Source organism: Protopterus annectens, chromosome 9.part0, assembly GCF_019279795.1.
Source record: "Protopterus annectens isolate FY-2018-M chromosome 9.part0, PAN1.0, whole genome shotgun sequence".
NCBI lineage: Eukaryota > Metazoa > Chordata > Ceratodontiformes > Protopteridae > Protopterus > Protopterus annectens.
The window spans coordinates 177,874,181-177,946,269 of NC_056743.1; positions in this window are offsets into that span (position 1 = coordinate 177,874,181).

Consider the following 72,089-nt stretch of genomic DNA (forward strand, 5'->3'; position numbering starts at 1 on the left):
AACCGTAGTCACAGCCTGTATGCATATTGCCTACTCCGGTACTCCCTCAGACATATTAGAGTTTTGCAAAGCCAGAATTACAATAGTAAATGGTTATTTCATTCCAACACTGACATGAAAGTCTCCCATCTCAATAGGCTACCAAAAGTACCTGGCTCGAACCTCTGAAATCAGAAAGCAAAACAGTAATGAACTGCATCTTAATGGCTGCATTAATTTAGCCCATTGCACAGAAATGGTAGTTACAGGCTTTCACAACAGCAGACTTTACCCAAACAGTTATCTTGCAAAGCCATAACTGACAGTAAACAAGGCCAGTCACCTCAGTGAATTCACAAACACCCCTCCCCCCCATTACCTAATGAAGTAGCTGCTTTTTACTGGTCAGGATTAAAGTACAAATACTAACAGCTGCATTGCATACTTTCATTTTGCTGACAGACTCACTATCACAGCTTGTGTGCATCAGCCAAGTACACATTTCATTTTAAAATTAATTTTACTTACCAGAGTTTCTACAATAAAACACAGTTTAACAAAAATTCCTTGACCCCCACCACCACACACATACAAAACCACACTCAGATTTCAGAGCTTCTGGTCGATCTTACTTCAGTGAAATGTACATTACTGTTGCAAATGTATACAGAACTGCAGCTATTCACACAAGCATTGCCCCCAGCCCAACTCCCTACCCAGAGAAACTGCTTTCTACCTACAATGTTTAAGTAAAATAAATCTCCATGGTTGCATTTCTTTCACATCACAATAGCCAAGAACTTGCACATAATCTTACTTTATTTGGTGGTGTGTGTGTGTGTGTGTGTGTGTGTGTGTGTGTGTGTGTGTGTGTGTGTGTGTGTGTTGTTTACATCCACAGAAATCAATAGCATTAAACGACAGGCTATTTAATTTCAGAGACCTATTTCTGACAAAATGATATAAAATGCCCCAACAGATGTCCTAACCTCCAGAAAGAAAGACTCCTAAAAATGGCCAAAATACCATCATACTGTAACCATTGTCATAGCCAAGCATTTTCAAATGCAGTCATTTTGTTATTTGTATGCACAATATATTTTAATTTTATTTTCCAGAAAATGAGGATGCATACAGAGTACCAGTCCCAGAGCAATAAACATAACAGAAATGATATTCCAGGCATTCCATTTCACATGTACTGATTCTGAACAAGTATTCAAGTACCACAGATACTGATTTAAACACAATGCATGTGTGCACTGCCTGCTTATTTATTTTTAGATTATTCTAATGCAAGCCCAAGCATTCTACCCTAATTAAAAAAAATGATAGGTACTCTCAGACAATACTGGCAAAAAAATAAATAAAATATATAGAAGTGCAGTAGTCGTGCTAATGACGCACCCCCTAAAAAATACTGTTAATTACACTCAAGACGTCTTGTTCTGGGAAAATGTTAAGAGTACAACAAAGTAAAATATAACACTGCAAGTTTGTTAAGAGGGAGGCACATCAGCTAACTTAGATAAATGTGTCACTTGACTGCTTGCTGTTGCTAACCACTGAATATGATCACAAGTACACTAAAAAGTACAGTTTTGTACCTACCATAAATGTAGATGTTCGAGTGCGCATACAGCTGCAGTCATCACATTTGGGTTATCCTGCCGTCAGGCGGGTCCTCGGTTGGCTGAATTCCAAAGTCTAGGTCCAGCGTCAGTTGTCGTCGCTTCTTCCCTGACGTCAGTGCGGCAGGGGTATAAAAGAGGCAGCCAACGCCATTTTCTTCAGTTTTTCTTGCCCCAGATGTCAGGTGCCCCCAGAAAGAAAGGCAAAACATGATGTCATGCAAACATACATAAGTAGATAAATCAAAACAGTAGCTGCAAGCAAATACACCATAAAGGAATACCCCAAATAGGTTGTATGTTAAAGGTGTTTGTCATAAGCCCTGTCCTAAGAGGGGATGGAGGGAGGGTAACCTGGACTGCAGCTGTATGCGCACTTGAACATCTACATTTATGGTAGGTACAAAACTGTACTATGTTCATCGTGCATACAGCTGCAGTCATCACACTTGGGTAGAATCCCAAAGCTAAGTAAGGGTGGCTGGTCCTAAGCGGAATTAGGAGGGGCTAGAATGCCCTGCAGGACTGCTGTGGCAAAGCCTGCTCTAGATTTTGAGTATAGTGGAAGGTGGTAGTGCTTGGAGAAAGCGTGCACTGAACTCCAAGTAGCTGCTTCCAAAATGTCATTGGTAGGGACCCCCCTGAGGAAAGCTGCTGAGGTAGCTGTAGCCCTGGTGGAGTGGGATCTGATGTATACAGGTACTGATTTTCCATGATATGAATAACAAAAGCGTATGCAGTGGGCTATCCATTTTGAAATAGTCTGTTTGGAAATAGCCTTTCCTTGAGCACCTGTAGCATAGGACACAAAGAGCTGCTCAGATTTTCTGAATGACTTTGTTCTGTCCAAGTAATAACGAAGTTGCCTGTGAATGTCCAAGGAATGTAGTAGCCTCTCTCCTTTGTTCTGTGGATTTGGATAAAAGGTAGGTAAATGAATAGACTGATTCAAAGCCACATTGGATACTACCTTTGGCATGAAGGTAGGGTTGGTTCATAAGGAAACCCTGTCCTGATGGAAAATGATGAATGGTTGCACAGCCATGAGGGCCTGTAGCTCCGAAACCCTGCATGCTGAGGTAATAGCCAGAAGGAAGGCTGTTTTCCATGACAAGTATTGTAGCTCTGCTGAAGAAGCCGGCTCAAAAGGAGGCAGTGTCAGCTTCTCCAATACGAAGTTGAGGTCCCAAGCTGGAGTTGGTGGTTTCCGTGGGGGGTTTATATTTTTTGCCCCTCTGAGGAACTGCCTTAATAGAGGATGTGAGAATAAATGAGGATCCGTATTGTATTGTGCTGAAATGGCTGAAGCGTGGATCTTGATGGAAGAGAAGGAGAGGCCACTGTTTAACATCTCAGTTAGGTACTGTAAAATCTGAGGTATATTTATTACCCAAGGATTCTTACCCTTTGCTTGATTCCAGGAACAAAATCGTTTCCATTTGGCGGAGTAGGTTTTTCTAGTAGAGGGTCTCCTGGCCTTCAAGATGACATCCTGTACCTCCTTGGAGAGGAGAGTTTGTTGGTAAATTAAGGTATTCTCCATGCAGCTAGATTTAGAGTTCTGAGCTGGCTGTGAAGGGTCTTGTAGTTGTGCTGGGACAACAGAAGAGGAACTTGAGGAAGGATCCATGGTGGTGAGTGTGACAGGCTCTTTAGGAGAGGATACCAGTGCTGTCGTGGCCAGTCTGGAGCAATGAGAATCATTTGTGGCCTCTCTGCTCTGGTTTTTAATAGGACTTTGGCCAGTAGAGGTAGAGGCGGGAAGGCATAGACTGTCAATGTTGTCCAATTGAAAGAGAGTGCATCCACTTTCTAGGCCTGTGGATGATAGGTCCTTGAGCAGAATTTTTCCAACTGGTAATTTCTGTGGGTAGCAAAATGATCTATGTCTGGCTGTCCCCATGCCTGAGTTATTTTGAGAAGACTTGAGGATGCAACTTCCATTCATGTGGGTCTGTCATATTTCTGCTTAAGTTGTCTGCAAGTGTATTCTCCTTCCCTGGCAGGAATTGTGCCTGTAGCTGAATTTTTAATTCCAGTGCTGTGTTCCACAGGGTCATGGCTTGCCTGCACAGGGGGTATGAATGCATTCCCCCCCTGGTTGTTTATGTACCACATGACTGTGGTGTTGTCTGTCCTTATTAATAGCTGGCCTGGATGCAGTAGGTCTTTGAAGGTCATAAGAGCATTTTGCACGGCTAGCATCTCCTTTTGGTTGATGTGTAGGTGCATCTCTTTTTGGGACCATTTTCCCTGAATACACTGACCTGCCATGTGTGCTCCCCAGGCGTAGTCTGAGGTGTCTGTTGAGATGATTTGAGTTGCTTGTGGTAAACAGAAAGGAAGACCTGTGTTTCTTTGGCATGCTTGAGCCCACCACAAAAATTCCTTTTGAAGGCATGGAATGAGTGGTATAATTCTTTCCAAGCTGTGGCTGTGCTGAGACCATAAGTTTTTTAGGTACCATTGTAGTTTCCTCATATGCAGCTTTGCAAATGGTACTAGTAGAATGCAAGATGCCATGAACCCCAAAGCCTGCAGGATTTTCCTTGCAGTTAGCCTGGTTAAATTTGCCATTTTGTCGTAGTATTGAGACAGTTGCCCTTGTTTGTCTGGCGTGAGGTAGGCCATCTGGGTTGTTGTATTTAAGCTGGCACCCAGGAAAATTATCTGTTGAGAAGGTATTAGTTTTGATTTCTTTTTGTTCACTGTGTACCCCAGGCAGTTTAACAGTTTTATCACAAATGCCAGATGTTGCAATAGAAGGTCCTTTCTGTCTGCTTGGATCAGGCAGTCATCCAGATATGGGTAGATTTGGATTCCTCGTTGTCTGCAGAAGGCAATTACTGATGCCAGGCATTTCGTAAACACTCTGGGTGCAGTAGATAAGCCAAAGGGCAATGCAGAGAATTGGTAATGGGTTGAACCTGCAAAAAATCTGAGGTATCTTCTGCAATCTTGTCTGATAGGGACATGCAGGTATGCCTCCTTGAGGTCCAACGTTACCAGCCAAGACTCCTTGCCCAGCATGGGAAGAAGCTGCTGTAATGTGAGCATCTTGAAGTTTGGTACCTCTAGATATGTATTTAGAATAGATAGGTCTAAGATGGGTCTCCAATCTTTGTCCTTCCTTGGTACCAGAAATAGTCTTGAATAAAAACCTTGACCTTGTTCTTTTGCAGGTACCTCTTGAATTGCTTTCATATCCATGAGAGCGGAAATTTGCCTTTGTGCCTCTGCCCATTGATTTTGTGGCAGGTTTGGCATGCCTCTCATTTTTGGAAGGGTGTGAAAGTGGAACCTGTAGCCTCTGTCTATAATACCCAGAATCCATTTCTCCTGTGTAACAATGTGCCAGTTTTTTGAAAATAAGGCCAGTTTTCCGCCCAAAGGTGCTGCCATCATATCTTTGTTTGGCAGGCATAGGGGAAAGTCATTGCATCTGTTTTCTAAATGACTGTGGTCTATCTTCTCCACCTCTGGGGGCTGGTGTTTGCCACTGTCTAGCTCTGTAAGATCCTTGAGGTTGTCCTCTACCCCTTGGGCGTCTGTATCTGCCCCTTTGGGGTCTGTCCGTGGCTGGAAAGGACCAATTTTTTGAAGGCCAATTTCTGCTGAAGCGTGGAGGCTGCACCTGCAAGAAATCTTTAACTGTTTGCATAGATTTCGCTTTTTCCTCCATTTTCTTTAGTACCTCCTCAGCTTTAACACTGAACAATACATCTTTTTGTAGTGGTGCATCTAATAACTTTGCTTTGACATGATCTGGTAAGGTTTGCTCTTTGAGCCAGGCATGTCTACGTATGACAGACCCTGTGACAGCAGCTCTGCATGAGGCCTCTAAAGCATCAAAACCACACTGCAAGGTATGTTTCCCCACTTGTTCTGCTCCATGCAACAAATCCTGCAACTCTTTCAAGTCTGGTTGTTCTGTTTGTGTCATTTTGCCTTTCAGCTGAGATAGCAAGAACTGTTGGTATTTTAACATATGAAATTGACAGTTTAATGCCCTCATGGTTAAAGTGGCTGATGTATACACCTTTTTCCCCCACCTTTCTAATGCTCTGGAATCTCTCTCTGAAGGCAAAGGGTTTTTAGCAGTAGAGGCCTTAATGCCCTTGGGACCCTGTGAAACTGTTTCTGGGTCAGCAGAAGGGCTTTTATAAAGGAACTGGTGAGAATCAGGAACCCGGTAATATCTGCCTGGTTTAACAGGGGCTGGAGGTAATGAGTCTGGATTAAGACTGGCTTCTGCGTACACATCATCCAAAATATCTAAGACAGGAGGAATAGCCAGGGGCCTATGCTGGGGAAGTAGTAGAAATTCCCTGAGCCTTTTCTTGGAATCTGAGTAATCTTGGCCTTCCCAGTGGAAGTGCTCTCTTAATGTATGCAGGGTTTCCCCAAAAGAGTAGTCCTCAGGGGGGAGACCGAGGGAATAGACTCCTCAGCATTAGAGTCTTCAAATGGGGAATAGGTGTAATCCTGGTCCTCAGAATGGTCTGAAGTAATAGAAGCCTGGTCTGAGGAAGGGTAGTCTTCCTCCAACCTGGGTCTTTTGTCTGTGGGGGGTTGAGAACCCCTGATGAAAGTAATCAAATCCTCAGCCATTTTAAGCATCTGTTTTTTAGGCATGGGGCCTTGAGAGGGGGTCTGAGGACCTTGTTTTTTAACTTTCATTGCAGCTTTAGACTTAGTGAATGATTTAATAGGGGAGGTGGTAGGCCTGAAAACGCCTTCAGAAATGGCAGGCCTCGCTAAAATTTTGGTTTCCCCGCCAAGAGTGGCGTCAGTATCTGCAGTGGGAATGGAGACCGAGGATCCTGCGGCCTCGGGTACTGAAGTCGCCGGTAAAATAGTTTCATCGGTAGTCAGGGGCTGCGTAGGCACCTCGCTGAGAACTGGAGAACCGGTAGTCGGCCTAAGCGTGATCTCAGTACTCGGTGCAGGCCTCGAATGTCTATCCTTATCCTTGCGTCTTTTGCCTAAAACTGGCATCGGAGCATCCGACGACATGATATAATTAAATTTTTTGCCAAAATAATGAAGGGCAAACTCCGCCCGGTGCTTAATAGTGCGCTTGTTAAACCTAGCACAAAAATGGCAGGCCGAGACGTCATGGTCTGGCTCTAAGCAAGGTATACAGTAAGAGTGAAAATCCTTATGCTGTATTTGCTTCCCACAAGAAATGCAATTATTAACTTTGTCTGACATCGGTCTGAGGCAAGAAAAGTTTCCCCAATGGGGTACTTAGCTTTAAAGAAGACTTTGGCTGAAATACTGTTCGTAAATCTCAGGAGCTGGCCGACCGGCACTTGTGAACTGCTTCTGCTTCGGGCAACGCGCGGCAAGAAAGACTGAAGAAAATGGCGTTGGCTGCCTCTTTTATACCCCTGCCGCACTGACGTCAGGGAAGAAGAGACGACAACCGATGCCGGACCTAGACTTTGGAATTCGGCCGACCGAGGACCCGCCTGATGGCAGGATAACCCAAGTGTGATGACTGCAGCTGTATGCACAATGAACATCACATGAAACATTAATCCTCAGGGCAGGGTACACACCTGGACTGCCATAAAACCTTAAAAAGTCAGTCTTATCTTCCTGCTGTAACTCGCAAGCTATTCAGCTTACAGACACACTGTCTCCAACTTCATTTAAGAGTGTGAAAATAATTTTATAACTTAAAGCCATTTACTTTGTGCTGCTATTTTTGGGGAGGGAATAGAATCCACAGCTTTCTGATCTTCCAGAATCAAATAAGGGTTATTCTGCTCTTAAGTTAAGAGTCTTAACACTATATAATTTCTTATCTCTTGTGTATAATTAATCTGCATCCTTTCTGTAAGAGTTGGTGCAATCTGAAGTGGGTCTTGTCTGAAAGAGGGGGAGGGCCAAATGAATGTTTAACTACCTCAGTATTGTTTTGGCAGGTGTAGCCTGAAGCCAGCATGATTCACTGGAGTGTATTAATCCATTGCATTAGTCAATTATTCATTTGTTCATCTCCAAGACATTAGCTTAAAATACTTTAAAACATATTTTATATATATATATATATATATATATATATATATATATATATATATATATACATACACACACACACACACACACACACACACACACACACACACACACACACACACACACACACACACAGCTAATATGTCCCTCATGTTACCTTGCATTTTGCTACTTTAGGTGCAGAAACCAAGACTGCGAAGTGTGTAAACATTTATTCTTACAGAAAAAATACATTTGCTAGCATTCTTTCACTATGCTCAAAACCACAAAAACTGGTACTTTAAAGACATTGCTACCCTGTGTGCCAAACTATCATTATGAGAGTCCAATCAAGACAAAAATGAAGCGGAGAAGAAAACAATATTTCAATGCCTTGGCTACATGACAGCTTACTTAATATCTAGATGGGAAGCAAAGGTTGTGAGGCATGTAAAAAAGAAATTACTTTTTAAATACATTACTAGAATGCCAGTCAAAATAAAGTATAAAAAAACAACTAAGCCAACAAAATGCATTTTCTGAATACACATAAAATCAACAGTATAAAAATATGACAGAAAACCAGAACATTCTTCAAAATAAAGGACAGATTAAAAGCCATGACTGTACTTGTGTCTACCTTGGATACTCTAACTGCTCCTTGCCTGGACACATCTAAAGTCACTAGATGGGGGAGTGGGGTACAACAAGTATGTCACAATTTGAAACGTCTCTGGCTGATGGCGATGGCTCGGACACATTTCATATACTCTCAACCTCAGAGCAAGAAATCTGGATAAAGCCATAAATAAAAGTAGGACAAAGGCCCAAAATACAGACAATTTTTAAATGCTGCTCTTACAAACTTAGAAAGTTTAGTAGGTCTTGCATCAGTATGAATTTTCTGTAGGGTATGAAATCTGAAACTCAAAACATCTGTCATTCAGATTCAGTGAACCTCAGAATGTTGCAGAAATGCTCACCACTGTTGCTTAGTTTTCCAACTTGTAAAATAGCACCGGCTTTATGCAAAGAAAAAAATTTGAGCAGATAACTTTCCAGCAGATCTTTATATAATTAAAAAAATAAATAAAAGGTGTCTTGCTCAAAAACATAAGCTTGACTGACTAAGTGAATGCATTAATTATCACTACAGTTTACACCACTTGCAACACAACTGCATGTGTTGTCACCAGTCCATAGCAAAAAAAGTGCAAATGAGTTATTACAATTCAGTACTACAATGTAATGGTTCTGTAGTTTTCACAACAGTCTAAAATAATGGTAGAACAAGGGGCCAAAAACAGTGACAGATTTTAAACATTTCTCTTATAAAAACTTAGGTTGCTAGAATAGCATGACATGTTAGCATGCATTTTCTGAAGGATATGATGTCTAAAACTCAAATGTATGACATTACTTAGTGCATTCAAACCTCAGTGATTTGTAAGAAAGAAATTTTATGAGGAACAGACCAAAAATATGAGGCAGAAATCTGGACATTCTGCGAAAATTTGGACAGTTGAGAGATTGGATAATGCTGCATTGTAATTTATCATAGCGCCAGTCCATTTCCCTATAATCATCTGTGAAAGCATAGGTGGACTGCAAGGACAATGATGTTCACTTTTATGCCTGGCATCTTACATCATTGCATTTACAACATTAAGATAAAGAGATGTCTCTGAAAATAAAAAATATATATAGATTTAATTAAGAGGGATTGTGGGGAGGGTCACACCAGTTTAGTAATTAAATATTGGAATTAAATGTACCTTCAGGGTGATTATGAATATTTCCGATTGTACCCAGTGAGAATAATCACAGGCTACCACTTCTAACAAAAATATATCTGAGATGGAAGAAAAAAACAGTTCATGTGCTTTTTATCCTATATTTTCATAGGCTTCAGGCTATCATCTACCTTTTGTCTTACAAGAAACACCCAAAAAGGCTTTCCTGTATTACCTTTATTTTATTTGTCCCATGTGCAGTACCAATAAACCAGGGTTTAAGGCAGTCTTAAATTAATTTTATGACAGGGTAGTATTAACTATGTAAGGTTTCAGATCCACTCACAGTCACAATACTTTGTGAGTAAGCTATCAAATACTGCAACACAAATGTAAAAAAAAAAAAAGAAATTAAAGCATGGACTTTTCATGTTAAATATTTCTCAGCACAATTTTTGTCGATGATGACACATTACAATTAATCTTATATGTAATCTACACAGTTCTTGCGTACCCCTACTTTGAAAGGAGTTATATCAACTCACCTAAGGTAGTTTTATTGACATAAAACAAACTAGAAAAATGGTCGCTGAAACTACCTTAAGTGAAAATTTGAGGATTTTTTTCTTTTTGCAGGTAGCAGGCCTTATTACACCCCCATGTGAGGGAACAACCCCCACCTCCAAACATATATAATATATATCAATAATCAGTAATATAATTGTGTGACTTTAGTGGTCACACAACAGTGGAGAAATGCTCTGACTATCCTCCAGATGACCTGTGTCTGACTAATAGCATGGGTACTAAAGAGACAAGTGGAGGGGTTAGGAGTGAGTGGCCAATACCACCTTGTTTATCCTGATGGATGGCAGTGAGGCAGCCTAGGAACACTGCAATAGCAATATTAAGAAAGTGAGGAGTTCAGTGCCAAGCGGTATATTGCCTGGTCAGGAAGTTGCTCACTCATGGAATTGTGCATTCCCTTCCCAATGGCAACCATAGCAGGTTGCTGTAGGGTGGTGAAGTTGGGGCACATGCAATAGAAACAGCAGAAAGCTGCAGCAACAGTATCCCTGATGTCTTCACAAGCCCCACATGAGTAGGGTTGAGCATGGTGAAGGCTAAGACAGGTCTGGTAGATCCATTGATTAAGGAGGGAAGCTGGTTATAACTTATAGCTGAGGGTCAACTGTGGGGAAGCAAAAAATAAACAACTGAGGACCACCATCCCTATTAAGAAAAACAAAGCACTGCAGCATTACTGAACTACAACAAAATGACACTACACTGATGCAACTTACATTAATTCTTCTGAATATCCAGAAAACTATACACTAAGTCCATGATAAGCTGCTAGGATTATCCAAAATAATGTTACCAGTAAATACAAATCAGGATTTCTGTTCTTATTGCATGAATCTGTAGCAGCAATCTTGACAAGAAAACTGATATAGGATTCATAGATTCATAGGTTAGTACTAGGCTAACTGCCCTTGTGAGCCACTTTAAGCCTAGCCAATTATCCCTTGCGAGACTCAAACCCTGCACCTTACACCTTAACCATTAGGCCACCCTCCCAACCCTCTTGATTTTAGAAAGGTCTGTACAGCTTTGGTGTTCAACCACTAAAGCAATCAAGCATGTCCAGCTAAAAGGGCTACCATCAAATGAGAGAATGGCTTTATTTAACAAAAAACATACCTACCAGTTTACTATTGATTTTACTAATCTTGTTATATTACATTTTAGGTTTTCACATGTGTACTAAAATGTTTTACCCATCAAAAAAAAAACATTCCTTGGTTTTACTGTTATAGAACATGCAGTTTAAGTCAGAAATTTGTTTATAAATATCTATGCATCTTCCACAATCTCCCCTCTACGCAGAGACAAAAATTAGTTTGAAAGCACAGTAAACAGAATTCCATCAATTAAGTGACCGAAGTGCTGTAAAATGCTGACAAACAAAGAGGGGCTGTTTTTCCACAGGCAGAAAAACAGTTCCGTGTTACCTTTTACATTATTCAGATATTACGTCCATGGTGGTACAGCAGAAGACTATCAACTACAAATCTGTTCTGATGATCTGCTATTGTCAAAGCCTCCAAGTACCTCTCAAATACAACACACTGTCAGCATGATCATGTTACACAGGTACACTTTCAAACAAAATCTCTGACCTGCATCCCATTTCATGAAACTCATGAAATTATTATTGAAAGGTTGATGAACCTGAATAAAATCCCAGAGCACAACACAGAGATTCTAAAAGTCCGAACTTGAAGTTTAGTGTGTCCTTTACTCTGTAAAAAAAAAAAAATCACCAGTTTCTTTTTGCATATTATAAGAATCTGCACGTAAAGTGGCTTGTGTTCACCTCCTTTTCTAATTGCACTGTACACAAATGTGGGTAAGGTGTTCTATTCTCACATTATCTTGAACTGCTTGCTGACTCTTTATCAACTTCCCTGTAGCTTCACTTTCTGTTTGAGCAAACTGCTTAAGGTCACACAGAACCAGAAGAACTAAGAATCAAATCCAGTACCACAGGGAACAACAGCTCACAACCTTAATATACACCATCTGTTATATATATATATATATATATATATATATATATATATCTCTACCAACTATTCAGGTTCTAAATGCACGAACACAACCAGATGAACTAACTTTGACTGTAAACCATATGCCCTCTATTCCATGTACAACACACCATCCTCCAACTATCCCATGTCAGACCCCTCTTTATCCCATTTAAAACACTAATAAAACACACACACACACACACACACACACACACACACACACACACACACACACACACACACACACACACACACACACACAAGTACTTCATGTACCACTGCCATGGCAAACTGCAGCAGGTACAGGGAGAACTCACTACTCAACAAGTATAAATAATTTCTTTAATGCCTAATATTAAAAAAAAAAAACAAATGGAGAGAAAGAAATTCCTAAAATTAAATAAGTTAATGCAACTTTCTCTCAAAAATGTCTAATTAGCAGAAATACTGGTTTCTTTTTACCTTGAGATTCATTCATGATAAACATAATACATAAACAATAACAAATTAAAAGATGCAGTTGGCTGGGACAATAAAAAATAATATACATACCACCAAGAAGAAAACTCTCTGTACTCTGTTCTTCTTCTTACTTTCTACTACTTCTTTCTTTGATTCTTCTTCAGCACAGCTGACAAAATATAGGCCACCCAAAAAAAAAAAAAAAATAGAAATCCAATGGCAAATAAATGCGAATAGGTAAATCCTTCCCTTGTGATTGACTCAGTCACGAATCAGTCCACAACTGTCTGAAACTGTTTGATTCTCGCTCTTTTCCCAGCACATAAAGCCCAGGAAGAGACCAACAACCAATCAGCAGCATTTAGCCCAAGCACGTCATGTACTTGCCAGCACTGCCTGCGGACATCGCAGTCCGAACCCCTTCCAATTCTATGCGGTTTGGAACTGCATAGACTGCTGGGCATCCCACTGATGCCTTAATTTCCTCACCGGGCTGCAGGAAAAACAAAAAAAAAGTCTTTATTTAAAACTGCCGCAACCCGAGGCGGTTAAAGTGCGCATGCGCGTACTTGCCAAGGCAGGAAGGAACTTGAAAGACGAGTTGCAGAGACTGCAACTGAACTTGAGGCTTGCTTGAGACACAGTAAAAAAAAAATAATAATGCACTACACAAAAAGATACTTTTTTCTTTTTTTCTGAGGGGGCTACAATCCGGCAGTCCGATACCACGAGCCGCCCCTGCTAGAGCTACCGCCATAGTCTCTGGTTTTCTAATAGAAGGCCATTACCCCCTCTTTTATTTATTTTTACATGGTCTAAAACTCTAAATTTGAATGTATGCCCGGGGTTCTCATGCACATGTTTGGCTAGTGCATTATTGTCTTTTCCTTCCTTATACTATATAGGTGCTCATACACTCTTTCCCTCAATTTACGCTCTGTTTTACCTATGTAGAAACCATCACAATCATTACATATACCACAATGGATAACATTCATTGATTTACAATTGTATTTCCCATTAATGCAGGTATGCCTGGAAATGATTTGAGGTTAGTAGAAGAGTTATTAAATATTATACTCAAGAACACTTCTTTCTTGTTTAATAGAATAATAAATGTAGCATATATTTTATGATAAGTGTAAATATCTTAATTTGTGTGTTTATATTGGTTTTTAGCAGGTATTACTTGTTTAATTGTTCAATTAAGTCATGTGATGTTTTTTGGATTATAAAAAGGCGGGGACATAACATTTTAATTTGTCTGAAAAAGTTCAGCTTAATAAAGTGGATGAAAGCGCTCACAATTATAAGTTGTGTACTTGGTTTTTGCTTCTGCTGAGCTTCCTTTTTCATTTCTTTACATGGTTTGTGGATTTTATTGTGTTTTTGTATAACAGACAACACGTGCAACACTGTACAGTTTGCAGGGTTTATTGTCTTCAAATTTGCTTTTCATACAACATGAAAGATGTTCTCCATTAAACAGATCTAACAACAAATCAGATCTAAACTCATACACTTTTAATGTCCTTTTTTATATCCTTTCTTGTACCATTCAGATCTTGTCCATGAGAACAGCCTGTTGTTATTTAATACCTTTGGAATGTGCAGTCTGTTACTTTGGTAACTTCTGATGTCATACAGTCTGTTGATAAGTTACTCTGTGGTCTGTTTCAAGATAAATTACATGACAGTTCACTGAGTCGTTCTTGCCTCCAACCCGGTAGGGAGTTTTCCTTCCTTGCACCTGCGTCTCAGGAATTCCTTATCTGTAATTTTCGTTGAAGCTTATACCAGACTGTTGTTACACACAGCTGAATGCCTCTTTTAAGGAGTTATCCTTATCAGCATTTTTCTCAAGCTGTAAGAGACCCTCATGTTACATTTACACATGAATGCCGTTTTTTTTGTTTATTTTTATTATTTAATTTTTGCTGACAACAGTTTAACCCTTTAATATATGGATGCTAGCAAACAGAAATGTATGCATCTAACTGACTATATTATCCTGCATATATTCTAGCAGACAAAAGTATATGCATCTAACTAGCAAACAGATATACATGCACTATTATTTTCACTATATATATATATATATATATATATATATATATATATTTCATTAAACAGAAGCATATATCTCTAAATACATATCTAACAGTAACTATAAAATTGGGTTACTGACACATGTCAGCAATATTATGGTAAATTTATGTTATGCACGTTGGTGTAAATAATCCTTGCTACCCTATTGTTATAAAAAGTATAATTTTAGAGGAGGTTAATGTGATTAAAGACTTGGGTTTTAATATTAATGACAGGTTTAATTTTGGGACTAACCCACTGGGTATTATTAGACAATGTTAATGTGAAATACTATTATTAGGCAATGTTAATGTGACAGGTAATATGTTAAGAACCATTTCAAGTAGAGATGTGAACATTTTGTTGCCTACTTATAAAACTATTGTTCGACCTGTTATGGAGTATGGGGCTGTAGTTTATTCTTATAGTAGTATTTAAATGCAGAGGTTGGAGAGGGTTGAAAAAAAAATTCACAAGACAAATAAAAGTTATGAGAGGGCAAGACTATGTTAATAGGGTGGAAGCTCTGTCTCTTTATATCCTAAGTTATACGTTTATAAGGGGAGAACTGATAATAGTCCACAAATGTATTTATCATGAATTATTTAGTGCTAGTGTTGGAATTGACAAGGGTGAAATTCTATTGAAAATTAGTAATAATAACTTACTGGTCAATACTGCTTCTTATAGGACTAATTTTATCTGTAATTTATTCCACTGTCAGGCTGGCAGGTGGTGGAATATGCCACTAATTACAATAAGGAGGAAGGAGGCATTATCTAAATTTAATCATAATTTTGATAACTGAGTAGGGGGAGAGCCTTTGATTACAAATTTACTGGTAGAAAACTCTTTGAAGGTCTTTTGTGGCTGTAAGTTTGAGTCGTTGATATTTCACATTTAAATTTGGGATAAGTCTAGCTAGGCTTAAAAATGGCTGCTGGGGTGATAGCCTAGTAAACACATATTAACATATGAAACTATGACATATTTTTACTTTTATTGTGCAAAATGGAGAAACTACTAGAAGCAACTTATAACACAAGTTTATTGGTGGGAAATTGCTGAGCTCTTAGTCACTCCAGTACACCTTCCACTGGTCCAATCATGGTCCAAGTCCAAAAAATATACAAGTAGCCTACAAATAACAACAGGATGTCGGTTCATCCAACTAATTAGAAACTGCATTTGACAGCATGAACTTCAGGGATATAAATGCATTTCTGACATGATATAGGATATGCCATAGCAGGAACTCATAGACTGGCTCATCTTGGTAGCCAGCACATTATTCTCATTGTTCCCAAAGACACATTATCTTAAAGTGCAGACAAAAGAGCCTCAACCCAGGTTCAAGGAATTTCAATAATGGATGGACTCAATGGTTCACAAACAGTATGAAGGTAACTCAACTAATGTCCATTAGTTTTAAGGGCACAAAGCAGCTCACTACTGCTGCAGCTTGTAACAGGACAAATTAAATGAAATCTAGCTGTCCCATAGGTCATTCTTAAATAGAAATGTGAGAAGTAGTACTAATGAAATCAACTGGTGCTGCAACTGTTCCAAAAGTTATATAAGCAGATGTTTTTATAATTAGTGGAGGCAATATTACAAAAAAAGGAAAAAAAATGATAAGGTAATAAAGTTATTAAGTCACTGAGATAGCACAGATATTGCAGGCTAGCCCTTTAGACATAACATATCTACATGCATAGTCTATTACAGCCAAACACTACTGTTTTACGGTACATCTCAAAAGTTTAGAAAATTCAGCTTAATATAGAGAAAATGTAGCTAAAGCAATAAAACATAGACAATTACAAAATTGTATGGAACAGCTTCAAAACATGGAATGTGTATCTTAACTGTACTGCACACATTTCAAGAATATTCAGATTACACAATTATATGAAGTAGCTACAACAGATAGACATATGTCTTGAACCTCAGGAATAAAATGGAACAAGAATTCAGATAAGCAAATACAAGAGTTACTTATGCTGTAAAACAGCTGAAGATTATTTATTTTATTTCATTTTACATTTGTTGACCAAGAATGTCTGACTGGGCTGAAGACCCTTTTCAGCAGAGGCCCAGGGAGAAAAGCTCCAGGTAATACAAACAATTTAAGCTCAGATAATACAAACAATATTACAGTTCAGAGTAATTTAAGAACTTAAGCAATATATATATTGTGCTTAAAAGTCAAAAAGAAACAACATCAATACTGTGTTACAAATGTTATATAATATATGAAATGTACTGATTAAAGTTAAATAAGAGGAAGGAAGAAATAGAAGCTGAAAGAGTAACTTCAGCTTGATATTTATTTAAGTGCTTGAAGCCAAGTGTTGCACTGAATAAAATACAAACAATGTCAGAAATAAAAATAGCAAACATTAAAATGAAACAAACAAAAGTAAGTAAAAAAGATCAACAGAAAAGAAGTTAATAAATAATTGGACAATAAAAAGGTTAAAGTGATAAAATAATTGGACAATAAACTGGTTACACTGATTTGCCAACTGCTTTGGAACAATCATCACAAACAAAAGTTAATCAAATGTGAGTTCAAATAAATACTGTTTTAAAAAGTGCTTAGGGCTAATCAACATCAGAGATTTTCTCAGCCAGGTATTTAGCAGATTCCAGAGGTGGCATCCCTAATATACAATTGCCCGAGCCCAAGAGGACTCAAGTACATCTCTGGAACCACTGGCAGCCCTTTGAAGACCAAGCACAGAGGTTCCCTTGGTGGGACATTCCAGTTAAGAAAGTAGCCATGTCATGAGTGTGTAACATATTACAGAAAAAGGATAAATGAACAAACTTGTACTTGAAGCTAAATTCAGGTTACTCAAAAGGTGTAAGGGAAGAACAGTAGTAGACAAGAGGTCCAGGAGGTGCAGCCTAATAGATGTAAGTTACAGGAAGGAAGGAACAGTTAAAGGGACATGCAAGAAACAAACAGGATGCAAGGTAGACTACAAATCAATTTATTCAGATTTGGATTGTAGAGGAAATGGAGGGGGGGCAGGACAGAGTATAGGGCACAAGACGGAGGAGAGAGATCATATAGGGGAAGGGAGTAGGGATTAAAAGAAACTAGAGAATGTGAAGGCTAACTTGAAAGGAGTAAATAATAGAACAAATTGGTAAGGGAGTTATTACAATAGCAAAATTAGATCTCATGTAACCGTTCTTATGTACCTTTTTAATTTCTGATGGGTTTAATACCTATAAGCAGATTATTCTAAACTTCAGGTAAATGTACTTCCCTAAAAAATCCCCAAAATAAACTTGTACCAATTCTAGACTTGATGAATAAATTATCTGTGAAAAAATTCCCCAGGCTGGGCATTCCAAATAAAACAGAGTAATAATAGATTAAAGAGATAAAAAGGAGATATAACAAACTTTAACTTACTAGTAAATTTTGGGCAGAATAACATTAATAGGTATGTGGTCCAGCCATTGACTTACATTGTGTTGCTTTGAGTTAAGATGCTTCCAGTTTAGCTGATAGGTGGAAGGAAAAGTTCATATATAAAACAAACGAACAGACGTCTAGACAGAAGTTCGGCACTAGCAATTTTATCTCACAACAGTAATAAATTATATTCGGTGCCACAGAGATGCTTCATTTTTTATTTATTCATTTTATTTCTAAAATACAGCAGTAGCTGGCATATTAAGCAAATATTCATTTTGTTTTATAAACAAATAATTGCTCTATTTGATCAGGGGAATAATGTGGTGATTGGGTCAATTTCACATTTAATAAGAGAAGATGAAATTCATAGAGTTTACAGGTAATAATTACCTTGGCACACCTCAGTCATTCTTTGTTAGTGGATGGGTCTTAGCAGATGGCATCAGAGAATATTTTTGCATCTCAGTACACTATGTCAGCACAGTCTCTCAAGGAGGGAAATTATATGGGCATTAAGAAAAGTTTTTTTAATTGGTCCATTCTCTCTCACTGAATATTGAGTTCTGCCTTCACAGCTGCCACTCTGACTCCATTCTCCTTCTGAATAAGAGTCCATAAACCTATTAGTTTTCTTGGATTTGAGTTGACTAAGCCTAGATTGGCAGCCATTATAAATGTGCCAACCAACCTACATTGGGAGCCATTATAAATGTGCCAATCAAGCCTAGAGTGGGAGCTATTATCTGTGTGCAGGGAGATTGGGGTTTTCTTTTAAGCCTTATCTTCCCCTATGCATGTCCATTCATATCCAAGACACTGGCATGTAGTAGGCTTTTGTAATGCACATCTGTGCCTCAATATGCAGTGTAATCAACTGGCCCTGTCAGCATTGTAGACTGCACCAGCTGTGTGATCCTTAGTTCTCTTCCAGGAATTGAACCAAAGACAGCGTGCATAGACACACTCCCCATACCTCCCTTGAAGAGAAGTAAGGAGGCTAGGCCTTGTCATTCTTCTTCCCCCCACCAGAATTCAGCTCCAACAGGTGCCTAAGATACTAATTAAATGCAGGTCACCTTAGTTGTAGTCAGACCTTAAGCAAAATACTGAGCAAAAGTAGAGGCAGTACTGAGCCCTCTACCCATCTGTTCCTTATGGGTGACCAAACAGTTACCAATTCATCAGGTAACCTTTCAAACCATGAAAGTGATGAAGGGATGAGGTCACAATTTTCCACTTTCATAAGTAAGCTATGGTGGCCAACAGAATCAGAAGGCTTGCAAGTCTGCAGAGACAACTCCAGTTAATTTTCATTATCCATACTTAATGTACTATTTGTGAGCACAAGAGTAGCAATTTGTTGACTGTACTCATCTTAAAATTGTCTTCATTCTTGCTAAAAAGCCATAGATGGTGATCTAGGTAGTCAGATGAGTGGAAGCACACCTGTGTAAAATAATGGTGATATAGATGAGAAATGGTATGATTGACAGGAAGAGCTTACATGTTATGGGGGCCCTGTTTGGGAAGCAGAACAGGTTAATAATGTGCTAGAGGAGGAAGATGACAAAGGTGTATAAAAATCTTGATGTCAGATTATTATACAATCCAAAAAAAAAACAAATTCAGAAGTAGAAACGCTTAATTTATTAAACAATAGAGCTTTCGGGAATCACCCTCCTTCAGTGTAGAAGAAGGGTGATTCCCGAAAGCTCTGTTGTGTAATAAATTAAGTGTTTCTACTTCTGGATTTGTTTTTTTGGGGGGGGATTTACTTGCTTGTATCCTGTGTAGTTAGCTGCAGTGAACTAATTTTTCCTTTTTCTGTAGATTATTAGACAACACAGAAACATCCTGAATGGTTACAAGGTACAAGTAGTAATAAAGAGTGCATTCCCTACGATATGTGATAGGAATGCTGTTGCTGACCTGTAGGATTTGTAGATGTATTGTCTGCTGTTTTTCAAAAAAAAAAATATCTTGCCATCATCTGCCATATGCAGATGGTCTATTGCAGGACACTAATCAGCTAAGTTGTTAATCATTTTCCAGAAATGCTTTTCACATTGCCTAGAAGCTGAGACCATCTTTTATTGAAATATGAAGTTTGGATCTTTATTAGTTTTGCATTTGTTCCCAGTTTCATGTCTGATATCAGAAAACATCTTAGGTGGTTACTGGGCTATTGACCTGAGGATCTTTATAAGCCTATCCATGTGTGCCCAGTATAATACTAGAGAAACCCAATATAAAGGATCTTGCCTAAACTTGAGACCTTAGTTAGCAATGACTTCTCATATCTAGGTAGGTCATAGCTGAAGTCCCCAGCAAGAATTTATGGTTTCCCATTCAGTCATCTAAGCTATGCTTAAACAGGTCATAGAATGGCTTTGTTTGATGTGAACTGTTAGCCTATTCCAAAGGACTGGAAACCTCTAAGAGATATTTCTGTCTCTCCAGCAAGTCATATTTATGTTACAGGCTAGGTCAAGGTCCCTGGAGCAGATGATCTTTGTCCCATTTGACATGTGGATGTGCAGCATTTCCATTAGTTTTAGATGTGAGATTGCTCTGTTGGCCATGCACAAGTCTCCTCTAAGTATGCTGTATGATACTGAGTACAGTGATAGTGACTTCAGTCTGTCAATGTATGACATGTGCTGGAGGCCCTAAGTTTTCTTGCTTAGAAATCTCTGAGGTCTCTCAATTTGCTGCAGATGCCTGGTAAGGTACATACCAAAGGGAGCATTGTACTCAATTTTTGGCCTGATGAGGTCGAGTACATCGGTGTTATGATGTCTTTCACTCTTGAGGCAATGCCTTTGCTAATGAGGTGTGTGACGTTGAATGCCATCCTTGTCACAGTAGACACATGTTGGTCAAAGTTTAGGCTACAGTCATCTTGTGTTCCCAAGTCTCTCACTACTGAATTATTATTATTTATATGATAGCCTGCAGGGATTTCATTTTTACTGAAGGGAATTGTGATACCTATGCACTGGCCCAGTAATCAAGAAGCCTCAATCCTCACCACTAGCACCAGTGAGGGGCATCCTCATTGGGAGGATAATACATACATACAAAGAAGTACAATTTCCCTTAAGACCACACAGAGATCACAGTCAGTCTGGGGCTGGTTTTTCCCTTTCTCTCCAGATCCCCAGTAAGACTCCCCACTGGCACAGCTATAGAGTTCAGATCTCAGCTAAGTAGTAAAGCCAAAATCTCCAGTACCCTCTCTGTCCAACCTGTGCTTCATGTCCCTGCCCATGTAGCTGACACACACCTTGAAATATGAGTCATATACAAACACACAGACACTCCGTCATTTCAGATTATATCATTCTTGACACTTCTGCTCAAGTTTCCCAAGCTCACAGAAATTAAAATGTAGCATTTCTTTGTAATCTGCACCTGCCAGGAAGCCACAGCAATAAAAGACACTTTACATGTGAAACCTAGTAATTATCTCTGTCTTAAGACAATAGAAAGAATTTCCTGGCCCAGACATCCTGTCACTGAGCTTGAGATCACACACAGTTTTAAAATCCTTTACTTATCAGCTTTCTTCCAGCAGGGTGCCCTGTGGTTACATTTTTGAAGCTTAGCACATAACAACATTTTCTTACATTTGTGAAACCAGCCTGTGGATCATATTAATATTTACAATGACATAGAATTGTTTACAAAATTCTATCTAGCTAGGCTGGTAGCCTTCACAAGCCCCCCCCCCCCGGAGAACTCAAGCAAGTTTTTCAAGTGATCCTTGTCTTCAGAGCCCATCTGCTTTGGCATTGATAATCCCACTGCGGTGCTGCACTGACATATCATATGCTTGCAACCCTAGGTTCCACCTTAGCAACTTGGAATTTTGCTGGCTGGCTTGATGTAACCATGTTAGGGGATTGTGATCTGTAACTACAGTGAATTTTCTTCCATACAGATAAGGCTGAAGTTTCTGCAGTGCCCACACTATGGCTAGGCATTCCTTTTCTACAGCATTCCTCTCTGGGTTGAAGCCTACGACTGAGATAAACTACTGGGTGTGCTTCTCCCTCTGAAGAAATCTGACTAAATACAGCCCCCACCCCATGGTCCAAAGCATCCACCTGCACAACAAATTCTTTGCTGTAATCTGGACTGGCTAACACAGGGGCCCTTCCAAATCTTCTTTAAGCTTCTGGAATGCCTGCTTACGTGCTGTGGTCCACACTACCTTATCTGGCCTGTTTTTCCTTGTCAGGTCTGTGAGGGGAGCAGCTATGGTACTATATCTAGGGACAAATTTTATGTAGTACCCTGCTGTCCCTAATAATACACTCACCTGCTTTTTGATAACAGGTGCAGGCCATGCCTGAATGGCTTCCACTTGATCTTACCACTCCCCACTCTATGTCCCAGGTAGGAGACCTCTGCTATACCCACCTGACATTTGCGGGGCTTAATGGTCAAGCCTGCCCTCTGTCTGCTCAGTACCTCCCTTACATGCTGAAGGTGCTCTTGCCAAGAATGGCTGTAGATGGCAATATCATCTAGATAAACAAGGGCAAAATCTCCTGCTCCTGCTAGGATATAATCTACCAGCCTCTGGAAAGTTGCTGGGGCATTTTTCATCCCAAAGGGCATCTTTGTGAACTCATACAAGCCAAAGTGACTTGCCAGTAACTCTTGGTAAGATCAACCCGGTGCTGCCATCCTTCTACTGTTGGACTCCTGAATTACCCCTGATTCCAACATTTCCTGTTTCTCCTCCCTCAGAATGTGTTTGACTCTCTCAGGCACCCTATAAGGAGCCTGCCTAATATGCCTTTGGGGTCCTGTATCCACCTGGTGCTGCACCAGGTAAACTCCTGTAACATTTCTCGGATTTCTCAAACCTGGGTAGGAGAGAGCTGCTGGGACATTGCTACCACTTTCACTGAGGTGTCAGTCCAGGCCTCACTGAGGATATCAGTCACCAGATCTCTCTCAGTCTCTTCCTGCAATCCACTGCAAATACTCAGCACAAGGGCCTCCCTATCATGGTAAGGTTTCATCATGTTAACATGGTACAGTTTGTGCTCCTGCTTAACATCACTGACAAGCTGCTTGCAGCTTGTTGTGTCTGACAGGAATGAGAACTATTACCTGCTGCCCTATAGCATACTCATTAGCTCAAGCATTCCTGGCATACCAGACCTTTTGCTGCTGTGCAGCTTCTGCCAGGTTCTCCTGGGCCAAGCCTATGAGTTCCCTGAGCCTTGTCCTGAGGTTTAGGACATATGCCATAACAGACTCCTTCTCACACTAACCTTCCCACTTGTCTCAAATTAAATCTAGGGGCCCCCTCACCCTATGCCAATGCAACAACTCAAAGGGTGAAAAACCCGTGGATTCCTGGAGAACCTCTCTGTAAGTAAACAGATGGGGCAAATATTTGTCCCACTGCCTCTTAAACTCATCATCTTCTTTCAGCTGTTACAACATATCACCTGTTTCCATTTCTTCCTGTCCTCTGCATCTTGCTCTATCACACCAACCACTTGCATGTCCTCTCTCACCACATCCATAAACCTTATCTTAGGCCTTCCTCTTTTCCTGTTACCTGGTAGCTTCATCCTTAGCATATTTTTCCCAATATACTCAGCATCCCTCCTCAGCACATGTCCAAACCAATGTAATCGTGCCTCTCTGGCTTTGTCTCCAAACCTTCCAACCTGGGCTGACCCTCTAATATACTTATTCCTAATCCTGTCCACCCTCATCACACCCGGTGCAAATCTTAACGTCTTTAATTCTGCCACATCTAGCTCAAACGCCTGCCTTTTTGTCAATGCCACTGTCTCCAACCCATATAACATAGCTGGTCTCACTACCCTCTTGCAGACCTTCCCTTTCACTCTTACAAGTACTCATCTGTCACAAATCAGTCTTGACACTCTTCTCCACCTACTCCATCCTGCCTGTACTCTCTTCTTCACCTCTCTTCCACACTCACCGTTACTCTGAACTATTGACCCCAAGTATTTAAACTCATCCACCTTTGCCACCTCTACTCCTTGCATCCTCACCATTCCTCTATCTTCCCTCTCATTCACACACATATATTCTGTCTTAGTCCTGCTGGCCTTCATTCCTCTTCTCTCTAGAGCATATCTCCATCTCTCCAGGGTCTCCTCCACCTGTTCCCTACTCTCACTACAGATCACAATGTCATCTGCAAACATCATAGTCCACGGGGACTCCTGCCTGATCTCATCTGTCAACCTGTCCATCACCATTGCAAATAAGAATACTCCCTCTTAAACTGGTCTACAAATAACCATAGCATGGATTTGACAGTAGAGTTTAAACTCTCAACAAGGCCATTAGTCTGGGGATGGTAGGCGGTGGTCTTTAAGTGCTTCACCCCACAATATTTCCACAGACAAGCCAGCAGGTCTGACATACAATTGGCACCTCTGTCAGTCAGCATTTCTTTTGGGAAACCTATCCTGCTGAAAATCTCTAAGAAAGCATTTGCCACCTTTTCTGCCTCAGTGGAGAACAAAGCCACTGCCTCAGAGTATCTTGTACCATAATTTACTACCACTAGGATATACTTTTTCCCTATAGAATTTGGGGTACTCAGAGGCCCCACAATATCCATAGCTACCCTCTGAAATGGTTCCTCAGTCACAGGCAAAGGCATCAAAGGAGCTTTCACCTTGTCTCCTGCCATGCCTACTTTCTGGCACTGCTCACAGGTCCTGCAGTACCCTGTTACATCCCTGGATATTCCAGGCCAATAGAAGTTCTGCATAATAGATCTCTTTGTACATTTTATGCCCATATGACTTGCAAAGGGAATATCATGGGCTATGGCTAGAAGTGCCAGATGGTAGGCTCTAGGCACTACCACCTGCTGTATTCTCTCACCCTCTAGCCTTCCCTCAGGGGTCTACTCTCTATACAGTAACCCTTTGTCCCAGTATACAGAGTCCCCTTTCCCTTGAAAATCAGGTGCCTCACTAGCTACCTCTCTCAGGCCTGGTAATGTAAGGTCTGAGAGCTGAGCCTTTCTTAACTCTCTCTTTGTAACCCTCCCCTGCTCCCCTTCCATAGGAAGTCTGGTATCCACTGGCAGTGGTGCCTCACTGTCCACCTGGGTACTACTACTCACCTCTACCTTTGCAGTCACTCTGTCCAAGGGAACATCAGTACCCACAAGCAGCTGTGGCTCACCATCAGTCTCTCTGCTACAGGGTAGCTCCCTCCCTGAAGTAACCACCTCACCAGTCCCGGCTGCAAGTATGCGGTCTGTCTGGGTCTCCCCAGGCTACTAGACTCATATGCTTGTCTCCAAGCCTGACTGCTTGTAACTGCATTAACACACAGTACTGCATTATCAAAATCCTTCCCTATCAGGACATCTGCAGGATGGTAGTTTGGTACCTCTGTTGTCTCAACATAACCCACTGTTGGCATTTTGTCTTTCGCACTTACTGGCTCTCCCACTTTTTGTTCCTCATCTTGCCTCCATGGATATCTATATGCCACATGGCCTCACTGGTTGCATTCAAAACATTTAACCCTAGGTCCTGGACATGTACCTGGTCTAGTGGCTTCCCCTGCTACTGGCAGATTCTGTTGCGGCTGTCTGAGCTGCCCACCATGGGTTCCCTTAGACCAAAGAGCAGCACTGGGTGTCCCTTTCCTGTGCAGGGATGTCCTGATTGCTAGGTATAGGTCTCCCTTCTTCCCCAACACATCTGAAGTAGTACATTGTCTATCAGCTAACCAGATCCTCATGTCCTCAGGCAAAGTGCTAAGGGCTTGTTTCCTCACCAAAAGGTCTTCTAGCCCTTCAAAAGTGGTGACCTGACATCCACTCACCCACCTATGAAAATAAGTGCTTAGTTTAGCAACTTATTCACACACACTTTCATATGCCTTGCGTCTATGCTCACAAAACATTTTCCTATAAGCTTCAGGTGTTAGCTTAAAAAATTCTAGCAAACAATTCTTTACAGCATTATAATTTAAAAAGTCATTGTCAGACAGTTTGGACAATACCGTTACAGCTTTACCATGGAGTAAGGGGGTCAAGAACCGTACCCAGAGCCCTTGGTCAATGTTATACTATTTACATACCCTCTCAAACATGTGAATGAAACTATCAAAATTATCCCCTCTGTAAACTGTGGAAGAAATGTACTGACCTTTTGTGCTCCTGGGGTCAAGTTACTCCCTTCCCCATTATCTCCATGACTCGGGAGAAGAGTCAGCATCTCCTTTTCATGTTCCCTCTGCCTCTCCTTCTCCTCAGCTTCCAGGCATAGCAGCTTCTCATCTTTCTGACTCTCTAGATCCCTCAGTCTCTCTGTTGCTTCTATCTCCAAATGCTTGGCCTCCAACTCAAGTCTCTTTAGATAGATTTTTAAGTCCTCTGTAGAAAGGTTGAGCTGTTCATTCTCTGAATATTGTTCATCTTCCCAGCCAGTCTGATCATCCTCCTGGTTGCTATTCTCGGATGCAGCTGTGACCAAAGCTGCAATCATGTCTACTTTAGTCAGGTTTCCATGCACCAGTCCTTTAGACTGGCACATCTCAGCCAACTGTCTCCTTGAAGCTTGCCATACTTCTCTGCTGACATGCTTGCCTGCTCTCCCTGACTAACTAAGCTAACAAAAGAAATAAAACAATTGTAATTTGAACTCTGAATGTTCACTGTGTGGCTGATTTCAAGTACAAAAACACCTTCAGTGATCACTGTACACAAGCTACAGGAATTCACTATCCACACCACTACAGGGCAATTAATATGTGTTGTGGCTAACTCACCACTATCAAACAATTAATATTTGATGTGGATATCCCACCACTGCAAAACAATTAATATGCGATGCCCATACACTGGCCCAGTAATCAAGGAGCCTCAATCCTCACCCCTAGCACCAGTGAGGGGCGTCTACTTTGGGAGGATAACAAGTACACACACAGTAAAGTACAATTTCCCTTAGGAGCACACAAAGATCACAGTCAGTCTGGGGCTGGTTTCTCCCTTTCTTTCCAGATCCCCAATAAGACTCTCCACTGGCACAGCTATAGGGTTCAGATCTCAGCCAAGTAGTCAAGCCAAAACTTCCAGTACCCTCGCTGTCCAACCAGTGCTTCATGTTCTTGCCCAAGTAGCTGACACACACACACACTTTGAGATATAAGTCATATACAAACAGACACTCCTGGGGAAGGCTGGCACAGGTTCACTAGCTATGCCCCCCTTCTGCCCAGGCTATAAGGTAGTAATCACTGCCACCAACTACTCTTATCAGCTACTCTAAAGGCCCTTACTGAAGGGTGTCCGATTCTACTGTGCAATGTTATTATTATCCAATTGGTAAGTGTGACTGAGACTTGAAGGCTATTTAGAAGTGGCTTAGACCGTATCACCAAATACATGCAAGTACTCACAGAGCTTAAATGATCTCTACACAAAACAGCCACAGTTAAAAGGTTTAAATATATTTAACAATAAATAAAAACACAAGACAATACTCATTAATTCAACACAATGACATTAGAGAGTTAAGAAATACTTTAAAACAACATTGTAGGACAGTCTGACAAAAATATAAAAAACAGCTAGACTAATCTGGCTATATTCCTAGATGTCTCTAAGAGGAATATTAAGATCTAAGATCCTTCTTACAGAGCAAAGCAAGTGCTGGGGAGGTGTTGTCATCTTCAGAACAAAATGCAAAATCTTTCTCTCTGAGAAAGTCTTAAATTGATAATACACATTACTGCTGAGTCATTTCAGATTACATCATTCTTGAAACTTCTGCTTAAGTTTCCCAGGCTCACATAACTTAAAATGTAACATTTCTTTGTAATCTGCACCTGCCAAGAAGCCACAGCAAACCTAGTAATTATCTATGTCTTAGGACAATAGAAAGAATTTCCTGGACCAGACATCTTGTCTCCAAGTTTGAGATCACACACAGTTGTAAAATTCTTTACTTATCAGCTTTCTTCCAGCAGGGTGCACTGTGGTTAAATTTTTGAAGATTAGCACATAACACAGTTTGCTTACATTTCTCAGACCAGCCTGTGGATCATATTAGTATTTACAATGACATAGATTTATTTACAAAATTCTATCTAGCTAGGCTGGCAGCCTTCACAGGGATGATAATGCATTTATTTTGCACTGAGTTTGAGTCCATGGCTTTGGCACCAATCATCAGTTCGTGTAAATCCCTCTTAAAGCATATTGACATAATTTGGGGATTCAATGATTGCACCTAATTTGCCGTCATCAGCAGCCACATTACCTCTGTTTTGGCCTGAACTTCTGAGAAGTATATTTCAAACAATAGGGGTCCCAGCACTGACCCATGTGATACCTCACTGATGACAAGTCTGCTGGTTGAGGTAAAATCCCCAACTTTGACTGAGTGTGATCTGTTGGTAAGCCAGTTAGTAACCCACTTAACAACATAAGGATTGATATTCAACTGGCAGAGTTTATCAGTGATACCCGAATGTGAGAGTGTGTCAAAGGCCTTGGCTAAGTCATGGTAGGCAGTATGCACAGATTTTCCTTTGTCTATGGGTCTGGTGATATTTTCAAAGAAGTCCACCAGGTTTAACAGGCATGATCTGCCTTTGTCAAAACCAAACTGTGTCAGATCAAGGGTTTGGAGATCACCTATACCCTTATTTATAAATTCCATGATGATTCATTCCTCAGCCTTACAGATAAGGCTGGTTAAGCTTATGGATCTGTAGTTCTCAGGGTCTATTTCTGTACTCCTTTTATGAAGGGGGATGACACTTGCTGTTTTCCATTCAGCAGGCACAAAACCAGTACTCAGCCTGTGGTTGAAGACAGTACCTAATGGAGTTGCTAACTCACGTTTTAGCCCAATTAAAGTGCAACCTGGGATGCCTTCTGGTCCCATAGAGGCTATATTTTTGGCCTTGGAGAGAGCAATAATGACCTGCTCTTCGAAGATGCAAGGTGAGGAAGATGTAGTGGGATCGCTTTGTGAAATGTTTGGAGGGGACAGGGTGCTGAAATTTTTACCAAACCTGTCAGCTAATAGGTTAGTTATTTTCACAGGATCAGTGTGTGTTTTCTTACATTTCTCAAGCCAGCCGGGGGATCATATTAATATTTGCAATGACATTGAATTATTTCCAAATTTTATCTAGCTAGGCTGGCAGCCTTCACAGTGATGATAATGCATTTATTTTGCACTGTGTTTGAGCCCATGGCTTTGACACCAATCATTGGTTTGTGTAACCCCCTCTTAAAGCATATTGACATCATTTGGGGATTCAATGATTGCACCTAATTTGCAGTCACATCACCTCTGTTTTGGCCTGAACTTCTGAGAAGTATATTCCAAACAATAGGGGTCCCAACACTGACCCCTGTAGAACCTCACTGATGACAAGTCTGCTGGTTGAGGTAAAATCCCCAACTTTGACTGAGTGTGATCTGTTGGTGAGCCAGTTAGCAACCCACCTGACAACATAAGGATTGATATTCAACTGGCAGAATTTATCAGTGATACCCGAATGTGGGATTGTTTCAAAGGCCTTGGCTAGGTCATGGTAGGCAGTATGCACAGATTTGCCTTTGTCTATGGGTCTGCTGTCATTTTCAAAGAAGTCCACCAGGTTTAACAGGCATGGTCTGCCTTTGCCAAAACCAAACTGTGTCAGATCAAGGGTTTGGAGATCACCTATACCCTTATTTATAAATTCCATGATGATTCATTCCTTGGCCTTACAGATAAGTCTGGTTAAGCTTATGTATCCCATGTATGAAATAAATAAATAAAATAATTGTAATTTGAATTAAAATAAAATATAGATATAAAAATAGAATATAATCTAGCTTCTTTCATGGCAAGAAAAATCCACTTTATCAATAATAGAAAATTTGAAAGTGTGTAATATGTCTCTGAAGTGCATTCTTAGGGTCTCCTATTTTGAAGGTTGTGTACATTGCTATAAAAGTTTTTCTTGCCACAGATGGCAGATATTAGAAACAATGACGGGTGCCCTGGTATATCAAGCTTTTTACAATGGGCGCTTATGTGTCTGTAGTTCTCAGGGTCTATTGCTGTACTCCTTTTATGAAGGGGGATGACACTTGCTGTTTTCCATTTAGCAGGGACAAAACCAGTACCCAGCCTGTGGTTGAAGACAGCACCTAATGGAGTTGCTAACTCACGTTTTAGCCCAATTAAAATGCAACCTGGAATGCCATCTGGTCCCATAGAGTCTGTGTGTTTGGCCTTGGAGAGAGCATTAATGACCTGCTCTTCGAAGATGCAAAGTGAGGAAGATGTAGTGGCAATGCTTTGTGAAATGTTTGGAGGGGACAGGGGACTGAAATTTTTACCAAACCTGTCAGCTAATAGGGTAGTTATTTTCACAGGATCAGTGTGTGTGATGCCATCCACAGCTAGTTTAGCACACAACTGGGTACTACCCTTTAGGTTACGAATATAGCTGAAGAATACTTTATGGTTATCCTTAGCTATAACTGCTAAATTTTCTTTTGAATATGCCCTTAGAGGATTTTAAAAGTGGTCTTATTTGTTTGTTCAAGCAAAGGAGGGTGTTCTTCTAGTGCTGGGACCTATCTTTTCTATTCCTAGACAGCAACTTCTTCCTCTTGTTGTATGACTTATTAATGCTAGATGCCCATCAGGGAAGCTTGTTTCTTCTTGAGGATCTTGTTTTGATCCTATCAGGTTCAGTTGTGTCAATACAGTTGTATATGTGTTTGTACAGGGCATTTGTGTATACCTTAGTATAGTTGTCAGTGCCAGCTGTGGGAACAGGCACTTGAAAATTATTTATGCCACACCTTAGATTAGCTTTGGTGAAATTTTTTAGCCTGATTTCACAAAAGAGGGGTTCATGTGTTATAGCTACTTCAAATGTGACTGATTTGTGATCAGATTTAACCAGTTAGGATCCTGTATTTGTGGTGGTGCAACAGTCACCCATGTTGGTGAGGACCAGGTTGAGAATATTTGAGCCCCTTGTGGGGTTGAATACTATTTGTTCCAGGAAATTAGTGTTAAAGTCCAGGAACCTTTATGCAAGCATGTTAGTACACATATGAGTTTCCCAGTCAATGGACGGATAGTTAAATTCACCCATGGCTAGTGTGTTTGGTTGTAATTTGATTGAGTCAAGTAGATCCATATAAAAAGTGTGGGTGTCTTGGTTCATTGAAGGGGGCCTATATCTAACAATGACTTGAAGGAGGGTCTTACCCACAGTTAGCTGAACTTGAAGTAAATCCACAGAGTTTTCCTATCTAACCAGTTTAGGGGTGTATTTTTCTTTTATGATAGATACTCCTCCTTCTTTTGTTCTCATACATTCATTTTGTGGTCTGAAAATGTGGAAAGCATTGTAGTCTTGCAAGGCTGAGGTACTCTCTGTCACCCTGAATCAAGTTTCTGTGACTCCACAGATGTCAACATCCTCCAGGAAGAGGAGTACTTCCAGACAATGCAGTTTCTGATTTAAACTCCTAGCATTTAGCAGTATAACCTTTAATTTATTTGTGGGTGATATTTTTACATCAGAAATTTTGTTCTTAGCCCTTGCCTAAAAATGGCGCTATGGGGGAGGCAAGTACCTTAGCCAGTAACCAAAAGCCTAGAGTTGACAGGTGAAGTCCATCTCTGGCAAAGCAGCGTGGTCTATCAACCATGTCATCCCAGGCTGACAGGGACTGGAGCCCCTTAGAATGAAACTAAGCCAATTGTTGAAGTCAATCATTTTATGTTTATATTGTGGTATCATCCTAGGTGAGGGTAGAATGCTGCTCAAGGCTAGGAACATACCTGCCTGGGACATATATTCATAGAGGTCAATCATGTCTCTCTTCATATAGTCCACTGAGGTACGTCTAAAGTCATTCACATCAACATGAACTATGACAGAATAATAATGGTACTTGTTGAGAGACTTGAGTGCATGTGTGATCTGATGGATCCTGGCACCCAATAGACAGTTGCCTATAACCTTCTCCTACTCCAGCCTGATGAGTGGTACATCTGTGTGTCACATAATGGAGCCAGCTGTGATTAAAATATTTGGTTTAGATGTGATTTGCCTTAGGGGCTTATTTGGTGAGACACTGGTGCTTGTGTTTTTATGTGTATTGAATGCTGCAGGTGCTGTATTAGGTGTAGCATGTTTGTGTCTGGAAGGTCTGTAGTGTTTACAGAAGTTTCTGGCGAGTACCTCTGCATATGATGGTTTATGTTTTGAGTGCATGGTTTGCATAGGGGGTGTAGAATGTGAGCTGGTAACATGTTCAGTGTTACTGTTCTGTGCATGAGCAAGGATTCCAGATTCTTAGTGTAGATGCATCTTTCACAAATTGTACTTGGGTGATTTACGAGTAGAGGGTTGTCAGTGTACATGAGGCAGTAGCTACACTGCCTCAGGATACCCATGTCAATCAGGCTACTAAGAGCAATCGAGGGAAACTGACCATTCATAATGCTAGGTTAGATCCTGTTTTCACAGTGGATAGAGAAAATGGAGGGGTATGATATAATTGGGTGCTCTAAATGTGGGATATACTAATGGGGTGCTCTATAAAGGGTCTATACCAGCGGTGGTTCTCTAAATTGTATGAGACCATTGTAGATTTGGTGGTTTGGGTCTAAGGAGCAAAAGCACAGCCGAGGTGTTCTCTGCGCAGCTAAGTGCAATTTAAGTACTTCTTGGCCGGATCACGGGCAGCTACTAAGGGAAAATTTATCTACTGAAGTTTTTGCGTCTATAACCGCCAGTGGTTACCCCCACTGTGAGATAGCGCATGATGGTGCTTGGGGGTGCACTATGCGTAAACAGATGAATATAGCAGAGCAGTGGCTGGTCACCTAACTCTGTGGAGCTGTGTTAAAACAAGCTCAAACCCACGCAAACATGGGGCTTATGTGATAGCAGTGAGCAAACTGAATTAAACAATTTAACCAATAAAACATCTCAAAACTGAGCCCTGTGTCAGCAATTTTCAATGAGAGGAGTCCTAACAGCACTCTCCTGCCACAAGGGTGCAGGGGGGGGGGCTTCTCCAACAAACTATAGTCTGGTTTAGTGCTTAATTTAACAAACAGAACCAGATTCAGCAGGTCTGAATCTACTCTATGCTACAGCAGACACAAAATACAAAAAAATCAGCAAGAACAGTTTAAAAAAAATCAACAATATAGCAAAAATACAGTTTAAAAGGGCAATATGCAGTATAAATTTGTACTTATGGTTAGCAGAATGTAAGAAATTCCTTGGATTGTACAGATGAATACAGAAGAGCAGTGGCTAGTCACCTAACTCTGTAGAGCTGTGTTAAAACGGTGAGCAAAATGAATTAAACAATTTAACCAATAAAAAAGCTGACAACTGAGCCCTGTCCCAGCAATATTCAGTCAGAGTCCTACCTGCACTCTCCTGCTACAAGGGTGCAGGGTGGCTCTGTCTAGCAAAAGATAACATGGCTTAGTGCTCAGTTTAACAAGTAGAACCAGATTCAGCAGGTCTGAATCTAGTCTGTGCTACAGCAGACAAACAGTGCAAACAATCAGCAGTTTAAAAGTGCAAAATACAGTATAAAATTGTACTTATGGTTTTCAAAATGCAGTAGATTCCTTGGATTTCACAGATGAATACCAAAATGCTTACTATAATGTCAAGCAACAGCTCTCTCACACACACACACACAAACACACACACACACACACACACACACACACACACACACACACACACACACACACACACCTAAGGTGCTGGGTTATAGTTTGTGCACTTTACTGTAATTAGGAAATATTTGTTTTGCACTGGTAAGAAAATATAGAACATATATTTAGAGAGCAGCATTACCATGATGTCACAAAACCATTTATCAGGTATTAATTCAGAGAACAATTCAGATTCATAATTTTGTTCAAGGACCATTTTGGTGATAGTTGGATTTTTTCATCAATTTAAAATGGTTCAGTGGCCACTGTAAAAATGGTGAAGGAATTGTGTGAAAGAGACTGGAAGCTTGCGCGCACGTGCGTGTGCGTGTGTGTGCGCGGGTGTGTGTGGGGGGGCTCAGTTGAACAGTAAATTACATTTGGTGAATATCATTTAGGTCTGGTGGGTTGTGTAACCAAATGTATCATACACAATTTTACTAAGATATCTTTTATTACCCTAGTGGATTGTGGATTCAAGCAGTTGTTGAAATCCCATACAGTAGATTTGGGTGACTGATATAGGGTGGCATTGTTTATAAAAGGTCATGTTGATTGATGGAGAGTTATGTATGAAAATAAGAGTATGTTTGAGATGTTCCCCAGTTTGGCATGTGTCACATGTTAGGGGAGAAAGCATAAAGTGACACTGGTGAATAACTGGTAGAAATGCATTGCACCCATTTCTGGATCTTAGCATGAAAATGTAAAAAGGTTAAAATCAAAGAGTAAAAAGGTCACACAGACAAACCAATTACTAAAAGAAAAAACTATCCACACTGGAGTTTTCACTATGTGATAGATTAAACCTTCTGTAATAAAGCGCCATGGGATATAGGCAAATGACCCCTTAAAGACATCAATTATTTAAGCTATATGGCTCTTGAATATTGTATGGAAGGGCTTATTACACACCCCAGTGGAAACCTCTCAAGTCATCAGACCAGGAAGCTGATTTTACACTAGCTGAATATATGAAAAAGTTGTTGAGTTCTAAACATCTGTTGCAGTTTAATTCTGTTTCAGGTCAGAAACAAGCCGAGATATCAGAAGTGACAGTGACGCCAGGGGACTGGGTGTGGATTAAAATCGTGAAGTGAAAGAAATGGGCATCGCCAAAGTGGGAAGGTCCCTACCAAGTACGTCTCTCAACACCTACTGCAGTCAAGATAGTGGAGCGAGCTTCGTGGATACATCTGACGCACTGCAAGTTGGTGAGAAACTTCGAACTGGACACAGACCTTACCTCTCCATCAGGACCCTAAGCACAAAAGTCTGGCTACAAAGGGGGATCAGATCAATAGGAACTGATCCATCTCAAACCCAGTGAAGCAATCATCGGTGCTAATGTCCTATAGGGCAGAGAGTAAGGTCACGTGTGAAGATGACTGAACCAAGAAAAATTGAAATGTATCCCTTTGGGAAAACCAGAAAGAATAGGAATGCAGAACAACCATTCCCGCAGAAATATTGTGTGACCATCCTGTTGACTATCATGGTAACAATAATCTTTTTATTGTGGTAATTTCTCTTCTCTGCCACACAAGTAGAACTAAGTAAGCGTGCAGAATGGCACCCAAATTTCAATACTTATCAAGCAATCAAATATGTGTATGCTGAAACCTTCAATGTTTCAAATTGCTGGATTTGTACTGCCATACCTACTGCCCATGGAGGCCTGATACTAAGAACAGTCCCTTTGGGGGCTAATGAAACATGGACGAGTTTGGTTTTCGGCACTTCAAATATTTCCTCCGGAAATAGAGTACCATTACACCTATCAAACTATCAGAAAGGAACCGTGTGTTTTCAGAGAAATGGAAGAGATAAGGTAGGATGGAGTTCCTGTAATGTGACAGTCCCCCGCAGGTGTACACAAAATCTCTCCTACTGTAACACAACATATGATTAATTTTGTAAACTACTGAATAAAACATATGAAGAGATAGTGTATGATTCAACTCTAGAACAACTGAATATGATTGACAGAAAAGTATTTTATTCTGAGTTTTTCCACGAACTTCGTAATACCACCCTAGTACAAAATTGCTATTTCATTTGTGGCAAAAAGGCCTACAAATGGCTGCCAGAGGACTGGTCTGGTAGCTGCTTCTTGGGCTATCTGGTCCCAGGTATCAGACACACAACAACCTTGCCCCAAGGAAGGACTCGTAATGTTCGAGAAATTAAGAAACCCGCTAATCCAATGGGACAAATTGATGCATCTTGGATATATCATCATGACTTGGCTCATGTCAGCAGCAAAGAGTTGTCACACATGGACTTGGGTGATGACGTCATATCATGGGCTGTTATCCTACCAGCATACACAGCAGCAAAATCGATCTGGGAATTGAGAAAGTTATCCAAGCTGCTTGAGACTCTAAGCAATGCAACCTTTTCTGCCCTAGAATTGGTGACCGACGAGCTTACAGCCATGAGAACAGTGGTGCTCCAAAATCGCATGGCTCTCGACTTCACCCTAGTGGCGAAAGGAGGTACGTGTGCTTTAATCCAACAGGAGTGCTGTTCATTTATTCCCGACAACAAACACGAAATAGACAGCCTACTTGAGATAATTCAGCAGGCTTCAGCCATGACCAAACCAGGACTGAATCCATTAACAGACTTTTTTCAGAAATGGTTCGGAGGTTGGGGCAGCATCCTGATGAACATTCTGATTGCTATCTGTGTAGGAGCAGCCTTACTGATGGTGTGTGGATGCTGCTGCATCCCCTGTATGAAAGGAGTGGTAAAAACTTCATAGACGCTTCGATTTCAGAGACTTTATATCAGAATGTTGAATATGAAGAACTGATCAAAGCCGAAGGAATGCTTTCACAAGCCTGAACTGAATGACTCTCTAACTGCAAATCCTAAGTAGGAAATGGTTAAGGGAAGAAAAACTGTTTATGCTTGTTTTGAAGGTAGAATAAAGTATTAAAAGGGGGGGAATGTTAGGAAAATGTATAACTGCAATGTGCAGGCTTAGTGCATTAAGGGTTAAAAAGAGTTAATACATTTATTCTGCTTATTCTGTGTAAATATGTGCAGCTGCTGGAAGCTCTGATAAGAGAACAATTGACGCCTGAAAGTCTACCATAGTCAGCAGAATGTGTATTGAGGCCAGGGTCGTACCTTGACCCTAGGCAAATGTATCATATCAGAACTGGACAGCTGAAGAATTATGAGAAACTAGGGAGGGCTGAAAATAATATCAAGGCCAGGTTGTTTTTCTCAAACATGTTTTTGCAAGACAGCAATTATCTGACCATTCATGCAGTAAATCTAATAACATCTTCCTGTGTACATGCAAAGAACTGTATAAAAACAGCAGGCTGAACTATGGAAAATCAGACAAACCTTGTATCTACATACTTTGTCTCCTTACTGCAAGTAATAAAGGGTGCCTTGCTTGAACCTTACGTGCATTGATCTTTGTGTTTTCTTTTACAAATATCCATGACTTTTCTATTTTTATTTTTAAGTCTTTGTGGATGCATTTAGGCCAATAAAGCCAAACCTCACTAACTGTGTTGTCTGCCCCAACTGGGAGTTTGTGGTGAACTCAGTCCAGATAGGTAAAACTGGTCAAACAGCTCTGTTATCTCTTTGTCTCAGGGTGTGACTTTGGAAGGGTCTTTTATCTGCTGGTACAAAAATATTACATTTGAGTTGAATTCCTGCTTATCTTGCTGAGATCCATTGTGCCAGATGGAGAGTACTTCTTAAATTAAACAATCTGAATTACAGAGCTACATAAGTATATTTTTCGCACGTCATCTAATTGTTCAGTGTTTCTTATCAGCACTGCACTGGATGTATTTATCAGTACTGCATTTCTTTTTTATTTATTTGTGTAACAGTTCTGCACTGGTTTACTGCACTGTTTTTATTTATTTGTTTGACTGAATTATTTACTTTGCTGTGTCTCCATTTATATAATTGTTGATCTGTGGTTAAATTTTTGTTTTCTCCCATCCTTCCACCCAATTGCTGTTGTGCTCTTATAGTTTGTGGCTTTTGCTGTTGTTGGCCCCCACTGTAAATTTGATAACGGACACTCCTCCATGTCAAATCTCATTAGCTCATTCTACCTAATACAGAGATTATTTGGAAAGGTCAAACCCCTTAGTTCCTTAACCTTGGATTTTCTTCTGTTCCTCCTCTCTCCCTTTCCATTTTACTAACAAAAAAAAAAACACTTTATTTAGCTTTTTTTCTGTATTTGTTTCCTCCTCCTCCTGCTCCATTACTTCATCTTGCTTTTTCTGCTACTTGCTGCAGCTTGTTCTCTAAAGCATTCAATTGCATCTTTTCTCTTGCATTTGTTACTGCTTGCTTATAGCCTGTTTAAATTGTGTTATTCTAAACCTCTTAGTTTTGGTTTAAACAGTTGGGCTTTAGGCTTACCCCTTAGCTCTCCCTGGCCTTCTCTCTCAGATTCTGAAAAATATGGATGGACAGTTTTCTACAATTTCTCCTGCCAGTCTAGTTGATATGGGCATCCTGAGACAGTGTAGCAACTGCCTTATGTACACAGACAACCATTTACTACTACCACCTAGGAACACAATTTGCGAGAGATGAAATTACATTAGGAACCCAGAGTCCAAATTCTCTCCCTCACAAGCTAGTACATCTGGGACTGAGAAGACTGTCAACACAATCACTACACCTCAAACACCATCCACACCTACAGAACACACACCCGCATACGTGGAGGTCCTCAACAAAAACATACCCAAACAAAAGAGACCTCCGAGGCAAAAACACATGTGATCTCCACAGCCCTCCACACCACATACCACACATAGTTCACACACCTGTATCTCACAACCACTAAGGTTTAACCATAAACCCCACATATTAGTCATAGGTGACTTCATTGTAAGACACACAGATGTGCCTTTCACCAGGCTGGATAAGGAGAAAGTCACGGTTAGTTGTCTGTCAAGGGCCAGAATCCATCATTCCACACACGCACTCAAGTCTCTCAACAGCAGGTACTGTTATGACTCTGTCATAGTCCATGTTGGTGTGAATGACTTGAGACTTACTTCCCTGCACTATATGAAGAGAGACATGATTGAACTCGCTGAATATGTGTCCCAGGCAGGTATATCCCCAGCCTTAAGCAGCATTCTACCATCACTCATAATGATGTCTGAATACAAACAGAAAATGATTGACTTTAACAATTGGCTTAGTTTCTGCTGTCATTCCAGGGGGATCCAGTACCTGACAGCCTGAGAAGATATGACTGACAGACCACAATGCTTTGCCAGAGATGGCCTGCATCTATCTCACCTGGGCTACAGGATTCTGGCAAAGGCTCTTGCCTCCCCTATAGTGCCTTTTTTTAGGAAAAGTGATAAGGTTAAAACTACCAACATAAAAATTTCAACAAAACACAAATTAATTGTCTTGCTGCTAAACACTAGGAGTATAAACATGAAAATGCACTCATTGCAAGCATTCCTAACCCTGGAAAATGCTGACATCTGTGTAGTAACAGAAACCTGGTACAAAGCTGTGGAAAGCACCCCAGCCATACCTGGTTACTCATCCTATCATACGTTCAGACCTCAAACTGTGGGTAGTAAAGCCAAAGGAGGTGGAGTTTCAATATATATTAAAGACATACACACCTCCAGGCTGGTCAAACAGTATGATGCACAAGAGGCACTCCAGGTGCAGTTAACTATTAACAAGACCCCTATACAAATCATAGCTAGCTACTGGCCCCCAAATCTGACCCAAGATGCCCAAACTGCCTATCTAGACCTCTTCGAATCTATCAAGGTTCAACCCTTTACCCTGATCCTGGGTGACTTTAACTACCCAAACATAGACTGGAAGAACTACTCTTGCCAGAACACAAATGCCCAGAAATTCCTCGATTTTGTCAATGCAAATGCTTTGGAACAGCTAGTTGATACCCCCACAAGAGGTGATAATATCTTGGACTTGGTATTAACCAACATGAGTAACCACTGCATCATCCCTGCAGTATCATCCTCCCTTGTAAGATCCGACCATAAAGCGGTCATGTTCGAAGTCACCATCTCTCCTGACCCTTTTCTAGCTAGGGTCAATCAAAAAAACTTCTCCAAAGCTGATTACAGCCTCCTGAGGGATGGCATAAACAGCTTCACAGCCCCATCCCTCTCTCTAGGAACTGGCACCAGTATCCAAAACTATACCAAGTTACTATATGAACATTTATATAGATGCATGGAATCAGGAATACCTGACAGGTCTAAATCATCCTCTTCAAGGAAGAATAAACCTGTCTGGTGGACATCTGCAATAAATAAACTCTATAACAAATGAAAAATATTGACGTCCAGGACCAAGAAGGAGCAGGTGCCCAATTAGAAGCAATCTCTCCTTAGCCTAAACAAGCAAATAAGAGCACTAGTGAAATCCTCCAAAGCAAACGTTGAGTCTAAATTGGCCACATCTAGAGACAATCATGAGGCCTTCTTCACATATGTCCGTAATCTCAAAGGTAGCACCCAGATCTGCTCAGAACTGGTGGTCAAGGACACTACATATACAAATGCCATAGAGATAACAAACTTGCTGGCTGACAGATTCAGCAAAAATTTCACCCCTCTGTCCTCCCCATCAGTAAATCAGGACATTCCAAGTACCTGTCCCCTTCCCCTTATATCTAGGGATCAAGTCATCACTGCTCTCTTAAAGGTGAAAAATACAGCCTCCATGGGACCTGATAACATCCCAGGCTGCATCCTACATGAACTCAGGCAGGAACTTGCAGCACCATTAGGCACCTTATTTAACCAAAGCCTGAGTACCGTTTTTGTCCCAGCTGAGTGGAGGACAGCCACTGTCAACCCTTTACACAAAGGTGGAGTGTCCATTGATCCAGAAAATTATAGACCCATCAGCCTAACTAGCCTGATCTGTAAGGCAATGGAACAGATTGTCATGGATCTCATTAACAAGGACATTGGCAACCTCCAAACGCTCAATCCCACACAGTTTGGCTTCATTAAGGGGAGGTAATGTCTGTTAAATGTGGTTGAATTTTTTGACACAGTCACCAAAGCCATGGATGAGGGGAAGACAGTGCACACTGCCTACCTTGACCTGGCCAAAGCCTTTGACACTATTCCCCACTCTGGCTTAATAGATAAACTCTCTCAACTAGGCATCAATCCATATGTTACCAGATGGGTAGCCAACTGGCTCACTGATAGTCCCCACCTAGTCAAAATAGGGGAAATCACCTCAAGCAGTAGACCCATATCGAGTGGCGTACCCCAGGGTTCAGTCTTGGGGCCTTTGTTATTTGGGATATACTTTTCTGAGGTACAGGCTAAAACCAGTGGGCTATGGCTGACCAAGTTTGCAGATGACTGCAAGTTGGGAGTTGCCATCAGTTCTTTAGTGACGTGGACATCCTCCAAAAGGGTCTCACCCAAACAAATGACTGGTGCCAGAAATATGGCCTCAAGATGAATACAAATAAATACATCATCATCCTCTTTGAGGGGAGAGATGTCCCCACAAATTATCACATTAATAACAATGTTCTAAGCATGCAGTCAGTCGTAAGGGATTTGGGCACCCAGATTGATAGCAGACTGACTTTTGACCACCATGTTGCTTCCATTGTAGGAGAAGCTTTCTACATAGCCCACCTCATAAGTAAGGGTATCTCATCCAGAGACAAGGAGGTCATAACATCCCCGTGTTCTTTCCTTATAAAGCTCATTATTGAGTACAACGCCCATTTCAGCATGTACCTTGCAAAGCATATGCAGAAGCTGCAGAGACCACAGAGGTTCCTTACCAGGAGAATCCAGGGCCTCAAAAATCTACCATATACAGATAGGTTAAAAGCCCTATCCCTCTACTCTGCTTCATACAGACTCCTCAGAGGCAACCTCTGACTGACATACAAGGCAATTTTGGACCCGTCTTGATGGGACACTCGAGTAACCCCCACACACGGCCGAAACCTGGTCTGTGATATCAATAGGACTTGCTAGCGGGACAGATTTGTGTCCCAGAAACTCCCCCATCTATGAAATAGACACCCTCTCCACATCAAGCAGAGTACCTCTTTACCTTTTTTTAAGCACAATCTGGATAACTGGATGAGAAATAGAAAATACATCCTTGGGATTCCAGCCGTGTCCCTGCTGGACAGGGGCATAGGGTACTGATCTGTCTATGCATGGGCTAAACTCTTGGCTAGGCTTATAAGGGCCTCAGGGCCAAAAGCCTAGTAACTTCCTATGATCCTATGATCCTATGTGGACATGCATGTTTCTGCCTACTTATGGAAAAGGGGCCTGTGGGATATATGCAAATGACCCTTTAAGGATATCAAGTGTTTCAGATATATGGCTTCTGAATGTCCATGTCTTTTTAATTGTAATCACTTGATGTCCTTAAGAAGATATAAGGTATCACACAGTGAAAACTCAAGCTTGGCTAGGCTTTTCTTGTAGTTTTTAGCAATTAGTTTATCTGTGTGACCTTTTTACTCTTTGATTTGAATGTTAGTTGGGATATTTTGCAGACACCTTAATGGTTATGGATATCAGCTGAGGTTTAAAGACCCTGTGTTTCTAAACTATAGCCAAACAGTTCACTTCTGTTGTTCTGATGCGGTCATAAGAAGACAGAAACATGCATGTCCACAGCTAGTGGGGGTTGGCTTTATTGGACTGAATGTAACCGCAAAGCCTTAAAAAGAAAAAGTAAAAAGTCATGGCCATTCAGAAGCCATATAGCTGAAACACTTGATGGCTTTAAGGTATCATTTGCATATCTCCCATGGGCCTCTATTATAGACGGTTTAAGGTATCACATAATGAAAACTGTCAAAGGGCTGATAAAACTTAATAATGAAGTTTGCCACTTTGACATCTTTTTTATCCAAAACTCAGAGATTACATTAACATCAGAGTGCTGCTCCTAACTCAAACATTCCAGTAGCCTTTTTTTTTGAAAGCTGCCTGGCATAAATGACTGAGGTTCCTCTTAATGTTTAAAAAAAGGTTAGTTATATGCCAGGATTTATCTTAGTGTCCCATTTCCTAATAAATGGTCAAACAGTCAGGAAAAAAAAAGCAGAATAATTGCAGTGCCCTATAAGTGTATACAATGTGGCTGGTATTAATCGTAGCAACACCTTTATTGCTACAAAGTACAGTTATTGATGAAGGATTCAGTGACCTCTAAACAAATATGCCAAAGGAAACACTCTTATCTGACACAGGACAGGCTGGTAGTTATAGTAAGAAATAGTTCTGCTGGGCGAGATAAAATGGAAGAGCTTCCAGATGGATAAGCAGAAGACTATTCTATAAAGAAAAAAGGATGACTCCCAGTATTAGTCACATGTTTCTTGCTATGATGCTGATGTGATCAGCTGATGGGAAATGATTCAAAAGCATTCCTTATGAAAGAAGTTAGAGTTGGGGTTCACAAGGTAAGGGGACAGGACCAGTATCAAAAGAAAAGAATGCAAGTTGTAATTTATTATGATGCACATGCTAATGCTATACCTTTGCCATAAAATGTTTTATTTTTCATTTAGAAGATGGCTCTCTTTTATAAATCAATTTTCCAAACACTATGCAATCACACAGATAAGATCATGAGCTAGAACAACGAAAACTTACCATTTATTTAGACTTGCATATTACATGATCTTGAGAAAGAGGCATGTTCTTTTCCCCAACGCTGTACAACCTCAGTAAGAATATAAAAGTTGCAGAAGTATGATGGGCCCACACACACACACACACACACAAACACACATGTGTTGTGGACTTCAACCTCAGTGTGTGTGGTTTGGGGGGGGGGTCAACTTTCCTTTAATGACTTCATGGTTTCATCTGAGCAATTGCATTAACAATTCACATTTGGATCATCACTTTTAATAATAGAAAGTTAGCACATGCTCATCACAGCAGTTTAAGTATTAACTGCAACTGTGGCTGCAGTCACGTGTCTAGTTTATTAACAACCTGGGTTATATATGTTATCATTACCACAACAAAGTTCTGTGTGGTGTGTGTATGTGTAGATAGATAGATGTGTCTGACTGAGGTGTTACAGCAGATATTGATCATGTATTTTTATACATTTACTGAGCTGCTGTATTCGTTCAAATGTGTTTTTGTTTCTTTTGTCAAAAGAATGAGCATGGGATACAGCACTAGTCGTAGCAACAGTTTGCTAATAATAATATAGCTTGTAAAAATGAAAAAAAAAATGTAAAATGTAAACTGGTGTCTTGTAACAATGCTTCAAGAAATCTAGACCTTGTTTAAAGAGTTACTGAAACCCCTTCTGAAGAACAAAGTAGCAAAACAATTCTCATCATGCAAACAAGCTTCCTTGTTCTATTTGGAAGGAGTTTTACAGAAGTACTTGTAATTAATACAGCCCATTTGCGAGGGAGTGCACAAGACTGCTTTTCCTTTTTGCACTTCTGGAATCTACACTTGAGTCATTATACGTACCTACTAATGCATGCTGACTCAACTGTGGATTCCAGCAGAACTCCCAAAAGACAGAGAAATCCCCAAGCAGTTAAATTAACTGAAGCTTAAGTGGTAATAAGGTAATGATGCTCAGTGGCATCTCTGTGTCTGCATTTCCATGATAATGTGTGTGTGTGTGTGTGTGTGTGTGTGTGTGTGTGTGTGTGTGTGTGTGTGTGTGTGTGTGTGTGTGTGTGTGTGTGTGTGTTTTACACACTACCTTGTCCTTCCTTCAACATGTAATTTGTAAAATCTTCATTTAGGTAGTAATATAAATCTGCAAAGAAAAAAGAAACTACATTGTCAGAATTTATAAATAAAGCTACATTTCACAAAGGTAGACTGTCATATAAGTCAAGTTTGGTATATAACGTCACTATTTTAATCAGCAGCAGATTATTTGATGTCATTATTTCAGAGCTACCAACATTCCTTGGGTAATATGTTCAGCTTTTCTTGTTTCATCTTTCTTCTTCTTCTTCTTCTTCTTTCGGCTTTTCCCGGTTAGGGGTCACCACAGTGGAACTCTGGTCCGCTAATGATTGGCAGTTGATTTTTACATGCTGGCTTGCCGGGCCTAATGCACAACCTTCAATGAAGGAATGCCCATTCACGCATGTCGACACACAGACAACGTTCTAACTGAGAATCGAACGGGCAATGTCTAACTGTGAGGCGACAACGCTACCGCAGCACCACATCTTTACAGTTTAATATTAATCTAACAGTGATTAGATTAAATGAACAAAGTAAACATTTATGGTAAAATAATTCTAGTTTCTTGAAAGGGAAATGCATTTTCTTAAAGCATTTTAGTGTTATTATGAAGACTACTAAAAAAAACAAGTTTATTTTTCACAAAGTCACAAGAAATTAGAAATGTGTAGTCCTGTTGGTGCAAGACCAAAACAAAACAATACCTTTAGGTATTTTTCCATCAAGCAGTACAGTCCTTTACAACCTTTCCAAGTGCATTCTGTCTTAAAAAAAAGTCCCAGGTTGTAGGCCTCAACTAGGCAACAGGCACAGTTCTATGATGCTTCTTTCAAGTATAGCTTCACAAGTTAACCCATACTGGGCTGTCATACTCCATGCTTCCAGAATGTTTCAAGCAACCTCCATCTCAACCACTCTGAACTTCCAGTTGAGGAATGTACTTCCTGACTCTATTTCTCCAGTTTCCTTCCTTTTATAACAGTATAACTGACAACCTGTGCCTTATTAACTGACTAATACATAAATGTTTGCCTGAGTAACTGCTGTGAGAATATTCTCAGATTCTATACAGTAACTCAAGTTTTAAAGACAGGAAAAAGCTATTGTCCAAGGATAAAAAGGCACAAATTCCCAATTGGAAAAACTCCCTCCTTAGCCTCAACAAGCAAATTAGATCACTAGTCAAAACCTCCAAAGGCAATTATGAATTGAAACTAGCCTCCGAAACAAAGGGTAATCACAAAACCTTCTTCAATTATGTCAGGAACCTCTGTGGCAAAGCCCAGGTTTCCTTCAAATTAGTTCTTAACAGTACCACTTACATGGATCCTGTTGATTTAGCCAACCTGCAAGCAGATAGGATCAGTGCAAACTTCACTCCCCTGTCCCTCCCCAGGCCCACTGACATCCCCAATACTTGTCCCGCACGTCATATCTCCATAGATAAAGTGTTAAAGGCCCTATCCAAGGCAAAGAACACAGTTTCCATGGGACCTGATAGTATCTCAGACTGTATTCTGTTCCATCTCCAGCAAGAACTAGCCTCGCCATTGAGCACCCTATTCAACCATAGCCTAAGTACAACCTTCATTCCAGCAGAGTGGAGAACTGTCACTGTCATCCCTTTGTACAAAGGTGGTGCCACTACGGACCCTGGAAACTACAGCCATGCAGCATATTATTATGGACCTCATAAACAAGGGCATAGGCAATCTCCAAGCACTTGACCCCACCCAGTTCGGATTTGTCAAGGGCAGATCTTATCTGTTGAACCTGGTTGACTTCTTTGAGACTGTCACCAAGGCCCTGGATGAGGAAAAGTCAGTAGATACAGCTTACCTTGAATTGTCCAAAGCCTTTGACACAATCCCTCACTCAGGCATCATTGAACAGCTAACACAACTGTACGTAAATCCCTATTTCATCAGGTGGGTGGCCAACTGGCTCACCGATAGGGCCCACAAGGTCAAAATAGGTGCCTCTACCTCTGACAGCACAACTGTCGCTAGTGGTGTCTCCCAGGGATCTGTCCTGGGACCCCTACTATTTGGCATCTACTTCTCAGAGGTCCAGGCAAAGACAAAAGGCCAGTGGCTGACCAAGTTTGCGGATGTCTGTAAGTTGGGTGCTGTCATTGACTCCCCAGATGATGTTAACATACTGCAAGAGGGTCTCATAGCAACAAATGGCTGGTGCCTAAATCATGGCCTTAAGTTAAACACAAAAAAAGTATTATCATACCATTTGGCAAAAACACAGCCCCTACTGATTACCACATCAATGGCAACCCCCTAATCACACAACCTCTAGTGAGAGACCTCGGTACACAGGTTGACCCACCGTGTAGCAGCGGTGGTCAGAAAAGCCTTTTACTTGGTTCTTCTCATAAGTAAAGGGATTGTATCTAGAAAAATAGAGATTATTACCTCTCTGTACTCCTCCCTCATTAGGCCAATAATTGAGTACAATGCCCCGTTTGGTATGTACCTCTCCAAACAACTGCACCAGTTGGAAAGGCAACAAAAATACCTCACAAAGAGAATCCATGGCCTCCAACATCTGTTCTATGTGGACAGACTCAAATCACTATCACTCTACTCTACTGTATCATGCAGATTGCTCAGAGGTGATCTGTGTCTCGCTAATAAGGCAATCTCAGACCCTGTTCTACTAGAGATGCTCCATATCCATAAGTCTAACTCCTTGAATATTACCCAATCAAGAGGCCTAAATCTAATATGTGACATTAACAAAACCTGCATGAGAGACAGGTTTGTCTCCCAGAGGTTGCCCTGTCTCTGGAACAGACTCCCCATACACATCAAACAGAGTACGTTGCTGACCCTCTTCAAGTGCAACCTTGATGAGTGGATGGGAAACAACAAATTTGTCCCAGGGGTTCCACCTGTGTCCCTCACTGACAGGGGCAACAGATGCTGACCAAGGTTTCTTTTTTGGGGATAAACTCTTGGCTTAGGCTTGTAAGAGCCCCAGCAACATTAGCCTAGTAACCTCCTATGATCCTATAATCCTGTTACATCTGTACTAGAAAAGCGTGTTACAGCTACCATTCCTTACAGCACAAAACTGGAAGTTTGGTCTCATAATGATGTGTTGCAGGCTCTTGTCAATCTATCAGCATTTCTTTTGGCTAAGCCAGACATCTGTGTCACGGTTTCATATTGCCATCAGTCTGCCTACTTACCATTTGCAATGGGGCATAGATTGCTCATCATCTTTTTTCAGCTGTTTCCATTAGAGGTTGCCACAGTGGATCATCTGTTTCCATTTCTTCCTGTCCTCTGCATCTTGCTGTGTCACACCAACCACCTGCATGTCCTCTCTCACCACATCCATAAATTTTGTTTTAGGCCCTCCTCTTTTCCTGTTACCTGGTAGCTTCATCCTTAGCATCTTTTTCCCAACATACTCAGCATCCCTCCTCAGCACATGTCCAAACCAGTGTAATCTTGACTCTTTGGCTTTGTCTCCAAACCTTCCAACCTGGGTTGACCCTTTAATATACTCATTCCTAATCCTGTCCACCCTTGTCACACCCAGTGCAAATCTTACCATCTTTAACTCTGTCACATCCAGCTCTAACTGCTGCCTTTTTGTCAATGCCACCGTCTCCAACCCATATAACATAGCTGGTCTCACTACCCTCTTGTAGACCTTCCCTTTCACTCTTACTGGTACTCGTCTGTCACAAATCATTCCTGACACTCTTCTCCACCCACTCCAAACTGCCTAGATAAATTGCTTAGATTGCTTAGGGTCATAGATTGCTACTAAATTAAAATGTCTGTCTGTCTAACAATTGATATTTCAGGGTGTAGTAGGCCCACTTTAGTGCAAGTTATTGTCTTCCAATAGTTGAGTACCTCTTTCTGTATTACACATCTTCCTGTTAATATAGCACACTGGATATAAGATAAACTCTTTAATAAAGTCAAGATTCACTAACACAGGTTCGAAAAAGATCCTTTTTATCACAAATGTTCTGTGTGTTTTGAGAAATTATTGCACCTTGACAGGAGCTTTCCTTCTTGTGATGTCTATCCAAGTACAGGTAATAATCAAAAAATTGACATACATTTTCTGTATGCAGCTACTCCAAGAAAAACCTTCACCAGTCATTTAATGAAAGGGACAGGGAGTATTTTGCTGATAAGATAGTGATTTTCTACAAGCTGTCTGTTGAAAAATGTTATGTTTCTTCTCTACAAAAGTGTACCTTTTCTGTATATTTAATTTTTCAAACTGTATTACTCAGCTTTCTGTTACTAAACATTTCCATTAATTTAGTTTTAAAAGTTTGCAGCAGTTATTTACTTAGTTAGCAATACCTTTCATTATAGGACTAACTATCCGTTGGTATAGGACTGTGGCATCTACCTCTGAAAGAGGGAAAAGTTTGGTCATATTTGGTCTATGTTATATCTATTGCTAGACATTTAGGGTCATATTTAGTCTGTGTTACACCTATTGCTAGACATTTAATGCTTACTGTTCACTTAAGATGGGTCTACTTCTAAATACCATAATTTCATATACCGAAGACCAAACTACCAAAACGAGAATCACAAAACTTAAAATGCCGAGCTACGTATGTATTCCCAGGGCAAGTAAACACTTACCCAACACAGGGAATTATGCCCTTTCTCCACTGCAGTGCGATCCTGGAGTTGGTATATATAGTTAGGGGGGTGTGGGGGGAGCAGCTCCCCACCTAAGTGGGTTTTAGATAGTCTATTGTGTTTAATGTTGTGTTGGGCAAGTGTTTACTTGCCCTGGAAATACCTACATGGTTTGGTATTTTCAGTTTCATGATTCTCGTCTCGGTATTTTGGTCTTCGGTATTTTGAAATTATGGTATTTAGAAGTAGATCCCTTAAGATATATATGTAGTAGGGTGGGGTGATTGCTGTCTTTGATAGACAGAGACATAATGATAAAATGTCTGAAATGTCTAACAGCAATGTGTATTTATTTATTACATCTTTGGCAGTGTTGGTCCAGCATGTTAAAGATGAAATCTATGAATTATTGATGAATAGGCTGATGGACTCTGAGCTATATGATTATTTTATTGTTGAGCACCCTCTTCTACCTATGATTCATGGTCTACCTAAGGTGCATAAAGATACTCATGACTCCGCATTTCAACCGATTGTCACTGGGAGTGGTCAGCTAACTGAGCCGATGTCCATTTTTGCTGAGCATAAACTTAGAGCAATAGTGGATGGGATTCCATCTATTTTAAGAGATACTCAGCACTTTTTGGAAACTTTGAATTCAATGGCCATCATGATGTATCTAATTATGTTTTGGTGACTCTTGATGTTAATACTCTGTTCGCTGTGATTCCTAACTTGGAAGGGGTGGAAACAGTGAGATAGTTCTTACATAAACATAGTCAATATTCAAATGACATGATTTTTTTGATTTGTACATTGCTGGATCTTGTTTTAGAGAACAATACTTTCATGTTCAATTAATGTATTTATTTGCAGAAGGGTGGCATAGCTATAGCTATGCCAACCTTGTTTTGGCCAGCTGGGAAGAAGAATTTGTTTTTAGTGAACATGCTTATTCCCGTATTTAAAATATTTTAAGAGATTTGTGGATGACATATTCCTGTTATGGGATAGCCCTATTCATATAATGGACCAGTTTATTTTATATCTGGAGTACCATGGGTTACCTTAGATTTACTAAACGTATGGCTCTTGATGCCATTGACTTTTTAGATTTTCATTTGCCTAAAGGCAAAAGGGGTATGTTGGAAATGAGTGTATACAGGAAGTCTTTCAGAAGAAATACACTTCTGCATCCTACTAGTATGCATCCTGGATATGTATTTAGTAATATTGTCAAAGGGCAAACCTTTAGAATGTCAAAGCTTCATACTGATGATATCCAGTTTCATCAAGCTTTTGATGACTTAAGACAGGAATTATTGGATAGCGGATACTCTAAACATGATTTTACCTCTATAAATCAAGTCATGTTAGAAGCCAGAAAAAATTCTGCTAAGCCATAATTTTCTAAGAGTTCATGTACTACAAGTTCCATGTAGAGAGTAGTAAGAGATAATAGAGTTAGGCCCGAATGGACTTACACTAGTAATATTAATAAGATATGTGACATTATACATAGGAATTGGCCTATCCTTACATCAGATGAGAAGATAAGTGAAATTGTTGGCACTGAACCAAAGTTTTGTTTTAAGAATAATTTGTCTCTTAAGAGACAAGTATGTTATGGTTGTGGTAAATATTTCATAGGGGTTTCCAACAAGAAGGGTACATACCCATGTCATAGGTGTACGGCTTGTTCATTTATTTCTGAATGTAAAATATTTCTTCATCCCGTCAATGGTTTTATTTTTAACCCAAGGTTTTATGCTGATTGCTCTACATGTAATCTTGTCTATTTGGCTGTATGTAATAAATGTTATTGTTTTTTATGTGGGGAAAACTTGTAGGTCTATGAAGGGACGTCTTTTGGAACATATTGTTTATATAAGAAAGATGTTACCAGTGCCTTATATAAGCATGTGACTGATTTCAATGGTCATAGTTTTAGTTTTTTAGTATTGCAATATTTGAATAACAGCATTAAAAGAGGTGATCTACATAACAAGGTTGAGAAGGCTGAGAGTAAATGAATCATTACCTTGCAGGCACATAGGTTTCCTGGCCTGAAAGGTAATATACCTTTAAAACCTTTACTGAAAGATCGTAAATTGCCACATTAATTATGTAATTGTATGGATATTAAATGGTTGTACTACATAATGGCTTTGTTTTATGGTGTATTTTGTCTGATGAAGTGCTTAATTCTGAACACGAAAGCTCTTACCTCATAATAAATTATTTGTTTTATTACATTTACTTCAGTTGTGTTTGGTCTTTGGTATGTGTGTGTGTGTGTGTATATATATATATATATATATATATATATATATATATATATATATATATATATATTTTTTTTTTTTAGTTTGCTCTATATTTATATATATTTTATATTATTTTATTATATATTTTATATTTATATATTTTATATTTTATATTATTTTGTTATATATTTGATATATATATTGTACCCAGAATACATAATGTTATCTGCTTTATATACTATGACTATATGTATTTCAAACTTGTGTTCTCTATCCTACTTATATTGTTTTGGCAATAACTTACTATTTGTTATATCTCTAAGCATCTGTGTCCCTGTATGTCTTCTGTAAGTCTTTCTTCACTTACTGTTCACTTGCTAAATATTGTTACACCTGCTGCGTCAAGCTTCTTGACCTGGGAAATGTCTTAAAGGGGTCTTGTGCCAGACCACCAACCAAGTTACATACTACTACAAACTACAAGCACAAATAAAATAAAATAAAATGTATTTATTTATTTATTTGCATTTGTTTACCAGGATAGCCCAGTGGGCCAAGATAAGTCCATTTTCAGTGTTTTTAGCCTGGGAAGAAAAGCTCCACAATCATAGTACAAGTATTACACAGTAAATATATTATAATATGCGACAGACATTTACATATACTGTAAAGATACATTACAAATGAACAGTGTGTTACAAATCCAGTACAGCACCAAACAGTGGAGAACAAATTAACAGTACATTCTGAAGAACATACAGCATTTCTATACGAATATCAACAACATGTGCAGCAAAGTGCAAAATTCAATACAGCAGCATACAGTAGACAAGTAGCAGACAGTACATTCTGAAATACACAGTAGTTCAAATACAACAAACAGTCACCAGAGAGACAGATCGTGGCATTTAATAATACCTAATGCATAATATGCAGTGGCAAATGGTGATATGAAGAGTTAGGTGTGAGAATTCTGCAATATGGAAAAAATATATATATATATATATATATGTGTGTGTGTGTGTGTGTGTGTGTGTGTGTGTGTAGATATAAATATATATATATATATATATATATATATATATATATATATATATATATAGTGAAATTAGGGCTATTGCCAGGGTGGGCAGTAAGGGTATGGTAGAATATTAGCTATAAGAGAAGTTTAGGAATTTAGGAACACAGCCCAATGATAAGAGAGTCTGTTGGAGCAGTTAAATACAGGTGTCAGTATATACAGAGCAAGATGAGCTGAGTGAAGGGGTGGGGGTCATATTTTAGGAACTGGAGCCTTAGTGCAGTTGCACTGTCATAGGGAGGATAGCTTTTGTTTCAGAGAACTTTTAAAGAGTGGTGTACTGCTGCTAGACCTTATTGATGGTAGGAGAATATTACATAGTTTAGGAATGGAGAAGGAATAGCACATTTGTCCTGCTGTATGGGTAGGTTTCACTATATTTAGGAGCAGTTGGTTATTGGATCAGACAGGTCTGTTAGGATGATATTGTGTGAGTAGAGATGACAAGGAGAGGCAGTTAGATGGTTTATAAATGAATTTGTGTGCAGTGGTTAATTGAATGAGTGTCAGATAACATGGTAGTTCCAACCAGTTTAGTAGGTTTAGTGATGAGCAATGGTGCAAAGAATAATTTGCGTTTGTTACGAATTTAGTGATATTATTGCAGCATGAGGCTAGTTTGAATTTTAGAGAGCCCTGAATATTGGTTAGGAGTGGTGCACCATAAAGAAGTGATAGTAGAAGGAAGGAAGAGGCAAGAGATAGCTTGGCAGAGTGGTTGCAGAAATGTTCCCTGAAAAAAAAAGTGCCCAGTTTCTGGTGTGTTTTTTAATATTGGTTTGAATATGCAGGTCAAATAGGTTCATAGGTTTATGGGTGTGCACTAGGCTAATGGCTCTGGAGCCTTACAAGCCTAGCCCATAGGATTACCCTGGCATCGTGCAACCCGACCTTAGTTCCCAGTGCCTCTGTTGAGTAAAACCACTGGAGTGATCCCTGGTGTGAATTTTCTATTTCCCATCCACACATCAAGATTTCTCTTGAAGAGGGCCAGTGAGGTGCTCTGCTTGACATGTATGGAAAATCTATTCCATAGCATGGGCAGTCTCTGGGTTATGAACCTGTCCCTCCAGCATGTTTTGTTGATTGCTGTAATGAGGTTGAGGTCTCTAGAGCATGTGGTGTGGAGGGATTGGGATGTCAAATTATCATCTATGATAATGCTTAACAGATTGGTATATGGTACAACCTTAATTATAGTGCTGTTTTAGGCTTGTATGGTGACATTTTCTTTGTTTAGAGTGGTGAACTTTTTGGGTCGAAAAAGAACCAATTTAATTTTATTAGGATTTAGGGCGAGATGGTTATTGGACATCCATAGCTCTGTAGTATTGAGAGCATCTTGTGTGAGTTGGAGTAGTTCATTTTGTGAGTTAGCAGCACAGGTGATAGTCAAATCATCTGCATATTGGATAACTGAACTATGTGTAAGAAAAGCGTGAAAGTCATTGATAAAGATGAACAGAAGGGGCCCTAGTATAGATCCTTGTGGAACACCTGTTGTTGTGTCAAAGAAGGGAGAGAATGAATTTTGCCATTTGGTTGATTGTTGTCTATTAATCAAGTAGTTTGTGAACCATTGTAGGGATTTGGATAGCCTATGCCAGCCAGCTTAGTGAAAAGGAGAGGGTGGGAGACTGTATCAAAGGCCTTGGAGAGGTCTAACAAAAGAGAGGAGACAAGCTTTCCCTCATCTTGTGCTTGGTTAATAGTGATGGAAAAGGATATGAGAGCCATCGTAGTGCTATGACCTGGTCAAAATCTGTGCTGAGTGGGAGAAAGGATGTGGTTGTAAAGCACATAGTGAAGAAGCTGGGTATGAATACATTTTTCTAGAATCTTAGAGATGGGTGAGAGGATAGCAATGGGTTGGACGTTGGAGATGTCGGTGTTTGAACCACCTTTATGTAAAGGCAGAATATATGCCTCCAAATAGTGGATATATAAGATTCCAGAACAGATCTGTTAATAGGTATGCTAATGGGATAGGCTATAGAATTGGCAGCGATTTGTAGGAACTTGGGAGGTAGGTTGTCTGGGTTGTTAGTACAAGGCTTGAGTTTTTGAAGTATATTTTTATTGTGTAGGTGGGGATAGGTGAAAAAGGTTAGTGGAAGGGGGAGCGAGGGTATGTTGTGAGGGTTGGTGGGGAGGAAAAGTGGCAATTAGACTGGCAATAGTGATGATGAAATAGGAGTTAGAGCATTGTTATCTCAGTGGGTGTTTTATCAGGGTTTGGGCAAGGATTGTTATTGGACCCTGTGTTTAGTAAGGAGCTGATGGAGCTCCAGAACTTTTTTGGGTTTAGTTTATGTTGCCTTTGTAGGGTAAGGTAGTAGTCTTTCTTATCTTTTATGACTAGTCGCTTTACTTGGTTATGGAGTTGTTTGTGTTTTGTTAAGTCAAAGGCATTTTTGCTTTTTTGACAGTGTTTCCAAACTTTATCTCTAGCGGTCATGAGCTGTTTAGTGGGTTTTGTGAGCCAGGTGGTGTGATTAGTTTTTACTCTCCTTAGAATAAGTGGTGCTTTGGTGTTTAGGACCTTGAGAAATGTAGAGTTAAAGAATTCAAAGGCATCATCTAGGAGAAGGAATTTTAATACATTCTAATTGTAACACTGTAGAGTGTTATTAAATATGGTAGGGCAGAAATGGGAAAGGTCCCTAGTTTGTTTGTAGTGATGTTTGTTAAGTGATGGGGTGGTTTAAAATGTAATAAATTTAACGAATAACTGCGAAACAAAAGTTTGATGGTTGTAATTCTACAATAATGCAATGGAAGTTTCTAGAAATAAAAAGTATTACTAACCTCTCCTGGAAATTAGTGTGTGTAGGAACACAACATCTGAATTATACTACAGTTGTTGTGGAAAATCTGACACTGAAAGGCATCAAATTAAGAATCATGTGGGAGATGAACTTGGAACACCATAGCCTGTAGCACTGTGGTTGTTTAGTACGCATGTGCAGTCTATTTGTTTGTGTCTGGTATACAGTCTAGTGCTTAAAGCAGCTTTGTAAATGTTCTCCATGCTGCTAATGCCAAATTTCAGACATATTCACATAACTATTGCTCTTTTTTGTTATCAATATTTATTTGACCTGTAGAGTAGACTGAAGAACCAAAGTCCCTGATACTCACAAATGTCTACCAGAGCTATAGATTGCGAGATCACACCATTCATAGCCATCACAGCTTCAATGCAGTGTTTCTGTTTTCAGGCAAAGATAAACAGCAGATGATTTTTGAGCTGACAACACAATTTTTTTCATAATGCTTTTGACATTATGTGAGTTTCTGTATTTCACTATTTAATTGTCGATATCTTAGACTGGTTGTTATATGCTAGATTTCTCATTCTTGTGGAAATGCATACAATTTCTGACTTGCAAACTGTGGATGGAAGAAAAGGGGGTGGGACAATGACCGAATTTGATGTGCATCACATAGCGTCATGATTGCTGCATACACTAAGTAATAGTCAGCACATAATGTATTGACTGTCCATGAAATAAAGTAAATAAGCACGTAATTTGCTTAATGGCCTATCTGTTGTTTCATGACTAAGCATTTATCCTTTGCTGACCAGGTTAGTCTCACTCAGCTAGTGGCCTCTTTTCAGGGGAGACCCAAGTGGTATTTATACTACTAGGAGAAATTTATCCAGGGTATCAAGAAACTTCCCCAACTCTTTTCATAGGATTTGTTTATATCTACTTGAGCTACCACCAACTCAAGCAAATGGGACCTAAGTTTAACATCTCATCCAAAGGACAACATGCACAGGAGTGCAGGCCCCCCTGACCAAATGCTGCACTGCAGTATCAGCAATCTGATCACCTGGACTGGGAATAGAACCCACACCCTTTTGGTCTTTCAACACCAAAGGCGAGTATGCTACCCGTTGCACCACTGACACTACTTAAGAATAGTATCATGTAGGTCAGGAAAAAATACTACTTCATGTGTGCTGATATCTAAATCAACATGTTGTTCAGAAATTCAAATGAAAAATCAGTGTCCATAGTATTTTTCTAAACTGTTTTTTTTTTTCTTTTTTTTCATAGTGATTGCACATTGAATTCTACTTCTCTGGCTTAACAGACTGTATAGTTTGAATGTGTGGATCATCATTGTCATGCATCCGTCAACTACTGCCTTCTCAAATTTGTGGATTACTTCTTGCAGAAATGTATGATTTGACTGCTTCACAAATATGTGAAACATCACCTCTTTAAGTCTGTGGATCATCTACTGCTTGAATGAACTAAAGAGCACTGCTAGAGGAACCCAAAGACACCATCAGAAAACGTAAAGCAGAGTATGAACTTAAGGTAACTAAAAACTTATTCAGTTATATCGGAAAAGAAGGAATAATGTCCAAAAATGCTCTGTGCTCATCCATAATAATGTCGCACAGTCCAATCCAATGGATATAGCTGACATATTAACAGACAAATTTAGTGCTAACTTTAATCCATCTACCCACATTGTTACCCCCATTATCTGTGAGAAATTTAATTTCCCCCTAAAATCTCCCTGGAACAAACCTTAGGATCCCTGTCAAAGGCTAAAAATAATATTGCTGTGGGACCAGACAAACATACCAGGTTGCATTGTCATCACTTTGAAGTATGCAGTAGTCAAACATCTATATACAATGTTCAGCCTCAGCCTATCCGCAGGATTTATCCCTGACACCTGCAGAATAACCATGGGGGCTGTTATACACAAGAGTGGTCCCTCTACAGATGCAGGTAATTATAGGCCTATCAGTCTTATCAGCCTTATGTACACAGCCATGGAACATTTCATAGCAGAACTCATTTATGCAGCTATAGACAACTCATCTGATCTATACCCCCAATCAGTTTGGTTTTCTGAAAGTTAGATCCTGTCTCTTGAATCCTGTGGACTTCTTTGAAAACTTATCAGATGCTGTGGCCAGAGATCACTCCATGCATATTGCTTTTCTTAACTTGGTCAAGGATTTTGACACTTCCCATGCTCATATTTTTGGAAAATTAGACAAATATAATGTAAATCCATGCATTGTGTGCTGGATTGCAATTTGGTTATCTAGTAGATCCCAAGTAGTAAAATCTTCTGGTGCTCTCTCCAAATGTGCAATTGCAGCTATTTGGGGTAACACATAGATCAGTGCTGGGTCCTATCTTATTTGGCATTTACTTTGTGACATCCTAGCCAATATTCCAAAAGTGTGGTTGACCAAATTTATTAATGACTACAAGATGATCACTGTTATGTACATATCCACTGCTTCAACATGGGCTTTAGTGTGCATTTAGTAGGTGTACACAAAATGGTCTCAAACTATATGCAAATAAAGTGCAGCATAGTAGCTTTGGCAATAAAACTGCTCCCACCTTATATGTTATAACTGAAACTCCTCTTCGGACAGATATGGTCATAAGAGACCTGTGTACTTATGTGGACATTGCTCTCTCATTTGATATCATGTTTCCACTATTGTCAAAAAATCTTTCCATCCATCCCAGTTCATTTCCAAATAAATATCTTCAAGATTCAAATAAGTTATCTTATCACAATACCCTTCTCTTATCAAAAACATCACTGAATATTATGCCCCCTTTGGTGCATACAAACCCAAGCATATTGCTCAGCTGGAAAGGCCCCAGTGATTTTTAACCAAGAAAAATTAAAGTCCTTACATCCTTGAAGTATCTCAATAAATTAGCACAACTCTCCTTAAACTCGGAGGCCTACCAGCTGCTGCGACGTGACCCCTGTCTCATTTTCTGAGCCATGAAAGACCCAGTCCTATTTGATCTTCTACTTCTTCACAAAACCATAGGCTCTACAAATACCTGTACTAAATGCCAAAACCTACATAAACAAATAAACAAGACTCACTGAAGGATAAGTTCCAACCTCTACATATTCTCAATTTGTGGAATATGTTAACACTGCAGAGCAAGCAAACCACTATTCTGTCCAGCTTTAAGACTAATCTTGAAGATTGGATGGGTAGGTACAAATTTGCACTAGGGTTGTCATGTGTGGCCCTGCTTGAAGTGTGTGCCAAAGTTAGCAAGAAATGTTGTGTCTATTTAAAGGTATACATGGCTATGCATCTTATGGCCCCCTGACCGCATGTCTAGTACTGTTTCTTTGTTTCTGTGATTGTCGTGAGTACCTGCATATAGCTGCTTAATTTACTTTAACTGTAACTGCATGCTGCATATTCATTTAACCATGCTGAGGTGCTCACATACCATTGTGGCTCATATATTTGGCTGCTGTACTGACATAATTTGAAATAAAAGACTGTGCATTTTCTTTGCTCAAAGCACAGCTCTTTCCACCAATGATGTTAACTTATAGCTAGAATAAGTCAGTAGTATAGCTTTACATACTTTCAAACCCAAGTCTCTAAATGCTGTCTCATTTAGGATGTTATATACTTCCTTAGTATCAATCTTATATGCAAGACTTTTGCAAGGCTCCCCATTGTAATTCTGAGACAAAGGAGTGTGAGCCCTGTAATTAAGGGAAAAAAAACTATGAAAAAACAGGGGGAACAGCGAATGTCAAACATTGCTGCTCTCCTTTAATATTGTTTTTTTGCAGGGGGCAACCCCCCTACACCTTCCAATGTGGGACATTCCCAAATTTATACTAACTCCAACATCACTATCCTTCTGAAAAAAGGAGTAAGTACTCCTTGAAACAGCAGTCACAGACTTGGTTTATATGTCTGCATTGGCATGCATTCAGTCTTGCTGTTCAGGATCTGGAAAAGCAACTGTTTAATCTGTTATAGACTTTTTTTTTTACTACGAAAGCACAACTGTACTACTGTCATTTGTCAAGAAACGGTATGAAAGCACACACATCAATTGCATTGTCAAACAGTTCTTTATCAGTACTCAAACTGTATGTAAAAACAGTTATTGCATCAGTCTATTGCAAAACTTTCTTCTGGCCTTCAATTACTCCTGCACCTTTTAGAAAATGATTGAGCATCCCAATTTATATATCCCCTATTTCCAATTGCACATAGCTTCTTATCTACAGCAAATGTAGCTTCTAATCATAGAGATGGCCACAACGCGAATAACAAGGCGATATTTGTATTTCACCTGGTGGTAGATTGATTTTTCAATTGCAGAGTTTCTTGACATTGATTTCAAGTAGCAGGAGGATAAGATGGGCATAAGGAATGTACCTTAGAGAGAAGTACTTGTCAATATGTGCTCACCAGCCATAAAAATAGTGAAATCCACAAATGCAACTCAATTCCATTCTGACACCATGCAACATTTGGTTCTACATATATACAACAGACCAACCTAATGATGGAAGAGTATAGACATGCGGGAGGCAGTGCTGGATACATCCATTCTGTTTACTAACATGGCAGCAATTGCTGAAACAAAAAGAACCAAGTGACACCCGTCATGCAGGTGAATATACAGTAGTAGAGCTAGCCATCTGGCACTGTGAATATTGCCTCTAGATGCTAGTCACTGTTGATGTGACAGCCTGCACCCATATACAAAAAAAATGGAAAAGGGGGATTTAGTGTTGGATGGCTGGATGCAGGTTAGCTTTATGGGCACTGATGCTTAAAGCAGCACTTTATACATTTCAAATGCCACTAGCTTATATTTTCATATGTCAAAAGTTTCATATTTTTAGGTTTGGTCAATCTAAAGTTCAGCATTAATGGTGGGGAAAAAGACAGACACAGATATTTTACAATGTCTACTACTCCAATGGAATAAACTTTCATTGGTAGTAAAGTACCTCAATTACTGACTTCAAAAATAATCTCATCCCATACATGTGATTAAAAATGGGTGATATTTGTCTGTTTAGCACAGAAGATTACGGTTATGAGCTGATAATAAGCTTCATCCTGTAGTCTTGGGCGTGAATCCCTCAATTTCCATTTCCATGTCACTTATACAGACTGTGCTGGGTTGCACCTGAAAGGAAACAGTCAGTAGTGTATTGTGGCAAAATATACATCTAACAATTCAGAAATGAAGGCAACTTTTACACTTAAATGAATAATGGCACTTCCACCTAAATATATTTATATATATATATATATATATATATATATATATATATATATATATATATATATATATATATATATATATATAGTTCCTATTACGTGATTGCAGATGCATTCTGTCAAATGCATCTCGATCGAACATAAAACAGCGAAAAGGCAAAATAGTGAAGTGGCTTTTAAGCAACTTCTTTCCCTGGGAAAGAATTTGCTTGGCCGTTTCCACTACTTTGACATTTTCAGCACTGTAGTGCGATCTTGGAGTTGGTATATTTAAGTACAGGGGGTGTGGGGGCAAAGCCCCCCACTTTGTGTAATGTTTTAAAGTTTTTTTTTTTTTTTTTAGAACAGCGATTTTTTTCCCTTGGGAAAAAAAATTGCTGTTCTAAGCTTTCGCTTACATGGTGTCGATTAATCATCTTTCACTTAATTAAGCATTCGATGGTGTAATATAGACCCTATATATATATATATATATATATATATATATATATATATATATATATATATATATATATATATATATATATATATATATATATATATATATATATTATGATGTCATACATCATCTGTCAGAACTTGTTTGGCAGTTCAGTTCCCACCAGGCAGGATGGCTTTTAACAAACATTATTAATTGTGGGAATCTTAAGCCTGGACGAAATGAGGAAGGTGGGCACAGGCACTATACTGATTTAACATTTCAGCATTTTCTATATTCCTTTTTTAACTCCATGCCTCGTGACCATCAAATCTCCAAATAGCATTTCAATACTTACCTCACATTAAGACTAGAGTCCACATCAAGATAAAACATTAAGACAACACAGCCAATATGATGAGGCATAACTGGAGCACAGGAACAATAATGAATAAATAAGATATGAAAGTTATAGTTTCTAAAGTAATCCTATATGCTAGTTTATGCAGTAAACTCTGAGTTCAATGCCTGCAATACCTGGAGGGGCTACTCAATCCACAATTTGATCGTTTGCACTAGAAGATCCTTTATATATGGATCCTTGGAGACACTTACTTTTATCCCCAGTCATGGTTTACTCCATTTGCTTTTGATCACTTAATCCATGTTCAGAAGTTTAAGCAATTACTTCCGTATTTCCAAAAATCTCTAGCCTTTACAAACACTGTTAAAGCATTTTCAAGTTATGAAATGGCTGTTGTTTTAAACCCTTTATTCTTGTATAAGTATGCTCACAAAAGCCCAACATTGTCTTTGTTACTCCAAAACAACTAGTAAAAAGTCATTATCAAAACTAATAGTTGGATCTTTGGGCAATTCAGTACAGATGAAATTAATATGTTAACAAATAGGTATAATAAATCATTCAGATAATTTACTGGCATTAATGTACAACATGCATTTTCAGTGAGCTAAATAGCTTACATTAACAAAATAGGAAATACCCATTTAACCCTTTGAGAAGTCAGATATACTAATAACTCAGGTTAAACTAAACTCACATGTAATGCTCAGCATAACAATTCCTTGGAGCTGCCCTTGGTGTGGCTGCTTCACCTGACCGTTACAAAGAATCTGCTGCAACTAAAGCCATCTACTCCCAAAAGAATGAAAATAAATATCATTTTGCACTTCAGCTGAATATCTTTACTGTATTCCATAAGAATCTTGTATTATTTGTTATATTTCTCATACATTAGTAGAGATTCAAAGCTGAACTGTTTCCATTGCTGCTGTAGCACTTAATTACATTATGTCTGCTAGTTTTACAGGACTGCGGTATCTACACTGTGTGGTTTCCCTGCATTTGAGATCTAAAACCAGCATTTTAATATTAAGACAATTTTCTGACTGCACTCTTGTGACAGAATTATGCTGTAGCAAATCTATCTGAGTTCGGAACTGCTGGACGAAAGGTTATTGCATGTTTTCCTAACTGGTGTCTAAATCTTGCTGTTGTAAAACTTGTTTTTTTTTTCCTCATTCTATATAAACCCTGTGTTTATGCTAAGATGCTCTCTGTGCATCGGTGGCTAACAGTGCCTTGTATAGATGCATTTTCAAGTTAAAATGTCCCTTAAAATAACTATGTCTGACAGTTTCCCCAGTCCCCCTGCTGCTCTAGGAGCATCTGAGTTGAGCACAGAGCAACATCACCTTGTTGGATAGCTACCGTTCACACATTCTTTGTCCATGTGCTATCATCCCAGTCCAGTCAAATCTACCCACTCTTCTCCCTGATTAAATTCACAGTAAAAAAACCTGAAACCAAGGATATGCAGTTTCCTGCTGTCTCTGTGGTCATGCTGGTGGACATGGGCATCCTCAGGCAATGTAGCAATTGTCTCATGTACACTGACAACCACTTAATCCTGAAATTAACACAGTATGTGAAAGGTGTAGTTACACAATGAAAATTGAGACACAACTCTCATGTACTGAAAAATCAAATGACCAACAGGTTGTCAGCACACACATATCATTTCCCCTCATTAAAATAAGGCCTTGACACATATATCCACATGTGTAGAGGTACTCGCAAGTAACTTATCTAAACCTCAGAGTTTTCTGATATGCTGCCCTCAGATACCACTTGCAAACAAAACCAAGTCATACCAACCACTACACATAAAAATACATATAACAGTGTCGCCACAAGTAAACCCCCAAGGCAAAACACTACACATTCAAACATCTTGATCATAGAAGACTCCATCATGAGACACATGGATGCCTTCCTTGCCAGGTTTGATAAATATAGGGTTACAACAGTTTCAAACCACACTGCAATAAGGCCAATGAATCCAATATAGTCACAAAAATTCCACTCTCTTAATAAAAACTTCAGAATAGCTCCACACAGTAAAAAAGCGTTTATATCACGTTATCGAAAGATGAAAATAGCGAACGCTATTTCATCGAACCTAAAATATCTAAACCACATAATATCGAACATTCAGAACAGCAAATTCTTTCCTTGGGAAAAAAATTTGCTTTTCCGAAACACATACACTCAACACAAGCACACCTAAAAAACATCAATACACACACATACACTTATAATCCTACAACTAACCCTACACTAAACTATACAGACACTACTATCTATCCACTTACCTTACCCCAAACCCTAACCCTAAGGTCCGTCACTATCGCACACTCACCTAACCCGTGCCCTAACCCTAACTTACTTAACCCACCCCTAAACCTAATTCACCTAACCCACACCCTAACCCTAACTCCCTTAACCCGCCCCTAACCCTAACTCACCTAACCCATGCCCTAATCCTAACAACCACACAATCGCACACTTACCTGAACCCGACCCATAAATTTCGACCACAGCGCTGAAAATAGCAAAGCCACAGAACCGGCCAACCAAATTCTTTCCCTAGGAAAGAATTCGGTGTTCTGCAGCTTCGCTATTTTTAGCGTTCGCTCAAAACGGGTCGATATTAGAACATTCAAAGTTTTAAAACTTCGATGTTCTGATATAGATCCGTAAAAAACAGGTCAGAATCTCTAGCGCCTCAGCTTCCACAGCCTTTTTAGAGTACATTCCAGTTGCACTAACAGAACTCCTTTTATACAGCAAAGACACTCCTACACATATACTTGTTCAACTAAACAATGAAGGATTTAAAGACATATCATAAAAAAAAAAACATTTCCAATTACACACTTTGTTCAAGCCCCTAGGGCACAATGTATTATATTTTAAAGTAAAAATAAATTATTTTCTTCTTAAATTATACTTTACCCCCTCAGATGTTAAATAATTATCTCTATATTGTTCTAATACTGTTGCCTGTAGCCCAGTAGGGTCGCCATTATGACAATTAAAAAAATGTTCTGCCACAGGGTTAAGTAAGCTGTTTTTTCTTATTTCTCTAACATGTTCTTTAAGTCTTATGGCAAAGCTTTTCCTACTTTCGCATATATAATATTTATCAAAGGGCACTTTAGCCCGTATATTATTCCCTCACTATTACAAGTGAAATAACCCTGTTCTTGAAAACTCTTATTATTAATGTTTCTTTATTCCTTCATGGATTTGTTCTTCCTTGTATCCCCTATTAAAAACATGCTTGCTGCCTTTTTTATCTCAATTAGTCCTTCCTGCTTATCACTGCATAATCTTTTACTCTAAGGATCTCCCCATATGGTATTTGCATTATAGTATGAGGAGGATGGCAACTTGTTCCATAAAACATGTGCTCCTGTTGCTCAAATTTCTATATATATATATATATATATATATATATATATATATATATATATATATATATATCCTTATTTTTATTATTCCTTCCTTTCCACCCTCTATGGTAATATCCAAAATGTTCACTTTCTTACCCTTTTGCAGTCTATCAAACCTGAGGCCAAATCTATTTTCCTCAAGGTTCTCTTTAAACTCTTCCACTCTATCAAATGCCCCATTGCAAACAAAAATAAGGTCATCTATAAGTCTTAAATGTTTAATCACATGCTTCCTATAGAAACTATTTTGATAAACATATATATTTTCAAAATAGCCCAAAGGAGTTCTGTTAGTGCACTTGGAATGTACTTTAAAAAGGCTGTGGAAGCCGAGGCACTAGAGATTCTGACCTGTTTTTTTACTGTGTGACACTATTCTGACGTTTTTATTAAAACAGTGGAATGTTTGTGACTACATTGGATTCATTGGTCTTATTGCAGTGTGGTTTGTGACTGTTTTTCCAGTGTGTGGCTACAAAGGGTTACAACAGTTGCCTGTCAGAGGCCATGATTTGCCAGATCATGCAGGCACGCAGCTCACTCAACCACAAGTACCAGTATGACTCAGGTGTGAATAATTAAGACGTTCTTCCCTGAACTATATAAAGAGAGACATGATGGACCTCCATGAATACGTGTTGCAGGCGGGTATGAGCCTCGCATTGAGCAACATTCTACCCTCAGCAAGAATGACATTACAAAGCAAACAGAAAATGATTGACTTCAAAAACTGGCTTAGCTACTGGTGTCACTCCAAAGGATCAACCTGGGATGACATGATGGACAGGCCATGCTGCTTTGCCAGAGATGGTCTGCACCTGTTGCTGCTAGGCCTTGGAATATTGGCAAAGGCATTAGCCACTCCATAGTGCCTTTTTTAGGCCTTCAAATGAACAGGCCTACCAATGTAGCAATTTTTTCTAATGCCAGGCTAAAGGTACTACTGCTCAGTGCTAGGAGTCTTAACAAGAAACTGCACTTTATGGGAGCTTTCCTCACCCTGGAGAATGCTGGCATCTGTGCAGTTACAGAGACATGGTCCAAGGCTGTGGAAAGCACCCCAACAGTGCAAGGCTGCAATGCTTATCACACATTCAAACCACCCTCTGAAAAGGAAAAAAAAAACAAAAGGAGGAGATGTTTCCGTTGACCTAAAAAACAATCACACTGCAAGATTGGTCAAGCAGGATGACTCTTTTGAGCTACTCTATATCCAGGTGACTATAGGCAAAATCCTCCAACACATCATTGCTAGTTACAGGTCTCCAACCATGAACCATGAAAAAACACTCCTCATACCTAAAGTTACTAGAAACATTTACCATTTAGTCCATCACATTACTCATGGGAAATTTTAACAACCCCTCCATAAACTGGGAAACATATACAACCACTAACATGCATGCTCAGAGATTCTTGGGCTTTGTCAATGCAAATGCTCTGGAACAACTGTTCTGCAATCCCACTAGGAGCTCAAATATCTTTGACATAGTACTCACAGACATGAGTGGAGCATTGCACCCTTGCAGCGTAATGTTCTCATTTGTAAGATAAGATCATAAATTGGTCTCCTTTGAAATAAATGTAATGGTAGAAACCTCATCAAACACTAAAACACTAAAGAATTTTTCCAAGGCAAATTACCTTCTGCTAACTGATAGCATAGGTAATTTGCATGCATCCCCTAACCCTGAAAACACAAAAGCCTATGCAGAAGTATACACAAATGCCCTGTACAACCACTTAAACAACTGTATAAAAACAGCAGTACCTGACTGAACTAAACCCAAGTCTAGCGAAAAAACAAGTCGCCCTGGTAAACCCCTTGGAATAAACTGATTATACAACTGAAGGAATAAATTCCTGTCTAGAAGCAAGTAGAAAGGTGTGCAACAGAGGAAAATTCCTTCTATAGTCTCAACAAGCAAATCAGTGAACTAGTGAAGTCCTTTAAAGCTAAATACAAGAGTAAAATAGACTCCCAAGCAGAGGATAACCATAAAGCATTTTAGTTATGTCTGAGATCTTAAGAGAAACACTCAACAATGTGCTGAGTTCACTATAGATGACATTAGCTATTCTCAGCCAGATGAAATAGCAAACCTGCTTGCCAATAAATTCAGCTCAGATTTCACCCCCACATCACCTCCAGTCATTCCCTATGAAATACCCCCTACCATTTTTTGCCTGTTATCACAAAAGATCAGTTCATCTCCGCACTCTCTAAAGCTAGAAACACGGCATCAGTGGGCCCTGATGGAATCCCAGGATGTCTATTAAATGGCTTGAAACATGACCTAGTGGACCACTTGGATCTCTATTTAACCACATTCTCCAAACAGGCTTTGTCCCGGCAGAGTGGAGGACAACAACAGTCATCCCTGTGCAGAATGGGGGACCATCAACAGACCTAGGAAACTATTGTCCCATAAGTCTGACTAACCTCATATGCAGGGCTATGGAAAGGATAATCTTGGACCTCATTAACAACAGCATAGGAAATCTTCAAAATTTAGACCCAACCCAGTTCAGCTTTGTCAGGGGCACGTCCTACCTGCTTAATCTGGTGGACTTCTTTGAGAACATTACCAAGGCCATGGATGAGGGTAAGACATTGCATACTGCCTACCTTGACCTGACCAATGCATTTGACACAATGCTGCACTCATGGATAGGACACATGTTATTAGAGTGGGGGAATCCACAACCAGCAAGAGGCTAGTCACTAAGTGAAGTACCACACAGCTCAGTGCTGGGCCCCCTCCTGTTTGGGATATACTTTTCAGTTTTCAAGGCAAATGTAGATGGCCTTTGGCCAACCATGTTTGCTGATGACTGCAAGTTGGATGTAATCACTGACTCCCCAAACAATGCTGACATCCTAATGAAAGGACTGATGTAGATTGGTCTCAGAACCAGGGGGTCACACTAAATGTGGAGAAGTGCATAATAATACCCTTTGAGAAATACAAATACCAGTGAGAAATACAACATTGATAGCACCCACCTAAGAGTGGACCCAGTGGCAAAGATCTGGGTACACAGATAAATAGTAATCTGAACTTTGACCACCATGTGTCCACCATGTGAGGAAATCCTTGTATGTGGCTTAGCTTATAAGTATGGGCATGGCATCCTGATCTAAGGATGTCATAGTACCACTGTACTTGCCCCTCATCAGACCAATAGCTGAGTACAAAATACCCTTTGGCATGTACCCCACCAGGCACCTGCAACAGTTGGAGCATCCTCAGGGGTTTCTCATGAAAAAAACAGGGTATAACCAACATGTCATGCAGACTGATTAAAAGCCCTATCACTGTATTCAGTTTCCTACCAATTACTGTGAAATAATCTATGCCTGACCTACAAGGCAGTCTCTGACCCAGACCTCACGGAAATGCTGTGTATTCACAAAACTAACTGCATGAGGGTTACCCACATCAAGGATCTAAACATGATCTCTGACATGAACAGCTTATGCTGGAGAGACGGATGTGTCCCAGAGATTGAACATCCTCTGGAATAAGCTTCCTATTCATGTGAAGCAGAGCCCTTCCCTGACCATCTTCAAGTGCAATCTGGACAAATGGATGGGAAATCGCAAAATTACTCCTGGGGTGGCACCCATGTCCCTTATAGACAGTGTTAGTCTGTAAAAATTGCCAAAACCCAGCTTTTGACCCTTGTTATCTTTCCCCATAGGGATACACAATTAGGTAAAATCTGGGTAAAACTGGTGAGGCTTGTAAGAACTCTTGAGCCATTAGCCTAGTAATCTCCTATGAACCTATGAGCCTATGAACAATAATTTACATCAAATATTATCAACAGTTTAGCTAGATCACATTAAACCCAAAACATTACAGGACAACAGGAGACATTAATTCACACTGGCCAACAACAAATCCTAAAAAATCTAATACACAGAGACTGTCTCTGTTTGTCTCTCTCGTGTGCACACACACACACACACACACACACACACACACACACACACACACACAAATGTGTTCTAGACTTACTCGTAGTCATAAAACAAGCCACATCTACTCCTATAGTAGTGAATGGGTGAATGCAGTCAGAAGACTGCAGTCAATGTTTCTCCTAGACAAAAAATAAGTAGATTGATTCTCTGTATTATGCTGCTTAGTGAATTCATTGCCAACACCATTTTTGGGTGGGGGTTACATGACTAATTAACAGTAAATTTGTAAATCTAGGCATCTTCATAAATTGTGACAGCAGAAGTAATGTTACTCCCTTCTGCCGAGATAGGAGTTCACTGATACAGGCTTTTAAAAATTCTAGCCCACATTTTAGAACTGCCTTCTAATTTATGCAATCCAACACCTAAACCTGGATAACTTTAATGTCCGTATTAACTCAGATTCTAGGTTCATGTTCATATAACTCAAGTATTGCAAATATATCTATCTCATTCTTAGAAGAACCACATTTTTTTAAAAAAAGGTGTGATCAAAATGGACATGAAATGGGATACTGAATTAAAAGAGTTTTTTACAATTAAAAACAAATTCATCCTTCCACGCTGACAAAAACATTTGCTAATTAGGGGCTATAGAAGCTCACAAGTCAGTGCCAACTGTTTATAAAAACTATTCATTAAACATAAATACAGTGTTTAAACTGTTAATTTTATGTGTATTATTATTATTTTACTTAACAAAATAACTTCTCACTTCCTCAACATTTATATGGAAGTAGTAGAACATAAAAAATTAAATTCAACTGTTTAAACAATAACTTCCCCAATGTCAGCATGCTGATGTTCCAGGAAAGGGGTCATATTCTTTGAATTAAGCATTGTCATTCTTAACAAAAAGTGCCCACATTTCTCAGTATAAACATGTATAGGCTCTATATGCTGCCCACCATTTCACAAAAGGGCAGCCTGTTAATATTAGTTGATTATTTGTGTATTTAAGCAGAAATGATACAGTTCTCTGATACTGATGCTCTGACAAGCACAGCATGAGCACTTAGAGTTTCCTGATTTAATATGTATTTGTTAATATACTATTTGTAGTTATGCAGAGTTGCTAAGTTTATCTTTGGTTTGTTTTCGTTAAATTATTCAGGGCATCTGAAAGCTGTGCGTTACTAAATGTAGCTAATGCAGAGCTCTGTGAAAGTTTCTTATTTACAGTTCTGCATTAGGATCCATTTGCAAGACTGACAGCCGTGTCCTCAGGAAATGGTATCTGTCAGTCCTTTCACTTCCTTCTTCGTAAGACTGCACAGTTTTATTTTCAATGTTATCAGTGATGTTTTTTTTTTTTTAACTTTCACACATAACAATGACAGACAACAGACCAAATTAGCAATCTAGGTTTCCTAAAATGAACCCAGGATATTGAAATGAAAATTATTAGACTTCATTGTCCAGTAATTCAAAGCAATTAGTCCACATTCCTAATTCAGCATTCCCGGCAATACCGTGTACCATTATGTTATTCCGCAGTCAAGCAGCCTGAAGCTGATTTAAAAAATCAGGTTATGGTGTATGTATGTATGTAGATATATATATATATATATATATATATATATATATATATATATATTTAAATGTAAGGTTCATTTCTGCGTTTTTTCTGGACATTTTATATTGCCAGTAATTTGAGAAGTCATTTGCCCAGAATGAATTAAAACATAAAAATTTTTTAGGTACTTTACTCTTGATGACATATGAGCTCTTAAACTGCTACATGCATGACAATTCAGGATATGGAAATCCCCCACTTTATTTCATTTTAAGACACCCTCTTAAATAATATACTTACTAACAATAGCCTTGTACTCTACAATTCTAAATAAAAAATATAATGAATAATGTTAACTATGTTCTGTTTAACTATAATACAGAATCTTATAAAACTGTATATACTTTTATTACCTTATCTTAATTTCCTATTATAGTTTGTTGCATTTCACACTCTCCCTATAACTCAAGTTGTGACTGAAATGTTTTTATAACTAGCTTACCAACTTGCTTAACACATTTATAAATAAAATAAAAATATTTCCCTTCCTGATCTGCCATTCTTACTTATCTGTCTGTACCATACCTCTCAACCTCTTAGCACAAGAAATCTGGACAAAGCCTAAAATAATGGAGGGACAAAGCCCCAAAAATAGGGACATATTTAACTACTGCTGTTGTAGTCTTATAAAGTTGCTAGAATAACAAATTTTGTATTAGGATGTATTTTTGAAGGCTGTAAAGTCTGAAACTCAAATGTATGTAATTATTTAATGACTCCAATCCTAAATGATTTGCCAGAAAACCACTAATTTTATGAGGACCACGCCAAAAATATGAGACAAAAATCTGGACATTCTGTGAAAATCTGGACAGTTGAGAGGTATGGTCTGTACTTAACTTCCCTTGTTGGTGCTAAATATTAATGTTCTTCCCTGGTCTGATTACCTCCCAGACTCCCCTTCCTAGTCTCGATACTTCTATCTTTTCCCCACTCCTAGATACTCAGCCTACATTCTATCAGCTTTTAGTTCTCCTGAGTCATGATTTTTGAGCCTTTACTTCGTGCCACCATCTGCACTCATACCCTCCATTCTTAGTCTATTCATGTATATCCAAAACTCCTCAGCACATTATGGTCTTACAGCCTTCTTCTAAATGTTATGTAGCTACAGTGCAGACCCACAATTCCAGCAAATGACTGGTACCCCATCTCACTGCATATGTTATTAAAGTCATAGCAGTGGCCAGGTGTTTTCTAACCCTGCCTTTCTGAGCCATTTTGCAGAGTGAAGACAGTGCTAGAAACCAATATCTTTTTATGCCTGACATGGCCTGGCTGACACAATGTTCCTAATCTTTCTGGTGTGATATGATATTGCTTTCCCTTCCAGTATGTAACAAATGAGTACATGTTCCCTAGAAACTAACGCTCGTCTCGTGTATTCAAATATTACGATGAGGCTTAGGTGTTCATTTAAGATGTTCCATAGAAACTGTCGCTCGTCTCGTGTATTCAAATATGACGATGAGGCTTGGGTGTTCATTTAAGATGTTCCCTAGAAACTGTTGCTCGTCTCATGTATTCAAATATGACGATGAGGCTTGGGTGTTCATTTAAGATGTTTATTACACAAAAGCAGAGCAGGGTGGATGATTGGAACATTTAACCTAAACAAACTAACTAACTGACTGACTGCTATACACATACGTAATTTCACTGTGACTGCTCATTCAAAATGGCACTCTTGCTTGCATGTGCTCATTACTTATATGCACGTGCCCACTGGCTGGAATAGTTCTTAAAGGTACAATATGCACTCTGATCTTCATCCTCCCTCTTTGACTGTTCTGTCATGCA